Source organism: Pseudopodoces humilis, chromosome 21 (genome assembly GCF_049639895.1).
Source record: "Pseudopodoces humilis isolate 2021_Gansu_Grassland_sample_001 chromosome 21, ASM4963989v1, whole genome shotgun sequence".
Lineage (NCBI taxonomy): Eukaryota > Metazoa > Chordata > Aves > Passeriformes > Paridae > Pseudopodoces > Pseudopodoces humilis.
The window spans coordinates 5622939-5684197 of record NC_142220.1 but is presented as its reverse complement, the minus strand read 5'-3'; the positions used below and the strand labels follow the sequence as shown (position 1 = coordinate 5684197).

Genomic DNA, 61259 nt, shown 5'->3' with positions numbered 1-61259 from the left:
TACCCTTTCCTTCACTGTAAATTAAAAAGCCACTTTCCAAGGTTTAAGTGTCACTGGCAATTCTAAGGAAGCAAATTGCATGTTCACATGAGAATATACAAAAGAACTCGCACACCTGAGCAAATGTTTCCTTTTCCCTGTTTTAATGTCCTTTCTACCCAAGCAAGTGCATTTACCTGACAGCAAAATACTGGGTGTGCACAAATGACCCCAGCAACTGACCTGGCACTCCCTGAGAACAGAATCTTGCAACGTAAATGTTTGGTCTCAAAAATTCAGCACCAAACTTCAGCAGAATAACTGGGTGAAGCAGACGGAACACAAAGCAGGCATCTCTAGTTCCTCTAAAATTAAAAAATCATTCACACTTAAATGTTAAAAAACATTAAAACAAAAAAATCTCCACACTTGCATTGAGAGAACTTGAAGCTCTCTTTCTGACTTGTCTCCTTTCAAAGCACCAGAACCAAACCCTGCTTGTCAAATCTTTATAACAAAAGGTGCTGCAAAAAACGTGTGTTCCAAAAGATTTTTCCTTGCATGGCCCTTCAGACACAGAGCTGGCTACAGTGGAAAGGAACAAATCAGCCTTGGAAGAGGATAAGCTCACTGACCTTTAAACAAATTATCTCAGTTTAAATCACAGGAATAGAAATATTACAGAACACATGAAGAGTCTCAGAGTTGCTCAACCGCTTGGGCAGTTTACGTATCGTGCTGTAAATAGTAAAACAGTAGTAAATCTTAAAGCTAGGCATTCAAATAGGAATAATACACAGAGGTGGCATTCTCTGTTTTCCAGCAATTGATCCAGCATTTTTGTAATTCCTCTTAAAAGCAAACTCATCCACTTAAAATGAGGTAACAAACGATGCACTTTTAAGGCCGGTGCTGTCCACGGCTGTGCTGTGAGCGGAAAGATAAACCAGATGGCAAACTCAATAAAAGGCAGCCAGTTAAACAGAGACAGATGAATGCAAAAAAAAACCCCTTCACTCCATTATTGCTTTTGAACTGGTTGTCATGGTGCTGGAAATGGATACCACTGTCAGCCTCCCACCTCTGCCCCGCCAGCTCTTCCCAGCCTCTGCCCAAAACAGGGAGCTCCCACTGGTGTGAAAAGCACAGGCTGCTGCCACCACAGCTGCACTCCCACCAAAGAGGGGGGAGTACAAAGAGTCACATCTTTTGTCACATCAAGTGCATCCAACAGGAAAAGACTGACCTTTGGTCTCAAATTCCTGTGTCAGAACACTGAAGTTCAGCTCATTTTAATCCTGTGCTCTGTCTGTAGCTCACAACTCACTGCCAAGAGCCAAGGACTATCCACTTAGCACCGGGTGTCTGTATGGCTGGAGCTGCCATGGAACATAAGCTGACCTTTGTCAGATTTACACACTAAAGTACGTTTCTCTTCCCCTTGACAATGTCCATTAGCAAGGAACTCTATTTGCTGAGCAGATGGAAAAGAATATGGGGTGCAACTTCAAAATAGCCCTGGAAAAACAGTTGTTCTGTCAGCCTGTGAATTCTTTCCCCTCCCACTCCCATTTGATTTTGAGCATATATTCAGTTAAAATTGGTAAAATCTGCTAAAATCAATACCTTAGAATATCACAGTGTAGCTGTATTACATTTCTTTTGTTAATAGAGCATATAAAATGCGAGTCTGCAATGGGTTTAGTAAGCTGTAAATCAGCACTTTTATTCAGTTTCATTTCTGAGCTATTAATCCCTAATACAGAGGCAGAATGCTGATTTGCTTGTCTAGGACCTCCCGAGAGAATAGTTCCAATAATCCTGATGACATGGAAAGGAGATGTTACTGAATCACCTGAGTCCCTACTAGACACGTTCCATTGCCCCATAACTCAATGTTCATAGAGCTTAAGAGTCTTAATTATTACGGAAAAAAAAAACCAGAATTGCGTTTTGGCTTTAGTGAACTGCAGTTATGAAAAACAAGTGGAATTTGTTCAAATAATTGCAGGCAAGTCCCTAATGGGGTTCTGTGCTTTGACAGGGGTATTTTGGGTTAAAAACCCCCCATGAGGTGCAGACACAGACCCACCCTTCCCTTTGCTCCTGAGTCAGACTATGGTGCATCCCTAGCAGTGCCAGCACAAGGAATGCAGTCACCACATTCTCATTGGGACACAAAGAACACACATACACATCACCACAGCCAAGTAATTTTAAAGAATTTTAATACAAACTTAATATAAACTATTTCAGTCCCTCTTAACATGTAAGACACTGACTCAAAATACTTTTATACCTTTTTTCAAGTATTGCACAATGTAGGTACAAAATTAATATTTACGATTACATTTTCTTCCATAATATATAGCAAAAATCTTTAAACTTTTAACAGAAAATACAATTTGTGTTTCTTTTGAAAAAAGCAAATATTTCATACATTTTAATTCCACTACTAAGGTATATTCTGTACACAACTTTTTTACTTTTTTTAGAATTGATGTCTTTAAGATGGATATCTTACAATTTCAGTAAAAAAAATACAACATGAAGCTGCTGCAGCTGTCACAGATCACTGTAGTAAAAAGATATAAATGCAATACCATGTTGTAGAAACAATATATATACTCTGATATTTTACAAACTTTGTACTAAATTAAATTATACAATTAGAAAAAGACCAATAAACCCACCTACTAGTGCCAATTTTTTATATATATATATATATGTCTGAGCACATATACATATATATATAGTCACATGAAAAAAATTAGCCACTTCCTTGCTATATCTTAAATACTGGCAAGAGGCCATATTTTTGAGAGTATATTTTTGTAATGTACAGTCAGTATAAAATAATTTTGTGCTTGGTTGGCAAATGAAAAAATGATGCATGTTGTATTTATCTAACCAAGCCTGAATGTATTCATACTACAAGCCTTAAAAAAAATCTCAAGAGGTGGAAAAAAAGATACACCCTTGGGTACGTGCATTTTAACTTGTACAATAGTATTTACTTGGATTTCATTTTCGGTTTATTTTTAGTTAGCCATAACTGGCTGGAATTGCTGGTTAGAATACTGCATGTTGTTTAAACTAAAATTCAAGCCATCCACAAAAGACTTCTCATTTAGACCTCCATAGGCTGCAAACATATCAAAGGCATTACTGTACTGGAGAGGACTGAGGTTAAGGGGGCTGTCACCAGGAAAGATGCTACTGGTACTACCTTGACCCTGCATGCTGGGGAAAATGAACTCCTTTGCGTTAGGAGACAGGGCAGAAGTCTTCTGCTGTTGCTGTTGCTGACTGCCTAGGCTGAGCCCATACAGAGAGTGCATGGAGGAGGAGAGGGATTTCTGCTTCAACAGGTCATTGACATTCAAGCCAAGGTTGGTGGGAGAGGTGCGGGCGACCTTGTTGCCACGGCTGCTGTTCTTCATTTTGGTTGAGCCAAACTTGGTGGCAGCAAATGTGGCAGTAGTGAAGGTTAAAGGCTGAGTGGAGCGGGGCATGAAGGTTGGGCTCACAGCAGCTGAGTGACCAAAGGGAGGAGAAGGAGAACTAGACACTGAAGATGCTGGGTCACTAATAGGCATGAACACCTGGGCCTCGGGGTTAAAGCTGTTCTTGATTTCCTTATCCAACTCACATCCATTTTCATTATCATCCACATAAAGCACTTTCACTGGTCCCTTTTCACCGATTTGGTATGAAACCTCAAACGGGTCAATCCAAACACTAAGATCCTGAGGCAAGTTGCCACGAACATCATCAATGTCCAAACCACTCTCTTTGGATGCTTGTTCTATGACTGGGTCCACTTTCTCCCCTATATGAATACATCTAAACCCTGATCCTTTGTATGGCTTTTCTGGATACCAGTGCCCTTCATACTTCTTCTTCAGAAGTCTTTCAAGCTCTTCACCAAAAATGTTGACACGTCGTCTGGGAAGCTTATTGTACAAATATGAAATAATAAAATTGAGTGCTACTTGGATTTCAAGCTGCATAGCTGCTGTGCCACAGAGTTATAAGTCAGTTCCAAAACCCGAAGAAGAAAGTGTTCAAGATGCCACAGGGAAACAAAATTTCATTCAAAGTGCTGATTCAAGTTGATTATTATCCTTCACCTTGAGTGCTCTTGTTCCTTTAAGAAAAAACAAAAGCAAACACATCCAAGTAAGAACAGCGTAAGGTTCAAGCTCCAAGGCCTATTCTTTTAGCTTCACTTTCTGCAGAAAACAGGTTACTTTTTAAGTGAAAAAACATGCATCAAACTATTTCTGTTCCTGCCTGCGGAAGGTGAGGATGTCAGCTCCATTCAGCATGACTTATAAACACCACCAGAAAGGATGGGCTTGTGTTTACTTATACAGCATGGGGCACTTCCAAATCACATGAGCTGGGTGTTTAGTTATTCACAAAGCAGCAAGGATAATTTTTAAGACATCACAGAAATCCCAAGCCTGTCAAGGGTTCAATTACCAACCTGTATTTGGATGATTTATAGTACTCAGCTGCAAAATTTAGTACCAGACCATTAGTTTAGCCTGAAAGGTCTTAGTCCAAGGGTCATTTATCACCTTAAAGTTTGGAAACATATTGACTGCAACTGTAGGCTGCAGAATTATAAAAATGTTGACAACTGCTCTAGGTTTCATACAAATAGCTAAAATGACGCAACATTTATTTTAAATCCAAGCAAATCTTCTCCCTGAACTCTTCACAGGTGAAATTATGCAAACTGAGGAGAAAATGTCTGCTGTGCACATCCAACAGTTCACACTAAAATGCAGTCAGCACATACACAATAACTGCACGTATGTTCTGTCAGAAGGCTGGCAAGACTGATAAATTAATTCACAAATTTTTCACTTTATACAATTTTTTCTCTATTTTCAGATGCAAGATGCAATTATATACCCAATTATTGTATCACACTGTCTGTAGCTCAGATTAAAAAAAGTTCCTGGCCTAACAGGGCTTTTGACAGCCTCAAACCAGATTACCTTTCTCCTTCTCCATGACTCCATTTTATATTTAATGTAAGATATGGCTGTCACTCCTTCACAAAGGACGAAAGAGAAATTAGCTGTCTAAAGTTAGAGAAGGGACAAGAATCAGGTATTAGCACATGAACTGCTAATGCAAATCCTGCAGTACCTTGGTATAAACATACACACTACACACCTTTGTCAAAAGTTTCAATAAAAAAAAAAAAGGAGATTTTTTTTTTGGCTCAAGTTAAAAGCCCAGAATTTCTGTTAACAGTGGAATGTTCTGCACTGCATTACTAAGAACAAAATTTAGCATAGCTATCACTAAAGATTAGAGAAATCAGTTAAAGGATTTTGATATTAACAATGTGATTACATAGCTTTTTTATTTTTTGCTCCAAATAATCTCTTTTTAAAATCTGGAACCCTATTTCCAAACCATTCGTGTTCTCCCCAACATGGTATGGGAATAGTTTGAAAGGCTGTATGATAAGGCGACCTTTAAACGTTTGCTAGATCAGCACCGGGTGGGGATAAGGAAAAGATCAAGGGCAAACAGAAGATATTTACAAAAGGGGCACAATCAGTACCGAAAAGCTGATTGGGTGGTTAAACGGGGTATTTTAAAATGATTTATTAATCCATCTTTGCTAGTTCCCTTCCCCCATGTCCTTTAAGAAAGGAATGCTCCTTTCTGAGCGCACCAGGCTGACGCTGTAAATTTCTCTACGCGAAACGAATTCACAGTACAAAAGCAGCTGATCAAACATATTGGCTTGATCATCTCGAACTTGTTCTTTTCATGTATTTATAAGAAGACGGCAGTATTTCTGGGGGACCAGAGCCCATACGTGGCCCGGCAGCAGCGCCCTGGCAGGAGCCTTAAACAGTGGGAGTTACATAACCAGGCAGTTGGGTCTCATTAGATTTCTGCTCACAGCCGTGAAGCTCCGGCGGCAGCGGGAGGAGGAAGAGCATTTTCTGAGCCCGTAGGAAAGCGAAGGAGGAAGAGGAAGGGGGATACCTGGAGGGCGGCTGGGGGTTGCAGGGCCCCTCTCCCGGCGCACAGTCGGGCAGGTCCCGCAGGGCGCAGCCGATGCTCCCGGAGCGGCCCAGCGCCGATTACTCAGCCGGCACCGCTTCCTCCTCCCCACCCGAGCGCGGCCAGGGGGAGCGACCCCTCACAGCCCGGCCGTGCTCTCTCCTTCAGTCCCTTCCCCGAGGAGCACCTGCACTCACCGGCTCCCCCCCGGCACCCCCAGGTCGTGACTGCCTCCAGCACACCCCACCCAGGGGCCGACGGTGCTGCCTCAACCCCCCGGCCGCGCTCCCGCACGCCTCAAGGCCGGTACTCACCCAGGGGTGCGTGAGTAGTGCAAACAGTCCCGGCGGGGGTGTGAGGGCGGGGGGGGGAGGGTGGCTTAGCACCCGACCCCCATCTCCGAGCGCCGGCTCTCTCGGCGAGGATGGGAGGGGAGAGGAAAGAGAAGAAAAAAAAAAAAGGGAGGGGGAAGGGTCGGAAAAAAAAAGGGGGGGAGGGAAGGGGGGGAGGGCAGCGCTGCTCACACCCCCACGACGCGCACACTCAGCTGCTGCAGCTACGCTCCCTCTACTTCTCCCCCGTCGCCCACCGCGCCCTTACTTATAGCCTCCCTTGCCCCGCCCCCAGCCTCGCCCCCAACACCACACCCCGCGCGGCCCAAGCCCCACCCAGCACCGCGCGGCCCCCGGCTGGCCCCGCCCCGGCTGCCGGGGCTCCGCTCCCCGCCTGCGGCCTCCTCTTCCCCCCGCCGCGGCGCGCGGGGCCGCTCTGACGTCAACGCGCTGCTCGCCCCTCAGCCCCCTTGCGTCACTGCCGATGTCAAACCGTGCCCTTGTGCCCCTCAGTCCCGCGTGGAAGGGAAGGGGGGTTAAACTACATCTCCCATGACCACCGTGGCCCGCGGGGGCCTCGGCAGCGGCGATGGCGAGGCTGGCAGGGACCGCCTACGCGACTGGCACCCCTCGGGCTCTGGGGTGACGCGCGGGCTCCTTCCTGAGGGGGCACGGGACGACCCCAGCCCCACATCACCACCAGGCCCCACCTTCTCCGCGCCCGGCGGCTAAAAATACACCCCACAGGTAGCAACGCCCGGCGATTGGCTGCCTTCCCGAGCGGCCTTCGCTGATTGGCCAGCGGAGCCGGGGGGCGGAGCCAGGCCGGGTGTTGGGGGACCAAGGGTGAGCGACGGCAGCGGCGGGCGGGGTGTGGCTGTGTGTTGGAAGTGTTGAGGGGCTGCTCGTTGTGCGAAGTTCGGGGTGTTCTGGGGCTTCCAGGGGCACTGGAGTGTGAACTGGAACACTGGAGTGTTTTGAGTATTCCTTAAAACATCCCCCGGATTTGCTCTTAAACACCGCTCGGTGTGTTCAGGCTTGGCGCTGGGGCGGTTTCCCTCACACTGCCAGCAGGACCCTGCTCTGGAGGACGAATTGTGAAGGGATATGTATATATATATATATTAATTCTCTGCCTCTTGCTCTGTTTGTACAATAATGAAGCATTTTGGAATAAGTGCTCCACGGGCCCTGGGAGAGATTTGGAAATGCCAATTAGAAGAAATGCCAAGACTCTTAACCCTTTGGAGAGACTGTATATATGAGAATATAAGCTTAAAATATTAAGGGAAAGAAGAGAGTAATATTTAGGATTTCCACAGCTTATCATTTCTGATGGAATAGTTAATTCACTGTAAAACAGTTTTTATTCAGATGTATCAGTGGTGATGCTATTTGGATTGTGGTATTACAAACTACTTGAAAATCTTGATTAAGGCCCAAAATATTTGAAATTCCCCCCTTTATTTCTCACCCATTTTTAAATCTAGAGGGTTGAACATGCCTTCAGTGAAAACTGGGCCACTTGTCACTATGAACCCCAAATGGAAAATAAAGTGTGAAATGATAACTTTACAAGCACTGGCAACTAGGAGACTACTGGGAACTGCTGTAGCATCTCTGGGAATGTGAAAGAGAGTCCTGGGTATTTGTTTTGATCAAAAAGAGACAAAGTGAAACAACTCCCTGAACAGAGAAGGTGAAAAGACAAATAGAGGGGGTTGTTTTGGTTTGGTTTGGTTTTGATATTAGAGCTCAGGAGTCTCCGTGGAACAACAAACACACGCTGGCAGGTGACATCAGTTACCAGTGATGGTTCAGCTCTCGCTGTGCTCAGTTCTGGGGTGGCAGCAGCAGATTTCCCTTTGAAGTGGGAGAAACAGCACACTGCCTCAGATCACTGTTTTCAGGTGAGATTTCATGAGGAGCTTTACAAACCCAGAAACTGCTGCTGAGCTGCTAAAAAAAGCCAGGTTTTAAAAGCAGAGACTTTCTTTTAAATGGCTTTAGTGTTACATGATAAGTATTAGAAGCATGAATTAAATGTACAGAGCTAAGACATTGGTAATCAAGGCAGTCATGGGATCCTTTAAAGCTGTAAAAATCGGGATGTGCCTTTCTGGGGCTGATGGAAAGGAAACTTCTCATGCAGTCAGTCCATGCTTTAGAAAAATTTAGTGTTAAATGCAACTAGACCAATTTTTATGTCCCTCTCACCCCAAACCATTCTATGATTCTAAGTATTAATGATGGGTCATTGGCCCAGGAGTAACCTTTGAGGATCAACCCCACTTCTAGAGTTCCAGTGAAAGTTTCAATTTATCCTTGTTTGTCTGAAGAAATAGCTTTTAAACTGCAGTGATCACAGTGTAGTCCATACACAGCATGTCAGAGGTAGGTGGCCAAACTGTAGTAGTGTTAAATTGTTAACACCTAAACCCAGAGTTTAATCCAGGATCATTTGTATTCTTAAAACCTCAACTGGCTTTTTGATCCACAAGGGTCAGATTAGGGCCTGCAGTATTTTTCAGCCCCTTTGATTAATATACAGCAATAACAGAATGTCTGCCTGCTAGAAAAATCTTTAAAAATGCAATCAATACAAAATAACCCCAGCAGCAAAATTTTGCTCATGTTGCCAGTTCTATTCAGCTGGAAGATTAATCTTAAAAGAAAAGAAAAACTATATATTCTCATCTCTTCTGACAGACCTTGACAAGTCTTCTCCCCAGCAGAGCAAATCAACACAAGTATTTCAGAGCAGGGAAGGAGGCAGGAATGAGATTAGAAGTAGGAAGACTTTCTTAATCTATATTAAATAAGAAGGGTTTGATCTCATGCCCTGCTCATAGCCAGATCCTGCAATGCTGGCCAGCAGACAGCCATCAGCAGCTGAACTACAATTTCCATAGTCTCTGCAGAATAATCTCTAAGATCTCTGCATTGTAGAACAACTACATTACCATAAAACCTTGCCGAGACTGCACAGACTTGACAAAGAGACCTTCTTTTCTGCTAAAGAAAGCTAAATCTGATTCCTCAAATAATAACTAGCACTCTTTAAAAATCTAAATTAGTATTGCTTATTGATCAACACTGTGTCCAAATCCAAAATACTGTTTGTTAATCTTAAAAATTGTTTAAAGCAATCATATATAACCAAGACATTTTTTACTAATTATGTCAACGAGGACAAGAATTTTAAAGCTGCAGGAAGACAGGCTCAGAATTTCTACCACCCATGCTTTTCATAGAATCGTTTTCTCTGCTAAATGAATGTTGCTGTATAGAATATATAAGATTTATCCTGACGGTGGACATGGAGTTTTGTATTATACATTCCTCAACAGAGTGCAGACTCTTTTTTAACATTTTCTTATTTAGGATAACAATTCTCCCTTTAGCGTGGGAGACTGGGCTTTGATCTTGAAAAAATGGAAAGCTTTCCCCATTGTATTCATCACTCTCTAGCCTGATTTTATCCATTTGCTGATTTTAACATGTGTTCCTTTTCCCCACCATCTATCAGTGTGAGCAACCAGGCCTGGCGGCTCTCCAGCAGATTTCTTAGCACTGAGTTTGAAATGGAATGTACATTCTCTTTCATTTCACTTTACCAGCAGTGATTTCTCTGTAAATACTGATTAGAAGGGGGGTCTGGACCTATCAGGTGTTGCCCAGTACCAGGAGCTCTCTGACCACAAAGGTTTTTTGAGGTGGGAAACCACTAAATCACCTTGTAAGTGACATTTCAATGGAGTAAGAAATAAGCAGGAGCAGAATTCAGGCAAAACAGCCAGGTCACCTTCTAGGAGAGCCCCAGTCTTGTCTGTAATCCTGTGAAGGTGTACGTGTTGGTTCCCAGCAATGGAGAGCAGCTGTCAGGCAGTGGCTGGCACAGCTCAAGCTGCCAAGGAAGTGCACATGGCAGAATGTGTGCCATGACTCTGTGCAATCTCCTGTGCCTGGGCTTGGCCCTCTGCTGCTCAGGGGGCTGAAGAGTGGGAGTTGGGTCCTGGGAACATGCAGGGAAGGGATGGAGGCAGGAGGACCTGGCAGTGTCTGTTGGTTTGGGCAGAGGTACAGTTGTGACAGAGGGGGAAGAACAGCCCTTGAAGAGGAAGGAGGGAAATGTTGCAGTTAAAGGGAGAGAATGGAGGACAGAGGGTGCAGTACTGATGGGCTGAGAACAGCCCAGCATTGATCACCCCATCCTGGAAACCCTGGAATTTTGGGTATCAATTCCTGTGGGATGCTCTGGGTCTGGTCTGCCCCACAGCTTACCTGGGAAAGCAAATCCAGAACACCAGAGCTGGGAAAGCAAATCCAAAACACCAGCAACAGGACTTGCTCTGCTGTTCCAGTGTGTGTGATGTTAGTGTCTCTGGTGATGCCAATATTTTAGAAAGTTGGCTACCAAGAGCTGGAGCTTGAATGCCATAGACTGAAGGGCAGGTTCCAAATCTGTGTATCTACAGCTTTTTGTAGGGAGTATACTGAAAAAAAACCTTCTAAGTTGGTACTTAGATATTAGTTACTCATCTTAATAAAAAAAACAATTCTCTATATGAGTATATATGTGCATATATATGTAATTTTTCTCTCTATATATGCAATTTTTCTAGGCCAACAGTAGAAGGAACTGATCTGCAGGAGATTAGAGCTCAGAGCTCACAAGGACATCAGTCCCTCTTAAGTGGAATGCTACCAATAATATAGATTACCTGGAAAAAGTCAATCAAGAACAGAAAGCAGTTGCTGGATAAGGAGAAACAAAACCAGGAGAAATAAAGATTTTGCACCAAAGTTGTTTCTTCCCAAAGTTTCATCCACCTTCAAAGATGAAACTTCAAGTGAAAATGTGGGTTGTTGTTTTGTCAGAAGATGGTATAAGGTAGGATCTGTTCCTGAAGATAAGCCTGATAAGCGACATTTTCAGAATGGGGTACAGATTCTGAGAAGGCCAGTAAAAAAGAATGAAATGAGGAGTAAGTAATCTAAAACTGCTGTGAAAAGTAACGGTCAGAAGTAGGTAGAAACTGTAACAGGAAGGGGAGGAATGGGAAATATTTTATGAGCATCAGAATTTCCTACAGCTGTGAATAAATGGGCTGAAGAAGGAAGATTGATTTAATACATTAAAGAGGTTGACCTTTGAAGAAATTTTTATTAAAATCCAATATAATTTTTTCCTCGAGTTCACCTTTGTGCTGGGATCCTGCCAGTTTGTCAGTTAGCTGTGCAGTATCTGTTAATAGATAAAATTATGGGGTGAGGACCTGACAGCCATGATAGCTGATAGCCATGGAACTTCTAAGTTAATCAGCTTTAAGTGCTTTATTATGCTCATTCCAAACAGTGATTCATAAACAGTTCTAAAGAGACAGAAAGCTGCTTTTTAAATTGTCAATACTTTCAGGGGGATCAAAAATAAACACTGAAGATGAAGGGCTGATCTTTTGTCCTTTCAGTTTCTGAATAGATGAAGGTAGCTTGAAAACATCTCACTAGGAATTTACTTAATAATTTCGTGTACTTAGCATTTTCCAGGAAGGCAAGTAAATCTTTATTTTCCTGAAAAAGGAATTCCAAGAAAACCATTCAGTCTTATTCAAGAGAGATACTGAATGTGAAAAAAATAGATAATGAATGGGGAAAAAGTCGGTACAAAGAAGTAGCTTTTATTCAGTCCATTTAAACTGAAAGAATGAGGAATCGGGTATGACTGTTTACCATAACAGTCCAATAAACACAAAAATTCTGCTACTTTTTTGACATTCTGATTATCATCAGCTAGGGTAAAAAAAATACCAGTGGTCTCTTTTTGAAATAAATGGAAACTCAACTTTATTTAGGCAGAGATCCAACCAATACCACCTTTCCTGACTAACCACAGTGTTCTGTAAGCCAAATCTGCACTCTTTGGCTCTCCCAGCAATGCTTTTTGTTTACTTAGGAAGGATCAGTGAAGCCTTCACTATTTTCTAGTTCTTCAACAAAGCGATGTAGATGCACCTTGAATGAGAAGGAGAGGAAGGATGTTTCCCTGCACTGTCAATTTATTATCAGGACTGGAAGGTGCCTCAATTTTTTGCAATAAAACCCAGAAGAAAATATAATTTTAACATCCCCAGAAGATCTCCCTTGGTTCTTGCCTAAGAACTTAAAACAATCAAGAACAGTGCAGCTCAGTAGGAAGCCATCTATATTTTAAGCTTTCAGGCAACCCCTTTTTTCTGGAGCATGTGGCTGTTGACTGGGTTTCATATGCCTTTCTGCATACTATTCCTATCAGTAACTGTTTTATTCTGAGCCCAGGACTTGGAGAGTTTAATTAGTGACTACCAGGTGGCAGGCAGAATATCACCTTTAGGAAAGGCACTGGTTAGAGGTGTTGATGCTAGGTCTGGAGGCTGTCTGATTTGAGAAGTGCTGCGTTAACCTGCTGTGCTATCACGCTATGACTGTGTGAGTGATAGTGACTTCAAAGTAAATGAGTTCAAATGAGTCTTGTTAAGTCTGAAAATCGTCTTCACAAGAAGATCATTAAAACTATCTTAATTTAAAAGGAAACCAAACAAAAGCCAACAAGGGTGTTTCTTTTCAGCTAAACAGGGACCTAGTATTAGTGCAGATATGAAGAGCTAGTTGAGTGGAAAGATGTCTGGATATGACAGCTGAAGGTTTGACCCTGAATCTTTAAGGGTATTATCCATAGGGGGAAAAAGGCAATGGAAATTTCTCTTTAAGCTTGCTGTGCTACAGATCTGGTCCTTACTCAGCTCCTATTAAAGTCCATTGAGTCACAGAGACAGGAGCAATGGAAGGGAATGAAGATTCAAACTGTGTGTTTGCTTCTGAGACATACCAAATGGATTTTACACAGTTTGTGCATCCTGTTCATGTAAGGAGAAGTTCATGGGAGACTCAGTCCAAATAGTAAATCACTAATTTCCTCTCCAACTTCTGATTCCTAAAAGAGTAATTCCCAACATAAGTGCCTTAAAAGATTAAGCAAAAAGTCATATTAGCTTAACATCGTTCCCGAACTGATGTCAAAATGCTGCATAAAACCACACCTTGAAGTCCCCCAGGACAGTGCTCCTGGGACTTGTCAATAACACAATTTCACAGAGATTCTTCTGTTTCACAGGTCACAGCTCTTTACCCCGTAATGGATAGATCACCCCCATATATACCTACATATATATGACCCACTTCATTAGAACAGAATGTTTTCTCTAGAACACAGAACCCAGTAGGAGCCATTATCTCATGTGCTATTATTTATGCAAAGACTTCAGATAGCTCCTGCACACAGCAGTGGATCTGTGCAGTCTCAAGAGCAGCTGTAACAAAGATCTGCAGAAGCAGGGATAAAACAGCCATGTCACACAATTACACTGAGTTTGGAAATGGGAAGAAGAGATTTTTTTCTTGATCCCACATGACGATTATCTTGCATGCTGGGAAATGAGCACTCAGAGTGACATACTTTTTATTGTAGCTAATGGAACTCAGATTTGTAAAGAAAGTGATTCTACTGTGTGACCATATTATCTAAATTGCTTTGTCGCCAACGCATAAAAAACTGAATATAAAATTGCCTGAGCATAATTGAGTGCTGACTCACCCCCCGATTAGGGTAAATGGTGCAGTGTTCCAGGGAGCCTTGGAGCTTTCTATAGTCTCACAATCCTATGTGAAATCTCCTGATTGATTTTTTCCTCCTCCAAGCAAACTTATGTTTCATGATCCTATTTGAGGCTAGATGCTACAAATCCAGCTGCTGTCACAAGACATCTTCCCCCTGCTTTGTTATCTTGATCAATTTCCTGCTGAAACCCTCATCTTTCATCCTGGCTGCTGCAGTTGCCTCCCTTGTGATTATTCCAACTCCTGGCTCTCCATATTCATAGCCATTCTCTGAGCTCCAACTCTAACTCTCTAGTTTCTAAGGCTACATAGTGAGGATGTTTTCTCACAAAGAGCTTTTCCATAAATTCTCACAATTTCATTTCAGTCTAACCCAAGGCTGCAAACACACCTGACACTGCTCGGAACAGACTTTTATTAAAAGTACCTGCATACATGACCAAGATAATGCAGACCTAAGTATTTTAAATGGATTTTTTTAAATCTCGAAAATAACCTCTTACTCATTTGGAGGTATAACTGTGTGATTATGCTTAAAACCAGAAGAATTCTCAGGTTTTGAAATTTAAGTGTAATAAGGGCAATTGTAAGAGGCAATGCCAGAGACCCGAGGTGAACTGAGCCATGGATACTGGGAAGAGAGCTCAGATTTAGCTGACTGTGGCAGTAAGTCAAACCAGCACTTGTGCCTTGGATGATCTCTGTTTCAACACTCCCTCAGGTAGTGAAAAGAAAGAGCAGAAGAAGGGCTATGACCTAAATGAATTACAGCAAAAAAGATCTTTTGCAAACCCTCCGACCTATGAGGATTTGCAAAAGATGCCAGCCCTGAGCTGGAGGATCTGGAAGTGAAACCAGTCATGGAAGTGGCAGAAATTGGTATTGTTTCCAGTTATCTATGAACATCTCCTTTCTGGCTGGCTGAACTATTTATTGCATGAGCAGCTGTTGAAAGCCGAGTAAGGAAGAGGCTGAAATTTGTTTCCTATGTAAATGGGACTGGTTTCATATCAGAAAATAAAGAGTAACTTCAGCACAAGTGTCGGGCTTACATTCTCCAGAAGCACTTGTTGCTGCACAGTCCAACCTTGTTCCTTACCAGGAATTGTAACTTTGTTGCCTGATAAATTCTTTGCCTCAAAGAGGATAAATCCCATTTATCTCCAGCTCCAGAGAGATAATAATGCAATTGTTCCTTCACACCAGGAGATGTGCTCCCTGGAAATTCTCTTCTGAGTTTGATAATATTTTCTCCAAGATCTTCCTTCTGTAGAATAAGAAGAAATTTAATTGAAATGTGTTTCCAGAGACAAGTCCTTAAGAATAAAACTAATTTTAAAAAAACACCATAAATATGGTAAGGAGGAGCAAATCTAAATTTCAGAGCTGATCTAAAGCTGGGTCAGAATCCAGACAGAGTTAAGGATCTCTTCTGGTTGATCAGCACAAAGGCTGAACCTTTGCAAAATAAAGCCACATTTAAAAGATGTAATGGGGAAAAGAAAGGAATCTCTAATGGTGAAGAAAGTAACACATTCTGAGATTTTAAAAAATGCTGTCTGAACCCTTTAAAGATAAGAGTGAAATACATAAAAGCATCCATGGCTTCCTCAGACAGGTTAGTGTTGGTAGTTACTCTCAGCCCAAGGTGCATTTGACAGCTCTCTCTCACTTACATTGACAGAATTATGTTTGGAATATTCCAAACATATTGGAAATATGGAACATATTGGAAGCCAAATATTCCTGTCCAGATTGTTCTTGCTAAGTGTTTGACAGCAGCCTGCCCAAGTGGCATCCAATTAATTGTTAATGTCCCCAGTTCAGCTGGATGGGGGAAGTGCCTACATAACAAGGAAGAGCATCACTGGGAAGACTCCAGGGAGACACCAGGGGATTTGCTGAGGGGGGCGATGGATTCAATGTCTGCAGCCACTCCAGCACTTAACCTCTTCATCTACAGCAACTGGTGGGTTACTCAGCTGCCATTTACTGTTGCCCTGCCAGGAGGAGTGTGGACAGAGCAGGGAGCAGAGCACTCTTGGCTGGAAGTCCTAGCTCTTTCTGCAGCAAAGATAAGCCCTTAGATGGAAATTCTTCGAAGGGATGAGGATGGACAGACTGTCACTGTGGGTGTCTTGGAGCAGGCAATCAGTCCTCCCTTTAACAAACGGAGATACAAGATGGTCAGAGAAGAACGTGCTTCTTAAATGTGTTGGAAAAAAGAGGCTGGGACATCTGTCATCCCTGATCCACAAAGCGATGGAGGTTCCTGAAGAAGCAGCAACACCTGCACAGCCGAACAGGAGCAACTCTGCTGGTCCCGCCCTGCAGCTTGTGATTTAAACTGTAACTAATGAGTGTAAAGGCCCTGACAAAAAAGAGCTTCCACGTAATCCCTTTTCTTAGGCCTTTGATTTTACTGGAACATGCACAGCAGTAAAATTCATATAGTTAATGGGAAAGCCATGTCCTGGCTTGACCCTGCCACAGAAAACAACAAAACAGAAGGGCAGGCTGGGGAGGATCCGTGGAGATTTGGGGTCATGTTCGGGGAGGATCCATGATTCAGCATGTCTGTTTACTAAATCTCCTCTAATTTGTCACATAATGAAGGAGTGGGACAAACACCTGCAGCTCCAGGCTGCTGTTTCATTGTGAAAAGGTACAACCGGGGCAGTGACAAGCATCTGAGGAATAAATGAGTTTCAATTAGGACAGTAGGTCAGAAAGAGCAAGATGATTCATATCCAGGATGTCCTCCAACCCTCCACAATAGCACTCAGCAATTCTGTTCAGCTTTGCTCCTTCAAAGTGCCCACAAACACCCTGTCCTTTCCATGGCACTGGCAGGTAATAGGCAGAGAGGTTTGGGTGGGCACTGAGACCTACTGATTCCTGGAATAGTTGAGATCAGCTGGGAAAAAATTGCCTTCCACAGCAAGAGGAAGGAATAAGACAGCTCTGCCCTAATCACAGCATGCCACTGTTTGTTTAGAAATCAGGGGACATAAAGATTCACACCCCAAAATTAATAAATAAGGTACCCAGTATTAATAGTCTATTTTAGGGAGCTGTCTGCCTGCAGTTTTCCCAGGAGTAAGGAACAGGTCATCACAGATGGGGTTTAGGAGTGCTTGGCTCCTAAGTTAGCACCCTGACAATGCCTCTGCTCAGCTGTGTAAATTATATTTTACTTGCTTGACTATGAGTTGCTGGGCAGTAGGATGTAATTTTCCATGCCTGCTGTTGGCACTGGGTTTTACCTTGACTTGTATCTGACAGTGCCAGCTCTGTCAACACTGTTTTGCCTCTTGGAAAATAATAATTAAGAAGCCTGGATGATAGGCATATATTAGTACCCAAGAATTCATGGCCAGCTCCACTTTAACCTAGTCACTGTAGCTTACTACTCTGCCACGAAATGTCTTTTCCAGGTTTACCTGAAGACTGGGATGTAAGAAAAACTCAGGGGTGCCAGACATACACTGGGTTGACTTTGATCTCTCTGAAGACAAATCTTTTAAAGTTTAGATCAAGGAATCTTTTAATGAAACAAAGAAATCGTGCCACTTATATCAGTTCCAGATATAAATAAGTCTGCTAGAAATAAACAGGAGCAAGGCAAAAAGGAGACAGCCATGCTCTGCAATGTCAGCCCAAAGTGACTGATGGATGATGATATGGCTGGTTGAGAAAAAAAGTCAAAAAGTCTTGCTGCCATCCATCTGGCAAATCTTCCAAAGGATATTGCTGTACAATGGCACTGAATTGGTACCTGCATCTCCTGCTATCAAGGAAGGCTATTCACTCCTTTAATGAAGTGAGGATTTTGTAATCTCTGCTAAGACTCTCACCTTAGGGACTCATTGTAGCCTTCCCCACAGCCAGTTCTCTGTTCCCTCCCCACCCAGTCTGCCATGGATGCGGAATCTTATCCCAGGATCCTTTAGGATGGAAAAGATCTATAAGATTGAGTCCAGCTATAAACCAGAACTGCCAAGCCCACGATTAAACCATGCCCCCAAATGCCACCCCTGCAAGTCTTTTAGATACCTACAGGGATGGTGACTCCATCACTGTCCTGGGCAGCCTGCTCCAATTCTTGGCAGCCCTTTAGGTGAAGAAATTTTTCCTAATATCATCATAGGATCATGGAATGGTTAGGGTTGGAAGGGACCTCTGGAGATGCTTGATCCAGCCCCCTGCTAATGCTGGCTTATCCAGAGTAGGTTGCACAAAGGAAAAATGCTTTTTAAAAAGATCTTCCCATAGTAAAGATGCTCTTGGACATTTAGGGCATCACTAAAATGCAGAGCACACCTGACTCCATCCAGGCTACTCCAGACCCTCTACCTGTTCACAGCTCAGGGTTCTGTTCCCTTGTCCTGCAGGAGAGGCAGAAGTTCACAGCACCAGGATTTGTAGCACATCCATACTCTTGCTCCAGAAGCATCATTACTTCATGCTTGGAGCTGAAGAGCCACATTTCATACTTCTGAACAGTATAAGGCTTATTTTCATAACCCAGTCATTTGGACTCTGTACCACAGAAGGAGTAAATATCACCACTGGCCATTTCCTAATGAACGAGGTAACAATGTCACTTCAAAACACACAAAAATTTTTCCATGAAAACAAAAAGTCTCTAAAGAGCAGGCTGCCTGGATTAATATTAATGACTTTTTTTCCCCCATTTCTTCAGCTTCTCCCATGTGGTCCACAATCAACTGTAACTGAGTTCACAATCCTCCTGAGTTGTGATGAAGCACAATGGCTTGAGACCATGTAACTGGGAGTACCAGCACATGGATAGCTCTGACTGAGGAGCAGCTGCTTATCTGGTGACCAGACACTTCTGGGTTTTAACATGGGCCCACTAAAAGCTGTTTTCAGCCTAAAAGATCTTTGATACTGAAACTAGAGTTAACCTGGATGGTGAGCAGAGGAGGTCATCTGCTCTGAGAAATAAACCAAGGGAGAAGAGGTTGGGAGAAGAGTGGGAAGATAACAAAGGAGAGGGACTCTTTAGGGAGAGGAATTAATTTGGAAACATGCAGTGGTGGAAAAAGTAATACAGGAAAAACTGATGTTGCCTCTCCCCCTCACTCCCTATCAGGTCCCTGTCCCCACTCAAGTGCCAGCCACATTCGTAATTTGTAATTCTCAGCCTTCTTAGATAGATGGGGCTAAGAAGCAAAAGCTGTCTCAAAGCAGCTCCTCTCACCTTTGCTACTGCCAATTTTAGTAATTTTTAGTCAATTTGGTTTGGTTGTTAATAAGGACTTGATTCTAATTTCACCATGTGCAGCAGTAACTTGTTAACAAGCTGCTCCAGGGGATCTTTATAGGACAGTGGAAACCAGGGAGAGGAAATAATTACAGCATTTCCACCTATGGTAGTCTGCTTCAGGGCAAGTATAAATAGATCCATAAGTGTTTGTTCGCTTAAAAGTTCAGCCCAACTGCTTTCTCAATTGCCAGCAGCAGAGTTAATGGATGGGTTTTTTTGTTAAAAAATGAGGGCAAAGATCATCTACTAAATATCACCCTCCCTTCTATCTAGGCTGCAAGTAGTATTTAAAAAGGTACAGAATTTTTACCAAAACCAGATGTTGGGTGTATAAAAGTACAGGCAGTTTTTCAAAGACATTGTTTGTTTGGAATGGGAAGGACAATTAGCTCAGAAAACTCAATTCAGCTTCAGAACAGAGGAACTTAATGGGGGAAAAAAGAAGGAATTTACATTTCATTCACTTGGTGCATCCAAAAAGCTCTGGACTGGTGTATGCAAAGAGTAACTCCCTTTGGAGCAGCACCACAAGCTTTGAGAAAGCAGTTGCTAAAGTGTCTGAAAGCACCCTGTCTCTTATCCTCTGCTCTCTGAGGAGGGATAACAACACAATGCCCAGATGGGGTGGAATGGGGGTCTCAGCAGGTTATGGGGACATTGATCTGTGAGCTGGGCAGTGGGACACTTGCATCCAGTTTGAGCATCCCAGAAATAACCTACCTGACTCAAAGAAGGTTTGGAAACCTCTCCTCAGGGCCCAGCACACCTTGGTGCAGGAGGAAGAGCCCAGTGTGGGTGGCCTGGACCTCTCTCCAGGAGCAGCCCTCCCACAGCTCCATCTACTCGTGGCTGCAACCCAAATCCCTGCCAACATTGATTTTTCCCTGCACCAAATTGTTTAAAAAAATTCCCCCAGTGTGGACTCAAAGAAATGCAATAAACATTGTTTGTGTGGCTCCTTGGGAGCTCAGTTAATGGGCTGCCTGGAAGGACTTTCTAGGCAAATGTGCTGCTTCTGACCACACACACTGAAACCCCACCTTGCACTCCATCAGTGCACCCCATCAGCCCCTCAGTGCAATACCCTGCTTCTGCCTATTGTTCAAGCTTCAGGTACCACGTTTAGCCAAACAATAGCTAAGAAACAAAAGACATTTTAAGTGACTTGTGGCATCTGTTGAGCACCAGCTGCCCTTTTTGTGTTCTACCATGTCTTCTGTCCTGATGCTCTGTGCTCAGGTCTCCTGGGTCCCATCCAGCTGCAAAAGCCCAAAGCTACAGTGAGAGGAACAATCTAATCTGGTAGGAAAATAAAACAGCTGATGACTCATAAAAGCAAAAGGGACAGATATTTGAAAAGGAAAATAGCAGAACAGATTCAGGTGTGAGTACTAGCACAGGAGTGCCTGGAAAAGTAGCAAGTTCTGCAGCATTTTTCCACTTGAGCCCCCACTCAGCTTCAGTGGAGCCAGGACTCAAACCTGTGGTTCCAGGTAGCCTTAATAAAGCTTGGATCTGAATTAAACCACTCTTCTACATGCCTGGGGATGTGGTGGCATGTGGCAGCCTTGGCTGCTTCAGGCTGCCTTGGAGCTGAAGAATCTGAAGGAACATGTTCATGAGTGACAGCCCAAAGCAGTGGGACAGAGTTGTGTGCAGCCACAGGAGCTGGGGCTCTGCTGGAGTCTGAGATAGCCTGAGGGGGAAGGAGCTGTTTGCAGGTTTCCCATGGGGAGCTGAATCCAAAATCAACTCGTTTGAAGGCAGCAACAACAGCACAAGACCCTGGGCAGCACGGGGATGGATGGGTGGCTCTAGGAGAGGAGGATGGCAGGCTGAGTTCACTCACCTGAATGCCCCCCTTCCCCTGGAGGAGCAGCAGGTGGAGTCAGTGGCTGCTCTTCAGGGTAAGAGGAACCCCAGACTGGCTCAGACACCCCTGTGATGGGGAGGGGTGGGGAATAATCCCTGGGATTGATGGGACCCCCTCATAGCCCAGCTGTAACACTTGGGGCAGTTACCTCTGTGGTCCCTTCTCTCTCTCCAAGGCAGTGTAACAAGGCCAGTGCAAATCTGAAGAAGAGAGATTTCCTTTACTCAAGGATTTCTATTCAAAGTTACAACTATTGACAGATTTTTTTTCTATGGCTACACTTGGTGGAAGCTGATAGTATTTATTAAGTTGATCTCAGGCACCAGAGCTGGATACACAGGCAATCACTGGAGCCTGTTGTGTTTGCATGAATGTACTAATCCTGCCTCTGCTTCCTGAATGCACAAAGTGATGTATAGGATCACTCAGCTCCCAGAGACTTGGAGATGGCTGCAGAGGGTGAGACAATGTTTTTAATAGGGAGAACTCCAAGGCGAGCTATTTTGGTGCCTCAGGATCATTAACATTTTTGAATGTCTGAGAAGCTGCTAACATTTATAAGACATTACAACCAAGATTCATTCTCCCAAATGGAGAAAGAGCTCCTATTTTTCACACACACTCTACATATTGATAATTTTCTCATTTTCTGATGACAGGGATTTTTATCTCCACTGAGACAAGATGACTGATAGATGGAGATAAGAATTTCTCATAAAGAGAAGCAATGCATTTTTACACAGCTGAGGCTGGAAGAAAGCAATAATTGTCCTAATACATAGGTACAGCCCTCCAGAATGGCTGATTATTTACTTCAAGGTTCAGTCATCACTGACCAGAATGCCAGGCATGTCTTCCCAAACCAAGATGTGAGCTGAGATCAGTGCAAACAAACCCTCACCCCTCTGCCCACCTGCTGTGCTGCTGTTGGGTGGTGAAGGCTGGTCCTGGGTGGAGATGCCAGCCTGGGATACCCCAACCATGGTGGGTCAGACCAGCAGAGATTCACCAACACCTCTGTCATGGTGAGCCCCACAGTGAGCCACAGAGTTGGCACTTGGCATAGGCTTAGTTCAGTTTTAGGGTCATTCTCAGCAAGTGCTGGGGTGCTTGGAGAGCCCCTGGAACTTGAGGCAGGAGTTAGAGCTGCCACTGCAGAACTCATCTGGAATCTGCCTAAAAAAATGACAACAAAAACCACCCAAACCCCCTCAAAACAACAACAATAATAATAAAAAGAAAAAATAAAACAAACAAACAAAACCCCCACTAAACCTCCCAGGAGAAAGCCAGAGAAACTGCTTCCAGCTCTTGGGCCAGGACAAAGCCTCAGAGCAGCAGGAGAGCAGGAGTACCCATTCTCAGCATCACCACCACTTCTGTCCCCCTAGAACAGCTGAGCAGCTTTGCTTCCTGCAGGGATCTTCTGGAACTGTGAGACTTTTCCCATGCTAGACCACATCTTGCAGGGTTGTAGCTGTTGTACTGGTACACACAAGCCAAAATTTACACCCCTTTACCTGCTTTCCTCCCAGCCTTCTCTTACACCTGTTTTCCCCTCTCACTATCTGTATATTCTGTTATTTTCTGCTGTTCCTAATAGCTTCCATCTATGCCAAGTCCCATCCTACTCAGCTCTCTTTAAACCTCAGACCTTGGGCAGAGCTTTTCTGCATTCATCTCCCAGCCAGCTTTTGTCTCTTTGACATCTAGGTTCTCTTTGTTTGTGCTTTTCTCTCTGGATCTGGGAATTATTCTGCTTCAGTTGATACATGGATACAGGCGCTGATATTTTGTTGAACTCCGTGGGATCTCTTCTGCTTAGCAGGTGCAGTGGTGGGTATGACTGCTCCTGGCACCAGCAGCACCCACGGTGTTGGAAAGGCCTTGAGAGGCTAATGTGTATCTCAAGCAGTAGGAAGCTTATCTTGTGCTAGACATTGGCTTGAGAGAGACATTATCCCTGGCCAGCTCCAGGGAGACATTTTCCATGGCATCCCTGCCCAGGAATAGATCCTGACTTAATGTAACAGAGGAACTGATTGTACAAGAGTGTGCTGCTCACTGGAGGATGGCACGGCCAAAGTGAATAGCATGGGGTCACCACTGCATGTTTTGTTCTCTGATGCCTCAGATCAGGATCTTGATAAAAAGCTTCGGATCTGAGCAGCTCCTGCTGGCAGCAAGTGCTCCCCCTGGAGCATGACAGGTCCCAGAATATGTGTGCCAAGAGGATCTTTTATTTGGAAAACAAATGGTAATGCCTATTTATAAACCTCAGCTTAGAGTAAGGCAGGCCAGCAGGAAAAAATGCACCCATGGGTGAGTGAAGGTGCTTGGTGAGGAACAGGGCAGCCCCGAATTATGGGACAGCAGTGAGCAAGTGACTTTGCCTTTTCTTTTTTGCCTCCTACTGATTTAGTCTGGAAGCATTTCAGTGGGCACTTTGTCCAGTTATATGGTGATAAAACCCTGGACTCAATAACTGAGATCTGCTATCTGGCATCAGAGCAATACAAATAACAATAAAACAAACAAAATAGAGGTGAGCCAGGCTGGTTTTCACTTGGAAAAACATCAGTGATCCTTATAACTCACTAGCTCTCCTCCAGGGCCACCACTGAGGCTGAACTTGTAGGGAGGCTGTATTTTGCTCAGGTCCTTCTAAAAAAGGTTCTCCCAGGGGTTTTGGAGGGTTGATGGTTGCATATCCACATCAACAGGACCATGTATAAGCAGTCTTTTTTCAGAGCAAAAGCCTTTTAGCATCTGACCCCCATTGAACCACAAGGCTGAAGAAACAGCACAGCATGGAGAGGCCACAGCCCATGGTGGGGCAGACAATCCTTGAGGCCTTGGTTTTCATCTGGGGGAAAGAAACAGAGGAGGGAGCCTGGAGGAGGCCCTCAGGCTGGCTGAGGTCACCCATGGGATCCTGAGCCATGGCTCTGTCATGCCACGCAGAGTATCATCACAACAGCCCTGATGCATCCAAAACACAGAGAAGCGGCCAAGTCCAGCTGGAGGTTGATTCCTGCTATTGAGATTTTTATTTATTAATTTGTAGCTCACTTGCTTTCTTTTGGCACCATTTTTCTCTGCAAGTGAAAAATTTCCCCTGAATCACTACGTGTTATTTCCACTTGTCAAGATAAAGGTTAGTGAAATACCAGTAACTGCATCACAAATCCAGCTCCATATCTATCCAGGATTTTATATGGCAAGTTATACTGCACAGCCTGTTCCTAGAAAAAGCTGTTATTAAAAAAACTAAAACTGTCAGAGGTCAAGAAATTCATAGAGCAGCATAGCCTCTGCCTTTCTCTCCTCACATCTTGCCTGCAGGACAAGGAATAAAAAACCTCCTGGAACTGGCACAAACAAGTGTGGGACAAGATTTCCTCCAGCACACAAGATTCTGCAGAACTGTGGTATTTAAAGAGCATTTTAGTTCGCAAATGTTTCCTGCATCTGGAAAATGGTTACTTGGATATTTATACACTACATAAATAATATATAAAATACACAAATACCATAGAATCATAGAGTATCTTGAGTTGGAAAAGACCATCGAGTCCTATAAATAGATACAGAATTTAGAAGCAACATGATGCTATAATTGACATATATCTTTCTTCAAATAGATTTGCACCAGAGGCACAAGGAGAATTTGACACACTTGCTGCAAAGAGGTTTTCATGCCCCGAACGTGAAACCACCAGGACTGGCTGAAGGACACTCTGTGCCCAGGGACTGGGGAGCTGAGACCTGAAATGGGTGAGCTATTTTACTGCTATTTTACTGCTGCAAACGCCTCTTCAAGATGTGCTGGCACAGCCTCACTCCCCAAGTTAAACCCTTGGAAACACAGAAGATGCCCCTGTCCAGCAGCAGTTGGGGCACGTGAAGTTTCAGGAAGGAAGGGAGGAGCTGCTTTGTTTTCTTCCTAGGGAAGGCCAGCAATGGGGTGAGTGTTGAGAACTGCCATTTGGGGTGAGTCAGGAGATTGGCATGGGGTGGTTTGCATTAATACTGACTTGAACACATGCCAGAGAGGATTTCCAAAATTCACAGCCAGTTATTTCTTGTCATAGAGATCCTATAGCCTGTTCTTCCACTCTGAGGCATGCAATCAAAAGCCTGCAGAAATTATTCTGAGAAGGTTTGTTTGTGCTGTAAATATATATTTAAAATCTTGAATAAAGATGACTAAGTTTGAAGAAAAAACCAAAACAATAACATCTAACAGAGCAACCCATCTTACAGAGAATCTTATCCCTCCCTTGGAAGTGGATTGAAAAGCATTGTTATGAAATCCCAGTGCAGATTTTATTATGGGCTAAATCAAAATGCTTTGGAGTTTTTGGAATTCAGATCTGAAGTTCAATGTTTCAGCCCATATGCTCCATCTAAAAGTAAGATAAATGAAAGGATGTGCTTTTTCTTCCTTTTGATATGCAAAGATTTAGATGAAATGCTTACTTTCCAATTTGCTTTTTCAATAGAATTTCACTAGAGATCCTACCAACATTAAATACTCTGTGAAGCCTCAGGAGCTCCTGAGATGATGGATGACATCAAGAGCCAAAAGAACATGTACAAAGCATCTGCAGAAAGAGATCCTTAATGACTGTGTGAAGTCTGTTGATTTGTTGCCAGGTACTTAACTTAAAGCTTGTGTTGTCGTATATCTAACTACAATGAACCAGTTGCAAAAAGGAAATCTCTGTTAAAAAATTCAGTCCTGTCCCTTCAGCTGCAGTGTGAGCAATAACACACTTCGTTGGATACTCTCAGCAAGTCTCTCATTAAAACAGTAGCACCAGATGAGATCTGATTTTCCTAATATTTGTAGACTACAATGGAAATATTTGAGATTTTATGTATTTCTGAAGAATAGAGTTAAAAAAACCAGCAAAACAATTAATTTTAATTTTAATTTTTCAGTATTTTACTACTGAAGTTTAATATCAATAATAATATTTTTATTTTTGAAAAAATTGGCCACTAGATGACTTTAATTGTTATGGCCATGCTTAATTTTTGGTATCAAATTCTTATCTTTAAAAAATTCTGTTCTTTCTTTTTGTTAATCTTATATTCTTCAGCACATGCTCTCACTCTCCATGTCAGCGTTTGCAGCAATGGGATCCTCACTTTGGAAATTTCAGCTGCTTATAGGAAGTTTAGGTGTTCAAATGACCACTGCAATGGGCTTGTATAACATCTAAGGCACAGAAATCCACCATAATTTTGAAGAATAAAGTGGGAATTAATTTTTCATTATTGGAAGAAATACTTTGTTTTCTGCTATTACAAGGAATGATCAAAGACTCGGAGCCCTTTGGAAAGAGTTTCCAATAGTGTGGCATTTAATGTGAGCAATTTGTGATTACTGTTGGAGCACAAAAACATTGTAAATCTGATGAAGGAGAGGCCAGAAGGCAGGATTGAGCATCTCCCGTGTCCTAGATTCAGCAGAGGAACTGATGTGAAAAAGAAGCAGGATCTGCTGGATGGAAAGCTCAAATGATGTATCACAGGAAATACAATTTCCCTGCTGTTTGCACAGGCTCTAGTCCAGAAGCAGCAGTGCATCTGGGTAGTGGATTTGCAAAACGTTTGCTGGCTGTGGTTCCTCCTCCAGGTTTTCAGAAGATCCACCCAAAGGGAACAGGCTCAGGTGCAGAGACTTTCCCCATTCAGCCAGCAAGGAGGGCACCAATGCTTCCTTTGAACAGAAATGCCTGAATATAAACATCTACATATCTTTGGCAGCTCTTGACTACAAGATATGAAAAGGGAATTGCCTGTTTTCTGTTTTAAGCCAAACACAAATTTTGAGCAGCACACAGAGACATTTGTAGGAATTCTCCACCAAGCATAAGCCAGTACAGAATCAACAAGGCAGACCCTTGGGCATGGTGCATGGTCCTCCCAGCAGGACATAAATCTGCCCTTAATGGGAATTACTTCATTTCCATTAGGTGGGAGTTAGCCCACCAGTTCAGCACTGCTCCAAAGGGGTTATCAGGGGCCATCAGGTTTCATAAGACTTAAGTGCAACTTAATTGTCTTTGAAAGAGGATTTTTTCAGCTGGAGCAAGAGCAGCTTGGTCAGGGCAGTGCCTGTGGCTCACCTAAAAACTCCCCCAGCACAGCACTGAGCTCTGTGAGTCATGTGGAAGAGAAGAGAGAGCACCTCTGGGAAAAGAAGTGCTGTGATAAGATTTGATTCAGAGAAATTCAGGACTTCTGTAGTGTAACGGTTTAATATCAGCCAAGCAGATAATTTCACTTATTGCTCTCTCTTCCAAAAATACCACACTGAGGTGCTTGGAGGGCCCAGCTGCAGTCAGACCAGAGCATCCCCCTGCTCTACCTGGATTTCTTCCTAATTCAGAAGAACTGAGAATTCTCTTTCTGTGTAGGAACACAGATTCATGCCAGCATGTGAGTCCCGTGTGCTGTGGGTTTGTCAGACAGAGGCACAGCCCCTGTCCCTCCAGATCAGCTCCAGACATTGTCCACAGCCCTACATTGACTCACCTGTCTTATCATTTTGGGTGTGGGGTCTGGTTTGCCTTCAGTCTTTTCCTGGCACATGCAAATCCAGATTACCTGGATATTCAAATCAAGTTCATTGTCATGCTAGCTGTACACCTTATAAAGGGATATTGATCAAGAAAGAATAATGAGCCTTCAAATTCCCCTAAGCTGTAAGGACAAAGTGCTCAAGTAAAACATCCCTCATTCTAAATGGGTCCTTACTTCTAAGTCTTTTGCATACTCAAAACAAGGTAAACTAAACACTGGGACAAATGGATGAAGCTAAGTACTCCTCAGAAAGATGGACGTCTGTTTTACCCTCTTCCTTTCAAAGTAATTCATGCCATCATCCTGTAAAACAATCTGAATAAGTCCCTGGAACGCAAGACATTTCTTTGAGACCCTCTGACTCATTGACTTTTCTCTCTTTCTGTCCACAGTGAATCTTGCTGAACAGGCTGAACCAAAATTATCTTCTTGCAAACATTCTGTAAATAGATCAATGCCGTATCCTGTATCAAACACTCCCTACCTGGAGCCCATTGAATAAATGGATGTCTTTGCTATGAAATTATAAACCAGAACTTCATGTGGCATCATACCCATACAGATTTGAAATAATTTAGCTTTCAGCAGGGTTTTCAGCATTTCAATAAGAGCAGTATAAATAGCCACAGTGTCTCAGCATTGCAAAGGACAGGGATTAAGGTCAGCAGCCACAGTGCAGTGGTTGGCCTTTGAAGACTGGAGCGGACTACAGAAGGTGCAGGGTACCTGGGGCTCCCATTCAACTGTGGATGCCTTGTATTACTTGATTATCACTCTGGAGGGATTTGAACAAGAAGCAGATGTGTGGAAACTTGCAAGATACTTTTGAATAACAGAAGGTCTCTTGCAGAGAGGACAAGGCTGGTTCAAGACCACAGCACTTGCTCCTGCGTGGAGCAAAGTTCCCTCCTTGCTCCATGTTGTCCCGGTGGAGCACAGCTCACCCACACAAAGGAAACCTCACACCACAGGGGTTTGCTGGGTAAAAAACAAGTCACCCCTGAGATATCAGCACTGGAGAGAAACAGTGGAAGAGCTGCAATGGGTGCTCCTCACCTCATGTGACTCACCTCAAGAAGATGTGTGGGTTTGGGTATTTTTAAAGCTGACAGAGGGCAGGTTAAATTAGGTACAAAGAAGAAATTCTTCCCAGTGAGGCTGGTAGTGTACTGGCATGGATTGCCCAGAGAAGCTGTGGCTGCCCCGTCCCTGGAAGTATCCCAGGCCAGCTTGGATGAGGCTTGGAGTAACCTGGTCTGGTGGAAGGTGTCCCTGCCCATGGCAGGGGTTTGGAACTGGATGAGTGTTAAAGGTCCTTCCCAGCCCCAGCTATTCTATGAGTCTGTTTGGGAGAGTGGCACACATAAGACACTGAAATACATTCAGGTAGCCCAGAGAGTCATCTGAATTGTGCTGGAGATATACAGCTCAGAGTCCAAGCTGCAGGAAACCATGAGGGCTGAGAGCAACCCGAGCAACCCTGGTGGGTCAGATGGCTGCTGGCTTTCTCAGGCTGAGCAGCACTCACTCCAGAGCCAGATCCCCCACAGCCAGGGGAAGGCTCTGGACAACAAACCTGGCATCAGATGGGCCTTGGGGTGAGTCACACGCTCTCCGAGAAGGGACTCTGTCACCTTCATTAGTCTTATCTGGGAATTGCTCTGAAACAAAGCATTTTATGAGCCTGAACAAAAACACTGGGGAGCGCTCGGCAGCGAATTCTTTCACATGCTGCCTTTTTGTTTTCTATGATTTCCAGCGTTTCTGGCAAAAACATTTCCTCTGACTGTTTTCCTTCTAGAAACAGTCTTCTTCCAGACAGGGCTACTCTGCTGATATTTAGCAGGGTAGACACAGGGCTATTTAAAACACAGAGCTGGAACATTAGCAAAACACTTGTCTCATTCCAAGACAAGCAGGGAAGGGGAGGGTGCACATTGCCGAGTGCAACCTTGCTTGTCCCTGGGAAGTTTGTGCCTGCATCATGCCGATATGTGCTGAATTTAAGGCTTCTGGGGATGAAGTATGTGGCAAAATCTGACAAGATTTTTTAGAAGCTGCTAGTTCACAGCCTTGAGCATTTATGATTTTTGGCTGCCAGTTCTCACACACATTGCGGTCAGCAGTTTAATTATTTACCAGGCTCTGTACAGTACTGTTCAAGCAGCAACCATCAAATTTGACATTTTGATATTGTGAGGGTAATTGGGTAATTTTTTTTTTCTTCCCCTCCCACCGGCTCCAACCCCCTATTCTGCTGGGAGATGCAGAGTCATAGCTCTGCTGGCTTGGCTTCCTGCCACCTCACTGCTCCTTTAAAATCCCATACCTCCCATTGAAGGAACTCAGTGTCCTGTTCACCAGGAGGACGTCAATGTTTCTATGGAAACTCTTCCCAAAGATTCTTGCTCCACGCTGCTGCTGCTGCGTATTGTATGACTGGCTTTGTATACTGCAATTCATTATCCAGGCTGTGACGAAAAGGGAGCAGCTTTCTGCCCAATGGGAAAAAACATTAAATGAAAAAAAACAAACACAAAACACTAACCCCCTCACTCCACCACCTTAATATTAATAAAATAAGCCACTAAAACTAAAGGTGTTGAAGTTGTTTAGCATCTGAGCTATGAATGGAATCTGCTCGCCTGTGCTCCTTGCAGTGAAAAATACCCTTTCCTGAATAATTAACTCAGCTGAAGAAGCTTATAAATTCTTTGTAAGGTCCCTTTTCCTTCCGAGTAGCAAGAAGAAAATTTTCCACCCCTCACAATTACAATTCTGATGATGGATGACTGTCACGTAGGTAACAAATGTGCCTGCGCAGGAACCCTGTGCATGAACTGCGTGGAGAGCAGGGAAAGCTCAAACCCAGGCTCAGATTTTGCATTTGAATTAATGTCTGCAAAGGGGATGCAGAATTAATAGGCTGAAGGACAATTCACATTAATTTCTCATTTGCCTCAATAACAGGAAGTCTCTGGGACCAGCGGAGAACGTGGTGACAATGTTTACATACATGTCCCTTACTAATGATGTCCAAAGGTGGCCAGATTACCTCTGCAGATGAGCTCCAGGTATTACATATTTAACAGGTAAAATGGTATAGATTTTGTTCCCACCTCTATCACAGATCTGCTATTATTTTGTATTCAGGCATCACTGCTAACTTTGAAAATATGAAGGAGCCTGGAACTTGATTTTCTTGACTTCTACTGGATCGCTGATGGGCTCTTGGCCCCTCAGACAATCAGATTTCAGGTGTCCCAAAACATGTACTTCAAACCCAAGGTACTCAGCTCACAAGACATGCAGAAAGACAGCTCCTTAACCCAAAAGAACTTTGAGATCTGAAGAAAAACATTACACTCTTCTACTATGCTGGGAACCAGCACTGAGTAAAAACCTGAGTAAAATGAAGATGAGAGGAGACAAGTATTTTATTTTTAAACCTTATGAATTTCTGAGTAGTTCTGCTTTGTCGCTTTCCTAGAGAGGAAGATCAGAATTTCAAACTCTGCTCCCTCCCTGATACCACGCTAAAGACTTGTATTACCGTTAATTGATGTTTCTGAGTGCATTCGCATTGATTTACTCCAGCCGTGCTCTTTATGCAGGGAACATTCTATTCTCAGAGCATAATCTAGACCCATATGAACAATATAGATGTTTCCTGATAACATAATTTAGAAAGAGGAGACATAATTACTGCCTGTGCTGAATGCACAGCATCTCTCTGCTTGCCAGAGTACTGCAAAACCATGACCCCTTTCAGAATCCATACAGGGAGAAAAGTCCCAAATCCTTCAATGTGGTTCTCATTTTGCCATTTCCATCTTATTAAATATGCTGGTCCTTGTGCCTTTGATTTTAACTTCCTAAGGATAGCTCATGCTAAAATTATTTAGAAGGCTCTCACAGGCTCTTAGATGAAATTCAGGGATCATTCCTGCGGAAATGTGTCTGTGGGATGTGGGACAGCAGCAACTTGGGCATCTGCTGAGGAAAAATGGGAGGGGACCCAGCAAGTTCTCCTTCAGGTTCTTTTAAGAAGTACAACAAAGCAGGTTCTTGTTGTTAAGGACTTCCCTTAAATACTTGAAGAGGAGATTGGAATTCATTTGACCTGCTCCAAAACCAGTTGGCTTGGCTGTGCATAGTCCAGTTGCTGTGATTTAAAATGAGTAGTTGGAGTGCTTTTGTCTTCTAAATCATCCCACAAACACTGTGCTTCACTGTCTTCTCTCTGATGGAAGGATATCCAGGGTGAGACATTGCAATTCAAATTTTCATCTCTAGGGTCAAATCTGTTTCAGTTCAGTAATGCCTAGAAACCCTGCCATGCAGCAGGATTTGATGTGAAATAAGCACAGCTCCCTCCATGGGACAGTAATTCGAGATCCACAGCACAGAAAAATTACCACTGTAATTGCTCCCTGCATCAGAAAAAAATAAAATAATAAATAAATAAAAATCAATGACTGAATTGGCCCTGGAGACTGAGTCACTCTGATTTAGAGAGTGGTCCCTCCTGAATACTTTTCCACATTGCAAAGCCACCACATAATGGAACAATTCCGTTCCTCTGACAGCCCTGGCTAAAATAGCCCTAGAGCAAAATAGGGAAGGTGTTGTAGGTCACTGCTGAGGTGCTTGGCAGGGTTGGCAATGAGAACTGTGTCCACACTAAGAGTTTTTCAAACTACTTCAGTGAGACCAGACTTAGCTTGCAAGCCTGATGCAACAGTTCAGAGAGAAGCTGTTTTGTATTTTGGATTCATGCAAATCTGGTATTAGCTTCTCCCTGTGTTCTGTAGCAGCAGCTTCCCTGTTTTCATCCGTGGTTAATGGTCAGGTACAGGCTGCCTCTGGCACCCACTGTCAGAGGAGAGGGCCCAGCTCTCCACCCTGTTTCTTTCCTGGGATCTGACAGAACCTGAATTTAATTTGCCTTGTGATCCTGGCTAAAGTCCTGCTACTCATAAAAATAATTTACTTCTTTAAACTCTTTAAGCATGGCCCTCAATAGGTCTTAAGAACAAGAAATTCCCATTATAATTGTTTATCATTATCTGAATTGGACATGAGGAGAGCAAGAGTTGAGTTCAACGATTGTTGGGATTAAGAGAGAACAAGGAGACCACCTTTAAGGAAAATAACAGCAACCAAACACACATTGAGCAAGCACAAAACACAATCAAAGAGGGGCCAGTTGACAAAAATGGGGCTAAATATCACTGGTATTTAGCATTAATCTCTTTGTCTTTATCTTGCTATGCATCCTCCCAAATCTCATGTCTGGTGTGACTGGACAACCCAGAGGCTTTGATTTAAAACCAGTTCAGGTTAATTCTGCAGAATGAACATGGGCGAGACTAAACTATATAGCTCATGACATAACAATGCCACTCTATTCATGATAAAAAACCAAACTAAAGTTTCAATTTGTTCAAAAAAAGCACCATTTCTAAGGCAGCTGAGCAGCCAAATCAGTGACTGAGTGTAGACATGATTTTCTGAGCCTGAGAGATTTTTCAGCCTGTCAGTGGCTGATTTGTTTCCCAAGAGAAATTCTTTTGGGAAACTTTTCTCTCTCAAGGACTGTTTTTTGTAAATAGGTTTTGGTTCTCAAAACAATGTTGTACAGATGTTCTGGATGTGTTTTTCTCTTGTTCCACCAATGGGACCAGAAAGATGTTGTTCCTTTTACCAATCAGATTAACCTGTATCAGAACACCTTATAAAAGGGGCTGAAAACCCCAAATAAATCCTTAGGATGAAAACCTCAGCTGTTGTGATTGAACCCATGCTTCTATCTTGTGTCCTCTAGTGACAACTGAGAGGAACTAGAGGTGAAAGTTGAGAAAAAGAGATATTAATACACTTACTTTTAAACATTCTGATTTCAAGTCACAGGAAAACCATTCAACGTGTGTCCTGGGGTTTCTTTAAACAGGGAAAGAAGATTAAAATACTAATCTCTGCTGATTTCCCTGTGCAGCAGCAAAAATGAGCATGCCTCAAAAGACTGACCTATGAGCAAAGATTAAGAACAGCTAAATTTGTATAGCTTGGCTAAGCAGCAACCACAAGGGACACACTGGCAGAGTGCAAAACCAGAGAAAATGGAGTATTATTTGGAAAGACAGCAGAGTCAGGGGATGAAAACTAAAGAAAAATCAGGCAGAATGGTAAAGTCCCTAAGACTCTGGCCTGTATTTAAAGGAAAGAAAGCCAGAGTACTCCAGGCATATAAGTACAAGAATAAACTGAAAGCTGGTGTGAGGATTGTTGGGTGCAACCAGTGACTTTAAGCACTTCTATTCCTGAGTTTCCAAAGAAAATCACCTTTAGAAAAGGGACAGCTCAGCTCATACTATAAATCATTTCTTCTCAAGCTCAGTACCCAGCAGCCACCAATCAGTTCTTAAAATCTTGAGTGAAAAATAAACCACTGTGCTCTGAGGGAACGGACAAGCTAATCTAATACATCTTTGTCATCTGTGGTTTCCATGACAGTTGCATAATCAGACATTTATGTAAGTAGAGGTTTCCTCCTTAAATAGCAGCCTATGATCTCATCTGCACCTACGGTATAACCCATTTGAATGGAAATTATATGCCAGTCATGTGTACAACTAATTTTTTAATGTTTCTCTCTTATTTTTATTTATTCAATGTGGCACATCAGCCTCTCACATGACTAACTCTTCTTGTTGTGGTCTTCTTGTGGTCCAGAAATAACAACAGTCCCCAGATCCAATTAATGGTTGGCCTCACCCTTGCTCAGCAATTCAGTGTGAAAAATGATGGTGTATCCACAAAACCCCAGTGCAGCCTCCCAGGAACACAGGTTTGGATTGGAAGGGACCTTGGAGACCATCTAGTTCCAAACCGCTGCCATGTCTAGAGTCACCTTCCACCAGACCACGTTGCTCAGAGCCACATAGAAGGAGAGCTCCAGGGACTTGTCTTGGCCAATTTGGGATTTCTCAGGCTTGGAGGAAAGCTCCCAGGACAGCTCTACTGCTGCAGAAACTGCCTGGAGACTCTGAACTCATGCAGAGTACCATAAAGCAATGCTAAAAATATAGATCTCTTCCTATATGCCATATTAATTGAAATTAAGAAAAGCAGACCCAGTCCATGATCTCACTCCTACTCCCATCTAAATTCATGTAACAAGAGTGAAAGCAAGCAAAAGTAACTGCAGTTAAATCTACATGCAGAAATTCTCAAAAACATCTAAAAATAAAAATCAGCTACCTGGAAGGAGTGACTTTTATCTAAAAGCTGCAGACATCAGCAGTCTAGGGAGCTGATCCCAGTAGGCAAATATTTTTTAAAATGAATGTTCAGGGATATCAGACACTCTTCAAAAGCTGTCCAGAAACCGTGTCCAGTGAGTTGATCCTGAAATGTAAGTGGTTCTATTTAGACGATCCTCTTAGTGCTTTTTTGCATCACTCTACATCATCCACTGTGCACAAAAATATGCCCCAAGCAAAGGAAAACAGGCAAGAACAGAAACCTAATCCAATCTGCCAGCCTTTGCAGCCTCAAATTTGCAGGACTCTCGCCAGCCTTTGGATGTTGTAGCACCTTCTCTCAAGGATCCCACTATTAGAACAACAAGTATGTTATGCACTATTGTTCCCAGCATCAATCAGCAAAAATCTCTCCTCTTGCTCTTCAGCCTGACCTCTCTTCTCCCACTGAAGCTGATTTAGTGACAAATACAGAGAAATAGAGGGGAAGGGGGTTTGCAAGTGATTGTCAATTGGATTTTGTGAGCCCAGCAGTATCTCAGGGAGGCTCCAATTTTCCCTGACCCCCCCTGCAGCTCCCATTAGCCTTGATAACTGCTTCTAATTTTATCCAGGACATTTGCCCAGAGTTCTGAAGAAAGGGGGGTGATGGGGTGTCTTTCCCTGGTGCAGAGAAACTCCCACCTCCATGAAGCAAAGGTGGACTGGGTAATGATTTAATTACAGTGAGAATTCCTGCCCTGTCCAGCCAGGCTCTGACGCATGTTACGTAACTGGGCTGTTAATGCTTTTTATATGTTGGCAGAACTGAAATTAAAAGAGGAAATTATTCTCCTGATGCTCAACTCTAATCCCCATCTGTCTGTGTTTTTACTTTTCTGCACTTGCAAAGCTCCCTGATCAAAAGGTCTTGAATAGATTCCAGATTTCCAATTTAGTTTGCTTATGCAACCCAAAATATTATGGCAGTCTTTCCTGGGGGCGATTAAGCATATATTTTCAGATCCTCCAATTCTCTCTGTTCCAAAAGTGCTAAAAATGGCATAAAGCTTTATCTCATTCCATACCATTAGCACCACAAATGACTTTTTTTTTTAAGACTTTTTAAGAAGATAGGAATAGCCAAGAGCTTTCCAGGGAAGGAATATATTCTGAAAAAACAAAAAAAAAAGGGCGGGGGGGGGACTTGTTTAATGTCCCCTATGCCTTGGTGAAAGCAAGCAGAGAGTCTGTACTGACAGAGCTTTGCAAGGCATACAGAGGGTGACCAGACAGGCAAGGAGGGAGCTACATCTTCAACCAGGGTGGATTCCTGAATCCAAAAAACCTAAAGAGCTCTCTGGATCCAGACTTATGCTTTGTCCCATCCAAAGGATGAGCTTCAGCTCGACAGCTGGGAATAGATCTGATCTTTCCCGTGTAATTTGAATCATCCCTGTCTGAAAACTGACACCAATTTTTTTATCCATTTGCTCTCCTTTCCCAGTCCTTCCCCTGGTGCTGGAACTACGTGATCAGCAGCTTGCTTTATTGGTGGGAACAAGGAGGCTTCTTATGTTGGAAAATGAAACTTTTACCCAAATCACCAGCAAATGAACCCAAAGTACTGCTGTAACAGTTGTGTTTCATCACTTCTTTGGTTTCTGAGTGCAGGATGGGAGGCAGCACCCCCAGTGCTCACCTGGGTCCTGATCACTGAGATAATGTCGCACTGGAGAGAGCAGTGAGGAATACATTTGGGACCACTGGTGTTGGGCTCACTGTTCTTAAAGAGTTTTTTCTACTTTCAATACAGAAGGAAAGTCTTTATTTATCCACAACTGTTGTGTGCCTGCTCACATGGAGCAGGCAGGCAGCAACACACAGGATGGGGCCACCCCTTCTGGCCACTGGTCCTGTGTTTGTGGCAGCCCCAGGACAATGGCATCACAGTACAGCTCTGGATCAAAAATCTGAATGGCACTTTTTCCAAATTTGGATTAGGGAAGCTGTGATTTAAGGCAGTTGCTGAGTCCCAGAAAATACTGTGTTCTGGCTCAGCCAAGGCTTGGAGCTTTTCTGCATTCCAGGATAATTTGATTTGAGAGTCCAAGGGCTGTCAGTCTCCCAGGTTTCAGAGAAACCCAGCACATGAGCCAAACAGGTGATTCTGGGGGAAGCCATGCTGATCCCAACCTGCCTGGTTTTGCTAAAATCAGCATCAGATCATCTCTGCTGACTGTTTTGACAAAGTGCCAAACCCTGCCCTGAACATCTGAGCTTTCCCTGGCTGAGCTTTCCCTTCAGTGTGGTTCAGTCTTAAGTACACCAACACACTTGAAGCCTTAGAGCAGAAAAGGTGTTGGAGAACCCCCATCCCAGCCAGCACATTCAGGAAAGGCAGCAGGCCTTGGAGGTACTCAGCAAAGTTCTGTCAAATCACATGAGCCATTTATTATCTGTATTTCAGCAACACCCACAGGCCTCAGGCAGCGACCTGCACTGCGCCTGTACAACAACATCCAAATATAGAGCAAGACATCAGCACAGCCACAAAGCTTCACTCACTCCAGAGCACTGCCCCCTTCCCTGCCCTGACAAAAGTCCCTCCAACCCCAAACTGCTGAGAAGCTGCTCTTGCTTTTACCAGAAATAACATATTATAAGGTGTTTGGTTTTCCTCAATGTTTTTAGCAGTGTGACAGATCCACCAGTTCTAGAAAGGCAGGAGGGAAATCATCTGCCAGAGCTGCTCAGGTTCCAGGCTTGAGGAATATTTAAGCATATGCTCAAACTCCCTTGCCTCTGGTTAAAGCAAAGCACGTGTTTAAACGCTTTGCTGAGCAGAGGTGGACTTAAGGACATACCTTGCTGTAGGCATGTGCTTAACTACTTTGTAAAATTAAACTGAAGATAATCAAGTGCTTTTGCTGAATCAGGCCCAAGTGCTCTGCAAACCCCCATCCTCTTAAGCAAGGCAGCTTTCAGCAACATTTAATTTGAGAACACACTCAGAAAGTACCATTAAAAAAAAATGTTAAAGAGCCAAGAGCCTTTAGAGAGTGGAAATAAATAACTAAAAAGATATCTAAGGAAATCATTAAACAGCACAAACCATCACTGGGCTTTAAAAAAAGAAACTTTGCCTTGTGCCAGTTCAGCATTTGCACATAGACGAGAGATGCTTCAGCTGCAGGGACCTGAATTGTGTTGGAATTTCCCCCCAGCTCATGCCACCAACGCTGCTACCAAGCCAGGCGGGCTCAGCCTCACACATCTTCCCCTGAGCCCAGCCCCAAAGGAGGTTGTTTTGGAGATGGTGGGAGAAACCCTGCTGGCAACAGACACACTGTGGGCCAGGCTGTGTGTGTGTCCCTGGGTGCTGAGGGTTCCATCCAGGAGAAGTCCCCGATAAAATATTGCTGCTCTCAGCCACGAGCACCCCGTGTATAAATAGCCTCACATTCCCTTTCTCCCTGACCTTCATGTCTCAGCCCTGCCAAACCAGTTCTGTGCAAATCCAAACTTATCACAGTCACACCTCTGTCACAGACAGGCATCCCTGGGGGTTTTGGGCTTCCATCCCAGCTTGGCATGATGGTGATGTCCCCTACATAGGGAACCAGACCCCCGCAATGACAACATGGCAGAGTTGTCCCCAGATGACCACAGCTCAATTGGATTTGGCATCAGTGCCTTTGGGATGGCTTGCCAGGAGATTTTGCATTGAAAAAGGAGGGGTTTCATGGAAAAGGTTGATAAAGGGGTTTGCACATTCTCAGATGTCTTAATACAAGCCAGCAAAGTTTGGGTAGAAATGGAATGGTAGGTAGAAATTACGTTAGAAATTAAATGTAGCTGTGCTTTGCAAACCTTTTCCTTTCTTTAAGTGTGCCATTTGAATGCAAAACTCACTGCAGATAGAATTGTTGAAGCTCATATAGCAGAGATCTGTCCTCTCCCCCTCCCCAGACTTTCATCAAGAGGAGATTTCCTGGTTAGACTTAGACTTACAAATCATAGGCCAGACTGGCAGTGTTTCTAGTCAACTTGGGTTGATTTGGAGCTTGGGTACATAAACTCAGTGACCTGAAACAAGAGGAAACATTCCTGCCTTGGTCTCAACCTAAAGCTACTGACCTGGCCATGGAGTATTGGATCAAACTCACCCTGAATATGCATCCAGAGCATCCCAAAAAACAGCCCCCTAGCCAAACACCTTCCTGAACACACACAGCCTAGCTGTTCGGGTAATTTAAAAATGCTTCCAAAAGTCAATATATAGGATACTGAAACAAACTATGAAACTTCCCATCAAAAAACATCCTTTGCTTTCCCTTTTGTCCTTAGTACCAAAGCACTGTCCCAAAACCCCAGTGAGGACAAACTCAGCTGTCAATGTGCCATGGGCACCTCTGCATTTCCCAGGAGGGGTAACTGTCACTGTTGGAAATGCAGAGGTGCCCATGATGAAAATATTTCTTGGGATGAGCTGGGATTCCCTCTGAGATCCCAAATAACACAGGCAGAGTCACTATTTAAAACGTTGCTACAAGTCTTTCCACTTTCTCCCCATGCCCACTGCCATTTGCACACAAGGATTAGCAAGAATAGATAATACAGCAGAACAACAAACTTTTCCCTTCTTTTCTGCTGGAATTAATTTCCAATGAATTGGCATTATAAATTTCTTGATAGCAAAGCCTAAAATAAATATGTCTTCAGTATGGCCTCAGTGCAATCTAATGGCATTGTAAATCTATCAAAAACCACAAAAACTGTCACTTGTAATTTTCTGTGTTCACAGGAAAAAAAATTATATAGTAAGATAAACTGAACCATTCTCTTTGAACTTTCCCTTTGTTTGAGTTAAACACTCTGGAAGCCACCAAGTTAATCACACTGCAAAACCCATCAGGTTTGAAAGCTTAGATATAGATTTTTTTTTAATGAGCAAGTGTTCCTTGTGATAACTTGGATTATACTTTCTGAATGGTGGGAAAATACACAATTGTGTCACATCCCTCCAAACTAAACACACTATTCACAAAACACAATTAAAATTTTTTTAAAAAAATTCTTCTTTGCTTCTGTACTGGAGAACTTCATTTGGGGATTATAAATCCTTTTGAAATGTTCTTTTTTAATGATGTCACTCCTATTCATGTTCTTTTACAGCATTTTCCGAATTGTTTTCAGTGTTTGGGTCTGGTTATTTGACTTGAAAATGTATTTTCCCCCTTCTAGAGTAACACTAGATCTAAAACCCTTTCTGTTCTAATGTTATGAAGTAGGTGCACTTGAGATTGCAGCTTCTGATGCAATTAATCATCTTGTTTCATTTCCAAGGATAATTGCTACAGTAAATAACTCCTTTCCATTGACTGGCAAGTCTTGGGGGAGTTGCAGGTTTCTGCTCTCTAGTCCTGCCTGCACAATCCAAGGCCCAGCACCACAAAACCAGCCTCACATCCCCTGAGCTGTGCAGGAGGAGACTAGAACAGCGAGTCCAACCTCTTCCAGTGCCTCTGCCTTTAGCTTGTACCCTTCAGGCAATTTCCTACAGAACTTTTTCCTCCATAAAAGCCTCGGGAACAATGCAAGGTACACATAACCTGATAATTGGGCAACAACTGGGGCTTGAGTGGGGCTGTGGGAAACAGCCAAGCATCTTCTGCAGAGTTCCCTGAACAGCAGCACCTTTGTTCAGCTTTGAATCTCTCGGATTAAACTTTCCAGCAAAATTTATTTTGATGAGGTTTTTTCCTGTTGCAACAAAAAGCCATGGCAGCTTCAGGAGTAGCCAGCCCGCTCCAGTAAGTGACTCAGAGCTTATGTGTTCCATGGTGAAGGCTCAGGACCCTGCAACCACCTCAGGAACAAGCCAGAGACAAGAGAGTGAAGGCAGGTTCAAAAATCAGACACTTTCCTATTACAGTGGACCACAGAACAGACCCCAAACATTCAAGCTGAAGGACGTGTTTAGAGCTTGTTGCTCATTAGGAATGTCTGTGTTTTTTCCCAGAAATTTGTCTCCTTGTTTCCTTAGTAACCCCTCTTGGTAGAAGTAAATGCACCTGAGCATAGCTGAGCAACTGGAATGTTCTCCATCCATTTCTGCATCCCTTGCCACCCCCACACAGTGTCCCCAGGAGCATCCGTGTCAGCCCCGCAGCACACAGGGTTCAGGCTTGGGGAGGAGCTGCACTTGGAGAACGAGGAGCCCAATAACCAAAAAGTCTTAGCAAAGAACAAAAATAAACCCTCTCCAGTCACTTCTTGCAAATGTTACTCCCAAGGGATGGGGTGGGGGGGGGAATTTGTACTCCAAGATGTACACGAAGGAGCTGCCTACGCTGCTGTGTGGGAAGGGGTTTAATAGGGAGCCGAGAAAGAGCCTGGGCGTAGGAGGAGAAAAGAGCAGATTTTAGCGGTGCCTTTTTGTTTTCCTGGATGGCATGGCAAGCAGGGAAGATGGAAAGAAAAGCTCCACTTCTGCAGAAATAGAAGCTATAGGTAAGGCTTTTTCCTATAAATATAGGTAAGGCTTTTTCCAGTTGTCCAGGCTGGGCTCAGAGGTGGTTGCAACACCTGTAAGAGGAGGATCAGGGGCTCACTGCCAGCACCACACACTGACCATCCTGGAGCACCAGGAAAAGAGAGTCTTGTTGTGAGACACCAGACTTGGAAATGACTCCACTGTGCTTATGAAGGCTGGAACAGGTCCCCTTCATTCTCCCCAAGGGACTCTGGAGACAGTCACAGGCTGCCAGGGGCATCTCCCATTGGGAATACACTGACAAGTTTCTGAATACACCAACGATTCCAGTTCCACTACAAAAACTTTAGTGACTTCCCAGAGAATCATCTCTCTCCTCAAAATAGCCCTGTGGCATGCAAGTACATGTAAAGTGATGTGTAACACTCTAAGCGAGGGAGGGCTGGGCAATTCACCATATCAGACATGCGCGTTCTGCTCCTGGGCCGTGTTATTGCATTTCATATCTTGAATTTTTATGTGAGGCTTTTTGATAATCTCCAATGCAAATTCCAGGTGAACAGCAATGCCTGGTGAGCTACTGGACACACACGATCCCTGCTCCTCCTGTGAGCAGAGAGGCTTCTTCTAAAAAGAAAGGACTTGCAGGTAAGATATGAAGTGCACAATTAGGCCAGAAGAGGAGCAAACAGTGCAGGTGCACAGGACAAGAGGCTGAGAGGACCAAATGTCTGTACTTACCACAAATACCCTCTGTTACTTGGTTTGCACAGTCATAGGTTTTAGAAGCCCTGAAATTAACCTCTGGCACTGCACTGCACAGGAGATGCCTTCTTGGAAGATTTTTGACTTAAATATTTCACAGAATTTGTTTTTCTGTAACTCAGAGATGGACTGCATAGATCCTTCAGAAGTGCCTCAGCTCTGTGTGCAGAGGCCATTTCAGTGTCCAATTGACTGCCCTGGGTGTGTTTTTATGTAGTTTTGTTCACTTTCAGAGGCTGCACAGACTGCTCACCCCATCTCCCCACATCCCCCCATCTGAGCAGGGCACAGAGACAGGGGACCTTTAAACCCTGCATGAATGAGGCTCTCATAAATTCCATATTTGAGAAACTCTGGCTGTATCCTTTGGCCATAAAAAGAAATTAAAGCTGCATGTAACATACAGTACCCTGTAATCCTGCTGCACAGCCTTGTGCCTGCATAAATCAGCCTCTCATGAATATTGCACTGTACCTGCAACCGCCTGACACGGGAGTTAAAAAAAGGATAAATCAAAGGGAAACGAGGCAACGGTCACAGAAAGGCTTCACAAACAGCACCTGCTTTCTGAGAGCCTTAAAGGTCACCAAAAGCAATCTGAGAAGTGCACAGATTTCAGGGACCCAATCAAAGCTGTAAAAGGAGGAGAGAGCGGATATTTTTCCTTCTTCCTTGCCACAATGAAGCAAGCCTTGGAATACACAACAAATCCTCTGGCAGGAGTTTTGTGGTCATGGAGAGGGACAAGCTGTGGAACACCCAGAGTGTGGAGAGGAGCAAGGAAGAAAAGCTATTTTATAAACCTTGGAGGGGGAGGAGGACCTGAGCTTCAACAGTGTTTTTCTACCAGAAATAACTCACAAAAACTTAGGATTTCAAATTCTGTCTTGGTTAAATATAATTAACTCTATGTATTTATTTTAATTCAAAAACTTTAAATAAGGAAAAGTCTATCTTGTCCAGCTTAAAAAAACAGAGAGCAGGAACAGCTTCAATTAACAACTTCCTCAGAGACCTAGAAAACACATTGCAGTGCTCAGGGGGAATTTTTTTATTGCTGAAATCTTCAGTAATGGGCAAGCAAAAAATTCAGCCAAGACATCCCCTTCTGTCCCCTCCACCTTTGCCAGTTTATTTGCAGCCCAGCAGGTCACCCCTGACAGAATGTGTGCACAGGAACAACATAATGGCAAGAAAGGGACAGGGAAAAACACAAGTGTGAGTCCACCCTCTCTGAATGGATTCAGAGACTGTGAGCCAAGATTGTCACTCCCTGGCCATTAACTTGCCTTGCAACCTTTGCCAAGTTAAGCACTCTGCCTCAGTTTCCCCACTTGGGAACAGTAAAGTTGTGTATTTCAAACTTCCTGGTGTCCACCAAGCACCTTATGAGAAGCCACTTGAGCTTTGACCTGCACAGTTTTACTCAGGGGTTTGCACAGATTTGCTGTCTGCCACCTTCCCTCCAAACTGTGGATTTTTTTCTTTCACAGCAGACCCCCGCTTGCAGCTCCTGAGTGCTACTCATGTCAGCCAGGAACACAACACACCTTGTGCTCTCTGTTCCTGTGTTTCAAAATCCTACATTTTAAGACATTCAGAAAAAGTTTGTATTGCAGCCAACAAACACTGTTAAAGGGTATTGAAAGCTTCTTCCGTTGCCATTAATTGAGTGAAGAGAAAACAGATTCTGCTGCTGTCATAGCACATCAAAATAATTAGTTCAGCTATAAATAGCTCAGTTTACTCACTTTTTTCTGTTCTTCTTTTTTAAGGTCAAGGCTGCAGCCAAAAGGAGTAGCAGCACATCCTAGAGGAGCATCCCTTATGCTTGGATTCAGGCAAAACAGCGAGATAAGAAGTGCACCTGTAATCAATGATTCCAAGGCTACACAATTACATCATAATTAGAGAAATAATTATTCCCATTTAGGTAGGAAGAAGGAGGAAAGAGTGTTAGCAAGCCCACATATACACAAATTTACCTTAGCCTAAGAAATGAGTATTTTCAAACCAAATTTAGCTAAACTGCCTTTGTTTTTGTTGGATGATGCTTCTGTATTGACTTGGCTTTATCTTTAATCATTTTTGCATTGAGTAGAGCTTCTACACAAGAAAAGCCAGTGGAACAAGCTGTGACACCAAGGTATTTTCTTCACCTTAATTAAGGGCTTTCAAACCTCCCCCTTGTGCAAGCCCTGCTCTTGCATTTGCTGCAGTTGACTCTGTCTGATCATCTGCAGCTTGTTAGAGGTGATAACCTGAGTATCCAGGCACTCTGATAGCACTAGATCAAGATACTATAAAGATCAATAAGAATAAGCAATTGTAGCAACTCTGATCCCAGTGCAGATCAGGTCAGCAGATGTACTCTGCTCCTAGATGTATATAATAGACACTGCTTTAGAAAGATGTGCATTGCCTGACACAAACAGCAGCCACACTCTGTCCCTTCACCTTTCCTGCTGAATTAGCTTTGCCATCATTTCAGAATTGAAAACATGTTCCAGCAATTAACATCTTCAGTATACAACAAATCAAATCTACACGAGATGAAAATATTTATAGTCACATTAATTGGAAAGATCTCTGAATTTTTATAAGAATGCTCTAACAGAGCTGTTTGTGTGAGGTTATTGTTATCCCCAGGGAATATTCCCCTGATGCTCGAGGATGCACTTAGGTATTTAGCCACATTTGGGTGATGCTTATTTTGTGCAAGTCACAGCCTCAGTTCCAGACCGTGAGCTGTACAATGATGTATTTAGATCCATCTCTAGCAACTGCATGAGACCTAAAATATTCCTTTTCTTCTTTCCTAGCTGCTCAACTCTTTGTAACATCATCAATCACAGAACCTTCTTTCCCCATGCTTGCACAGGGCTATGCAGGTGGGGACTGCATCGTCTCTATTGTACAAAACAAAAGAAGAATTTCTGCAATTTTTGAGTTTTCATGGGAGCCAGTGGGACTCAAACATCCAGCTTGAAAAATGTATTTGAACTCAGGCAGGTCTGGCGGATCTGCAATTGGATCCTGACCTACTCACGGATATTTTTTTCTGCCTAGTCTCACACGCAACCATATTTTCTAGGTACACTTATCTACCTGTCACATACAACAATGTACAGCCCTGAAGAAAATAAAGCAGGTGATTATCTTTCCCCAGTCAAATGCAGTGGAAAGGTCAGATTTAATTTGCAGCTGAGGGGCAATGAAATGATAGATAAAATGTACAAAAATAGAGTGTAGCCATGCTGGGAGGGAAGCGAGTCTGCTCATCCCTGTGGAACAGCCAGCAGCACGGACACACCATTCATCCCTTCTCTTTATTGCTCCCTGCTCTTTGATTTGGGACTTGGCTCCACTATCATGGAAGATACATTTTTGGGAAGATGTGAATTGGGCAGGTGAATCATTTCCTTCTGCATGGCCTTCAGCCAGAGCCACTGACATCGAGCACCCACCAGCTCCTGGAGTATCCCCAAGGGAATTGGATTGTTCCAGGCTTTTAAGATGGAGAAGATATTTTTCCTCAATCCCACCCTTCCAATGGCTGGCAAGCTGCTATGTGTTGTATACAAAGTCTTGCAGTTACTTATTTTAATTTTGGTAATGCCCTTGAGCATTGCTGGACTCCTACAAAATCAGCACCTAAATGGAAATAAATTCACAATGCTGCAGCTCCCTGCATTCAGAGCAATTCAGTATGTCCCATGTCCTAAATGCAACTGGGTGTTTCATAACCTCTGTATCTAAATTAGGTTTTTCCATGCACATTTTTTCCCTCTTAGTCCTGCCTAAAACCCAGAGCCAATTTCAAGGAGAAATTTTTCTTGGACCACCCACTGGGGCTTGAGCCCCACATCCAAAGCACTTAGACTGAAGACCAGCTGCAGAAAACAGACCTTTCACAGTTTCATTGTTGAAAACAAGCTCCTGCTTTTACTCTTCCTGGTAATTTTGAGCTCAGGATTCCAAGTGCCCTTCTGCACTCAGGTCCATGCAGACCTGTTTGGATGGATGAATGCCTTGAAGGTTATGGGTAAGAGCTCAAACCTGGAAGTGGTTATTCTCAAAGCTGAGAAAGGAAAATTCCCGAAGGTCTCTATGATAAGTTGATAAGAAATAATGGAGAATTGTTTCATTTAAACACAAAGAACAATTCAGCCATATCATGTCTTATGATAGAGACATTAAAAGTTAGATAGAGACATTGAAAGTTATCAGATGAATGTCTGCATGCTTTATCTTTTTAATATTGAAGAGAAATGTAACAGTTTACTGTCCATGATGAAGCCTGGGATTCCTGGAAAGGTACCCTGCCTTGCTGCATCTTCGTGTTCCCCATGTCTGCCTCTGCCTTTCAAATGAGTGCCACCAATCCCAGTCTAATGGCAATGTTTTAAATAACTACTTCTTTCCTAGGAAGTCAAATAAAGCCCACTTAAAAGTGAACTCTGTGCATGTGCCAAATATTTAGAGAGTAAATCTCAAACCCAGGAGAGATCTGCTTCCTTTATCTGCAGACCCTGGATGTGATGCAGATACCGGCGCTCCCAGCATCTATTGCAGGCCAGTGGTGTGAGCTCATGAGGGGAACTAAGAAAAATTAAATCTAGAATGAAAAATAGATCCAGAAAACCCCACCAATAGCTAATTCTGGCCAGCTAAAAAATCAGTATATCATCTAAACTAGTCACCTAAACCTCTCCTGTTGGAAGTTTGTTTTCCTCACAAGGTCCCTTTGAGACACCCCCTCCATCTGAAATACAGCACCACTGACTGAAGGACTGGTTTCAAACCTCTTTAAGACTCATATGAAGAGTCTATACCCCACAGCAAGTTTGGCAATCAGCACTTTAAAAAATAAACTCAGCTCCGGAATGATGATTTGCATAGTGCATGGTGACTAAAATTAGCCTGCCTCAACTCCATCTCAGGAGGAAGTCTGAGTTGCCACTGCAGTTTCAGGTTTCTTGGCTTTCAGAAAAATTCATAGCATCTGAGGAACACAGATGTGTCTTCTGTGTAGCCCTGCTCCTCTTGGCTGGCACTTCTCTCCCAAGCTGCATCTCAAAGCTGTCCTACAGCACCAGCAAACCTCGTCCTTCCTCTCATAGGAAACCAGAATGTGCTGAAACCTGTGAAAGCCTTTATTCAGTGTGAAGGTGTTTGGGAGATTAATTAGTAAAGAGAGAATGCACTGCAGGTCACAAATGGTCTGTCCTGGGTGTAGGAAGGGTAAAACCTCCTTGAGAGCTATTTACCACAAGACAGAGGTTTCTCCAAGCAGAGGTGTGCTGGAAGGTGCTCTGCAGGAGACATACACCATATAAAGCTGGGTTAGGACTCGTAGTTTAACCTTCATTAGCTGCTGGATAAAGGTGAGATCCCCAGCTTGATTCTCAGCTATTGCCCCATAATATCAGTGCATAAGAGCTTGTGTTTCTCTGTCATAATTTAATATTGTGATTTGGCTAACCAGAGAGTCGCACACTCCCTTGGTCTCATTTTATACTGCAGATGAACAGATCCATAGGAGGTCATGCTAGTCTACCACAGATGTCCCTATTGAGCTTAAATTATTCAAAAAGTCAGTCATCAGCTAAGTGCTAAACAGTTGCAGCTTTTTTGGGTTGGTTTTTTGTGGGTTTTTTTCAGCTTGAGATGTGGCTATAGCTTTTCTCCCCAAAATAACTCATGCAGTTATGAAGCAGGATCACTCAGGACCCGTGTGAAGAGTGCTGCTGGCTCAGATCCCACATCACCTACTGAACAAATCCAGCTCAGCTCCCTTCCTTCATTCACCCTCCACCCCAGGTCAGGCCATGAGCCCTCAGGCCACATTTCACAGTTTTGTTTCCTCTGTCTCTGCAAGGTCCCAGACACCTTTGAATCCAAGATCACAGGTACCAGAGGCTTGTAGCTTAATATTAGTAGTAAATTTGTTCAAAATAAACTTGCTGCAGCAACAATCCAGTCAAGTACTTGTTTTTATATTTTATATGTTTTTATATTTTATATGTTTTTATATTTTATATGTAGGCCAGCAACTAATTTCATTTTCTGCTGTGGTGTAGAATTGAAAGGTAATGATTCACCCTTAAAAATACATTTAAAATTATTCAGTAATGACTCTGTCTACAGTATATATCTTATGGAGGGAGCCCAGAGTAAAAGCTCAGTGATGTGCAGAGTCCTGGCTAGATACAATCAGGAAGAGAGCAGCCCTGTGACATGAAATCCAATGATACACTGAACTTCTGACCTGTAGGAGAAATCTGATCCCACCTTCTTCTTCATTTCAGCTCTGTTCAGAAAAACAAAAGTCTTCATTCAGCATTCAATTTTCTTCACCCTTCACCACTGGAATTTTTATATGAGCTGAATTAAATATGCCAGACTTTGAAGGTAAATGTCCTCAGTGGCTCAGTGATATCCATGGTGTCTTTCTGTTAACCATTGTTATTAAGCCTCATTCTGTTCTGATGAGGCCCTACAGGAAAGTGAGGTGCTCCTGTGTCCAGCTTCACTGTTTAAGCAGAATAAAATACTGACTGTAATACTACTGGATTAGTTTTTGTCTGAACTGGAGGCAATCACTGGGTTTTGCTTATTTTAGCCACATTCTCTGCTCTGAAGATACTAAGCATTAACCCTGAAGTTCTTATTCAGGATTCCCAACATTCAAGGCAAAGTTTGAGCCAGACACAGATTACCCAGAGTTTAGTGACCATGCAGAGATGGTGAGCTGGGTGGAACACCCAATAACCTGTGGTGTGTCACCACTCATCTGCAGTGTGCGGATAATGAGGCCTTAAAAGACATGGCACCATGGCTGGATGGAGGCCAGCTCAGAATTCCTGCTTATTTGAGCTCCTGCTCTGCTTCAGGCATGTTGCTCTTTGCTCATCCACAGCTGAGCTCCCTGGGATCTGGGCATGCATAAGAGGACAAGGGCTTTACCCACCCCTGCTCTGATAAACTGAAAACAGATTGAAGCTCTAAGTCAACTACACTTGAGCATGTGATAAAATTCTTTGCTAAACTGGGGCCTAAGTCAGTGTGCTCTTAGGGTGGAACTCAAATAGCTGCTCTTGGAGGAGAGAGAACAGGCACACAAATGGAGCCAAAGGTCCTCCTGGGGTGATGGGCTGGGGGTGAGCGGCAAGAGCCCGAGCAAATCAGGGAATGGCCTGATGCAAGAAGAGGAAGGATTGTGTGACTGGCTGTGTGGCTGTGGCTTGGGAGGAGGAGTTTCCTTGTGGGAATGTTGCCAGGAGGGTGAGGAAATTGCTTGCTTTTCCAAGCTGAAGCAGCAAATGAAGAAGGGGTGATAGCAAAGGTTCTGTACTGCAGGCAGTGTCACTGAGGCACAGAAGGAGGGGTGATTTGAGTTGTGGAGTCCAAAATAGCACACTGGCTTCAGACCTTGAAAACTCTGAAAGTATAAAGTTATAGAGCTTTTCATCCCACATAAATATCTGTGGTTACCATTCAGGAGGGCAATGGCTTATGTAGTCAAGGATAAAAATAACCCTGAGATACCAGCCCCAGATTTCATCCAAAGTCCTGGAGACCAAGTGAGTCCCTGGCTGAGTCCCTGGAGCCCCTCAATACACCAAGCTGCTACTGCAGGACTGCCTGTTCTCTCTGTTTGTGCTTCCTTTGAGGCTTTTGGGCCACCTCACAGCTCCTTGCTGTAAAATATACTGAAACTTTGTCATCATGATATAGGGGAGAGCTTCTGTCCTTCTGAAAGAATTTGTGGAAAAGGCACAGAAGGACTAGAAAAAGATGGTTCAGGCTTTTGACCCTTTTGGAAAACAAGTAAATTGCAATCTGGGTGGAGGGGACCATAACTTCCCAGGAAAACATTTCAATACAATAGGAACTACACTCTGAAATTGTTAGAGCTATGTGTGCAAGAACCCAGCTTCTCCACTCACAAAGACACTTCAACTACAGCCAAAAAATCTGATAAAGACAGAACCAACCAATCTCCCAAAAATGCATTCCCCCTGAGGGGGGTTTTGGGCACTGTGCTGGCTGACAAGAGGCTCAGAGCTGTGCAGAAAAGCTGTTTCTGGAGACATTCCTACTACACATAGGGAAAGAAGATTTTGTGCCTGAAGGATCTCCTTGATTACATCTCCATTTCGTAGGCAGCATCTACAAGTGGTTAGAGCCTAAAAATAGCAATTTCTGCTGCTCAGAAGAGACAGGAGCCGCTTTTCTCTTCTTATACCAGAAAAAAAAAATTGTTTTGAACTGACTCTTCTAGATAAATAGCACTTAGAAGTAACTGTAGTGCTTATGACGAATCTCATGTAGGGATTTGCAGTTAGTTTTCATGCCACAGATCACAAATTAATTACGAAAATCTTGTCCCTTGGAAACTCTTCTATTCACAGTCGCATCAAGTCACTATAGCAGTAACTTGCATGGAACAATAACATTAGGGATATTTTTATTTTTAGCTATCTTAATGAAATATAGCAGATGGAAATAAAGAGGAGAAGCCCATCCTGTGTGACTAGCCATCTGTCTGGGGATCAGCAGCAAGTGTTTCATGGATCACAGCTAGAAAATTAGTGGGTAATTAGCGTCAGTCTTCAAGCTACCCTACAATTCTTCACTCATTATTCTACTCTATAGAGTGGCTTTCAAATGCCACCCAGAGCTTACGTGCTCTTAGCAGCACCTCTGGCTTCAGAGCACTGCCTTGGGCTGAGCACCAGCAGTTCCCTACCATCCCACCCTCCCTCTCACACAAAGCTGACAGTGATCAGGTAAAATCCACTCTTCCAACTACCAAGATCCCCAGGACTATTCCAGTCAATCTAAATTTGCCTTTAACATGTTCCCCCCCAAGTTCTCCAGTACTCCAAGCACTGGGATTTGCACTGGGCATGCCATGGAAACCAGGTTACCAACTTGAACACAGAGTAAAGGACTATTATCCAAAAACTATTTTGTGTTTGGTTTATTATTTCTGGCGTGTGGCTTTTCCAAGTCCGTTGAGTAGCTGGTCTGGAATCTCACTCTCCAAACCCGCCCCAATGACTTCCACACACTGCTCTGCTGGAGGAAGCCTGCCTTGTTTAATGACATCCTAAACAGACACACAATCCTGAGTACTGCTAAAGGTCAGGCAGCCTGAGCTTTTGGAGATGAGATACTTGCTCAGTGTTGTCATCATTACACCCTTTCACTGCCCATGCTGCATTACATCTCGGGGTTGTTCTCCCATTCCTTTCTGGGAAAATCAGTGCCTTCTCACAAGAAAGGTTTTGTATTTCACCATTAGAGAGTAATGCTTATTCTTTGGTAACAGGATATTGATATCAGGCTGTTTTATCTTTATTTATTACCTCCACTCCTCCTGCTGCTACAATTCACTTGATACTGGTTTGGTTATTTTTATACTTTTATTTAAGAACAGTGTACTCCAAGGCTGCACTTAAAGAAATGCCCAAGGAGTGGAGCCAAGGGAGTCATCAACTTATTTACTGGACAGAGCTGAGCCCAACACGATGCCTTAGGAAATAAACTCTATTCCTGGAAATCCATGGATAACTGTTAAACTCTACTGTATGGCATAAACATAACTAATCTTCACAAACCCATGCAACATCTGAACGTGACCTAGCAGGTGGAAATAGTGTTATTCTTCATACAGGGAAAGTGGCCCCAATGACAGAGCTTAAATCTAGGGAATCCTCTTTGTAGACCTCCTTGAGTTTTGGCTGTGTCAAATACTTTTATGGCCCTTTTCCCCACCCCCCCTTCTGAACGAGTAAGCAATCATAGTTTGCTGGCAAATGCCAAATATTTGCAAACATGTTTCAGCCTGCCCTTTCCAAGCCTGAAGGTAGATTTATAAGTCATGGAAACATTCTCTTCACTCTGCATCAATGCCTTCACCATCTTCCCCCCTCTTCCTTCCAGCCCATCCCAGGACAGAGGAAGGATTCAGGGCTGGGATGGGATTGCAATGGCAGTAGAGGGATGCCATCAATCAGCCCCTCCCTTCCCTTTTCCCTCTGAAAAAGGAGAAACCTTACCTGTGAGGAAATGCCTGCTATGCATCCCAGCTGATCCCAGCTGGCTCATCCACTGAGGTGTAAATCAGCAGAGCAGATGTGGGGGTTGAGTTCATGCTGCCTTTGTAGGTGAGCCACCCCCCAGAGCCATCCTTGCGGGATGCTGGGGCTCACCTCCGTGTGCTCCTGGAGGGTGGGACACGTGTGTGGGGTGGTTTGCTTTGGTAGATTTATCTGCCTAAAAAATGGGAATTGTAGAGCCTCACCTCTCCATAAAGACTTAGTGAGGATGGTCCAATTAACACACAAAGGGCTGATAGAGAACTGTAAAGGGAGAGCTTATGAGATGTAAAATGTCGTTTGCTTTTTAATGAAAAAAGTATGAAGAGATGATCTTAAAAACAAACAGACACAGTGTCATGCTCCTTCTGTGCATCCTTTGGTGTGGCCTAGTTTCTGTTTCAGTTGCCTGTGCACATCTGGAAGGGAGATGGAACTGCTTCTGCTTTTTTACTGTCTGGAACAGACTAAAGAGCGAGTGCACAGAGGTGCTGCCTCCCAAAGAAGGGTGATCCCCACTTTAAGTCCTTTGCTGCACTCTAAGCTACACTCTGAGACTATGTACAGCCAGAAGATTGATTTTCCTGGTACTTTATACCCAAATTAAGGTAGTAAAGACAGCAGGGTGGTTCCAGATGTCTTCCTCATTTCTCTTTCTAAAGTTTTGAGTTGCCAGAAGGTTGCCCAGAGACCAAGACAAAGGGAATTTCTTCATGGCCTCTACCTAAGCTGAATTCCCCAACAGTGAACCCCAAAGGTTTTTTGGTAAATCTCTTGGCTCTTTGCTGTGGTTTCTGTTTCAATCCAAAGAACAAGACTGAGCCTTTTGCAAGGCAGGCACCTTCCTCTTGCCAAGAGGGCTGGAACAAGGAGGCCAAGCTCAGACCTGGCCAGAAACCCTGTCCATGTGGTTTAGTCACCACACCAGGGCAAATGCCTGAATCCACTGTCTTGAAGCTATCTGGGGGCTGTAATTGCTGTTACTCTAAATAAATACATGAAGTAATACCTACTGAGGTGAAGAAAGCTACACCTGAGTCACGACATTTGAGTTGCTGAGCTGCATCCTTGGGATTTGCACCCTGGGTTTGCCGAGGGGCTGTTCCCACGGGAGGATCCGGCACAATTCCGGGCTCCTGGGGAGTTGTGAGTGTTTTCCAGGCTGTAACAGAGCCCAGAGGGCTCCAGTCCCCTCTCTGGGTGACTAACAGCACAGCTGCCAGGGCACTGAGACAGGCAGGAGGGATGCAGACGGCTCATATTGTGCCATTTGATCCGAGGAAGCCCCGGCAGGATCACCCTGCAGGCTCCAAAGGGCAGGGAAAGGAGCTGGGATGCAGAAGGTGGCCCAGAGCCTTGCTGGCATGATCCCTCAATCCCCACAGCTGACCCTCCCTTCCCAAACCAAATCCTCCCCCTGATCCCTCATCTCACTGCTCAACACAAGCTGCCCTTTCCAGATAAAGGAAAAGGGCAACCACATTTCTTGCCTCTGTCGATCCCATCCTGTTCTGGTGGTAGGAGATCAAGATCCCCGGTATTCTTTGAAGCCTGAAGGCTGCTGAAGTGCAAGTGCTTCCCTGCCTTTACCTTTTAATGATAATGTTTGAGGACGGTTTTCATTGCAATAATGGTAAGAAACTATGAAAGAAAATACCAAAAGCCAACCCTCAGATTTTTACTCACAAATGGAAGGAGGCAGATACAGAAAAGTGACTTGCCCAAGATAAAATTACAGAGCAGAAAACTCTTCAGCACTGAAGGTCTCTCCTCCAGTGAAGTGTACCTCCTGAGCTGGGGTGTTTCCCAAATGCAAACAAGTTTCAGAGCCATGGTTTTGGATGCCATTCCAGTGGGTATATGGTTGAACGCTCTCCTGAACCTCTGCCTCCCTACTTACCCCTCAGTTAAATACCTGGGGGGAGCTGACAGCCCTGGAGGTCCTTTGGGAACAGATCCTTCATAACCCCCTCGAAAATGAAAATATAAACAAGCCAGTTCCTGCCAGTCTTGGTTTTACCTGCCCTTGCCAAAACATCACCTTCAGTTACCAAACTTGCTGCCCTCTTTCTTAGCACCAGGATGATCACTAGGCTTATTGGGCTAGAGAAGTCCAGGCTGTTATTCCTCTATCTCAATATTTGGGAATTTTATTCCATGGTCTATTTTAGCCACACATTAAATAAAAGAGGTGGCACATGAAAAAGAATAAAAGCAATATCCTTACACAAACACCCTGTGCCTAGTGAGAAACCAGGCGTGCCATGGACTTTGCTGGCTGTTCAGAGTTTGGCTGCTGTTTTTCTGGAGTTTTGGGGTGCAGTGGATGCCCTCAGTCACCCACCCCATCCTGGGTGACAGGCTTGTGCAGCAGTGCCTGCTGCCTGTCAGGACATGTGCATTTTGATCTTACTGATGGGTCAAAAATTGCCAACCTGCTTTATTTTCACACCCACTTCAGCAGCATGGGGTTAGGTAGGCTTTGCCTCTGTCTCAAAGGGCTGGAGACCAGCTCAAGTCTGAAAGGTTTTAGGGGAAAAGAGTGCTATGGGGTGAGAGGAGGAGGGAATAATCCAGGAGAAACTTGCTGCTGCTTCCAGACACAGCTCAGGCAAGACCCATCACAAACATAGACTTCTCCTCCTAATTTTTTTGCAGCCCATGAGCCCAAGTGGAGTCAGTGCTCTCTGCAGCAGAGCTCCAGATCATCTCCCACACCTGTTTGAGCCTGATTTTCTCATAGAGGTTACATGTTCAGGGGCAGGTGGACATTGTTCCTGGCAATCCTCAGAGTGTCCTGCCCAGAGGGCCTCATGCACTTCCTCATACTGACTGAATACACACAGAAAAACCTTGCTACTATCACCCAAATTAGTGAGGGGGGAAGGCAGTGTGTGTATTAAATAATACTTAGCAGTATAAAGGATTAATTGCCCTGTTCATGTAAGGGAAAGAAAAAAGGAAAAACAGAGAAAAAGGAGCTTTCTAAAAGCTTAAATTTGGGGCCTATCACTTTGCTGAGCAGCTGGGCCTCCCACACTATCTGGTTTGAAATTAATCTCTCAGACAGGGACTCTGTGTGCTCAGAGCCCCCACTATCCACAGGCAGGTATGTTTGTGTGAGCTACACACCACCAGCTCACAGGGTCCAGTTAATTAGCAGAAATACCCTGCTATTACATTTGGTCAGTCAAGGAGAATCCCATGGTCCTGCCTGATTCCATCCTAGGACTGCAGCCATCTGTTGTCTGCCACTAAAACCCAAGTCCACAAAGGCCCATGGAAGCATCCAGCTGGTAACAACTCACATTAAAGCCCTGGGCTTGGGCTCAGCCCTGGCTGCAGCAGAAACCAGCAGCAGGGGGGCTACAGCAGGAAAACAGCACTAAATAAACCCAATCTTAGCACCAAGGTTGATACAAAAAGCCATAAAAACCTGCAACAATAAAAAAGAAAAAATGCATGGCAAAACCAAAATTCAGACACTGACATTTAAGTGGTTGGTTTGGAAGAGGCTGCCCAAAATTTTCCTCTTCTGAAGGCTGTCACATGTCCTGTCCTAGCAGGATTATGGCTTGCACACACGTCAGCTTGTATTCATAGCCCTAAATGTTCCTGTCAGTTGTACACTCCACAAATGCCAGCAGGATCCAAGATGTTGCTTCCCCCTGCCCCTTCTCACCCCTGCTGCTGTTTCTTCTACCTGTTCCATCTATCATCAGCCCATCCCCTGCTCCACCTCAGCATATGTTGCAGGAGGAAAAATATAATTAAGTTCAGAAGATTCACTTTGAGGTAACCAGCTGTCTTGCACCACCTCGCATTTTCCCATGCTTCAGTTAGCAGAGGGAAAGTGGCAGCACTGATGGTGGAGGTCTGGAAGCCCCTGCCTCACTGCAGAGCAGACTGGATTCACATTGACAGAGGGAAGCATCCTCTCTCTCCAGGAACACATCCTGCAAATGTTCTTGGAGCACTGCTATGGATCTGGAGAGGACTCAACTCCTGGTGCTCTTCACCTGCTCACATCCTGATTGCCTGTACACAGTGACTTCCCTTTGTCTTGCTTCAGGGCTGCAGGCTTAGTTTATTATGGTCAGATGAGTGTGGTTACGTGTTCCTACACCAAATGCAGGTTGTGAGTCAGTGCTGTCACTTCTGGATGCTGCCTGGGGGACGTGGCAGTGATACCTGTACTGGGGCACTGCGGGCACAGGAGCTGCACTCACAAGTCAGGATTAGCTGAGTGCCCACAGCACAAACATCCACCAAGACCATGTGATAATGGCATTTCCAGATTGCTGCTTTACAGGAAATTCCATATCATTCCATAAAATAACAGCACAGAACACCCCAGCCTGTCAGTCAGAGCCCAGACTCACAGCCCAGCAGTTCACCCAGGGCAGCAGGGCTGGTTTCATTCTCTCCAAAACCCCTTCATTCTGCTGAAAGCTTAAATCCCTCTGATGGCGTTCAGGTGAACTCCTGCTCTGCAGAGAGGGAAGGGATTGCCCAGAGGGGATGGAGTGATGCTGGTAAACCAGCAGCTGTGAGAAGCAGCCCTGATGGGAGGAAGCCAGACACTGTCTGGGTCGCTGCTCCAGGGGATGGGTTCCCTATGGATGCCCAAGCTGTGTGCCTGCTCTCCAGGGAACTGTGCATGGCTATTTCTGTCCCACTGTCAGCAGCCAGGAGCCCCGGGGTGTTCCTCTCCCAGCCTTGCTGTTTCCCCCAGGGCCAGGTTTCCTCCCTCTGTTCCATCCAGCTCTGGGTCCCTGCCAGAGGCCCTGGTGCCAAGGGAGGGGTGACACAACTCCCATCTCCCTGAATGGAGCTGAGAGGGACAGGGGAGGGACTTGAGTTATCTGACTCATGGACCTGTCCCCCTGCTGCTCCCTCTCCTCTGGAGGATCCCACTGTGCTGGGAGGACCACCTTGGTGTGGGATGTGCAGCAGGGAGACCTCACCAAGCTCACACCTCAGTGCTGTGAGCCACAAAACAAGACCCCCAAACCAACAGAACATCCCATTTCTGTATCCTCAGCTGTGTTTGGAAAAAGCTGAGACAGACCCAGCATGAGCTGGGTGTCCAGCAGGAGTGGCTGTGCCTGGAGTGCAGATGCTCCCCTGGGATGGGGCATCTCATTGTGCTGCCTGAAGACAAAAAACTTCCCCAGATGCTGTCCACCTGGTGCTGGAGATGAGTTTAGGAAACAGCAATAAGAAACTGAAAATAAAAGGCTGAAAAGAGAGAGATAACAGGGCCCATACCAGAAGTGAGAACACTAAAAATAGTGGTGATACAATCCATCAGAGCTATAGGTCACAATTAAGAACTTGTGTGTCTCTGGGCATCAAGCGCCTCTCCAGCAATAGGAAACTCACAGGGGTTTAACAGGAGAGACAGCGTGTCCTGGGCTCCCAGCCAGACTCTGCCCAAAATAGAGCATGTATGGACAGTGCTCTGAGGGGCTGGTGCCAGGCACTGCTGGGGCATTGCCCCTCTGCTCTGTGTTAGGCTCCAGCACACTCCTGTTGCCCCAAGCCATGGAGCTGTGGGGTTTTCCAGGGAGCAGGAAGGCATGGTCACTCCTTGGGGCACAAACCCACTGCTGTATCCCCAGTAGCTCTCAGGAGCTGCAGAGACATGGATACACCAACAAGATGCAGGAGCAGCTTGCCTGAGGCTCAGCACATCAGCATCTCCTTCATGGTGGTTTTGGAAAGGGAAGGCACAGCTCTGAGCCACCTTCCAGGCTGGAGATGATCCGTGCTTGCTGGGCTGCCCCATCCCAGGCTGCTACATCTCCCATGGGAGCTCCCAGCCCCTGGAAGGTTGGTTTGATTGCAGTCCAAGCTTTTATCCAAACCCTAGCTGGTGCTCAAGTGATTGAAATGATCAAGGCAAGACACCTGGATGTGCCTTTTCCTCACTGGTGAATCCTCATCTCCACCCCTCCCAACACACCCACGTTGTGCAGGGCTTGGCAGAGTCCCCCTGGCCAACAGGAACTGCCCATTCCTGGGTGCCCCATTTCCCCAGGAAAAGGCGTTTTTACAGCAGTAAACTTCACCAGGGGATGAGCACGAGTGGCTCATCAGGTTTGGTTCTCTGCTGCTGCACCCACACCAACACCTGTGGGTCCAGCATCTGGCCAAGTGCCCATGCCAGAGGTCATGGTCAACTAAAAGGTGCCTCTCAAGTCAATTTATGCTGCTCTTTAGTTTCTGTATAGAATACCATACATGAGATTGTGTGGAAAATGCCTTTAACTCCTCCAGAAGCAGGATTATTCAACTGAGCTTCTATTCCCTGGAAACTTTTGACTCAAGCATTACAGCATTGCAATAGAGGAGAAATTCAATACCACAACAGCCCTTGGCTAATCTGCTTTCTCTTCTGGGACCAGGAAAGCTCAGACTGGAATAAGAAAACTTAAAACCAGTTTAGCTCTAAGAACAAGTGGTAGTTAAAACCAGCATGAAATAGGCGGGGATTTTGAAAACAAACACATGGCTTAATCAAACATGATCCTAAAAGAAGTTAAAGCAGCTGCAACCCCCGTGCTGCTCCTGCTCAGTGTGCACAGAGTGTGTGAGCAGGCTGAAGGACACAGCAGCCAGCAGGGACTGAGACTCAGGTGGATTTCTTGGCACAGATTTGACCAGCTGGAGCACAGCCCTGGGACTGGGAAGAGGAGACTGGTGTCCTCTGTGTGGCCATGGGGTGCCTCTCCCAAGGGTGCCCTGTGCACCTGCAGCTGCACAGCTGGGCTGGGCTTCAGACGGAAGAGCTTGAAAGCCATCGTTTTATTTTCTCTCATTCTCCCTATTTTTGGCTTCAGATTCTTGGATGGCTCCTGCCTACTCCCCAAATATGTGACAAGGAGTAGGTTTGAGATAGTAACAATATTAAAATGAGTCAAAGCACAGATTGAGCTGAAAGTTAGCACAAATGCAGGATAAAAACCTCTCAGCAAAGAGTCAGGTAGGCAGAAGATCCTCAGGAAAAGACTGGGAAGCAAGGGAATACCACAGGCTCAGTGAGGTGCCACATGGTTTAGGAAACCTCACGGGGTCGGTCAAGTCACACTTCAGACACCCCTGCTCAGCACTGCCCAGGCTGAACCACAGTGGCAAAATCCAGACTGGAATGGGAATGATCCCAAAATACAGGCTATGAGAAAAGAGAGGGAGAGAGCCAGCAAATAAACAAACCCCAAGATATTGGATGCCAATAAAATCTTGCACCTTCTAGGTGGTGGAACCTAGAAGGAAGGTTCTGCAGCATCAATGATTTATTTGGTTTGTGATGAGAAGTAATGAGAGATGGCCAAGCAGGGTGTGAGATATACCTAAAAAATGGAACCTGTACAAACAAGAAAGGAAATTACAGCAGCTGTGGAGCAAAGCTCCTGTGTCTCTTGTCCAAGCACCAAAGCTTCCCTGGAGGAAGGTGTGTGGCACACTGTGCCCTGAGGGCAGTATTTGGGTGTAGAGCAGCTGGAGGAGCAAACACCACCAGCCCTGAAGAACCTCCAGCCTTGTACCAGTCTGATCTGCAGTTCTCCTGAACCATGGCTTTCTCAGATGGCTTTTTTGCTCTGATTTTTTCTTTTGGGGATCAGTCTGAGAACAGACTTACATTTTATCATAGTTAGACACCAGCCCAAAGCAGCACTGAGCAGTAAGAAGCAGTAAGAAGTCTAGCTTGATATCATGCAACCCAGCTGCTCAAGGCACAGAGAGCCCAGCAAAGTCTGCTTGAATCATAAGAGGAACGTGGAAACTGCTGAAACAATAAATTCATGGACAAAGGACTCTCTAACTATTTAAAGTTAGGGATGGTATGTTTATCATGGCTGGGTGACAGGCCAGAGTCCTCTCCCAAAGATGTGCCATTACATATGCATAGGATTATACAATGCACCTATTACATATTTATTGCCTGACCCTGCTTGCTCTTGTCTTGAATGATAATGAGCTCCACTCCTCTCTGGGCATGCTCAGTCCTTCCTTCGAAATGAGTCTGGGGTCTTTTTAATTGATCATAATGAAATCTTCCTTTTCCTCAGGCTTGAACCTTTCAACTGTGTCTTGTTGGCAGCTTTCTTAGTCCTCTTGGATGTAGTTTAGATCTCTTGCTTGCAGGTGCAGACATGGTCCTCTTCTTTTCCACAATAGTCTATTCTTCATGTCTCCTTCTACAAACACAACTTAACACAAGTAAATTATATATATCCTTGGGCTATTTGTTTCATTTTGGCAATCGTTGACTAATTTACATTTTTTTTTCTACAAGCAAAAGGTATGTAGCCTTGCTTTTAACTAAGCACACCTAGTAATCATTAACTGCCTATATTGCTCTTACCTTAAATTTTCATATGTTTCTTTTACCTTGAATTTTTTAAGTTGCTCCTATTCTAATTAAAATCTTAATTTTTTAATTTTCTTAACTCACTGCCACTTGGTCAGCAGATAAAACCCTCCCAGTACTGCCTCCTTCTGAAAACTCTCCTTGGGACCTATTCTCATTTCCTTCACCCTCTTATGTCTGATTTCAGATCACATCTCACACTGCCTGCAAAGTCCAGCTCACAAAACAAGAACAGTTCAACACCCAAGTGCTGCTGCTGTCAGCCCAGAACGCTGCTGGTGGCTCAGCAGAGCTTTGTTAAAACCTCTTAATTCCTCCAAAAAGTCTCCTCCATGCTTTGTTTTGAAGGTTTCTGACCCATTTGTGTGATTTCCAGGATGAATGAAGTGATGAACCCCCCTGGCTATTTCAGGCATTCATGAGCTTCCTGCAGACCAGGATGGCAGCAGAGCCTGGACTGGAAGGGTGTGAAGAGCTGTAACTTCCCAGGATG

General features: G+C 44.2%; 1 protein-coding gene and 2 long non-coding RNA genes across 6 annotated transcripts; 1 reads left to right on the top strand and 2 right to left on the bottom strand.

Annotated features, from left to right (window-relative positions):
• Window positions 1-2190: 2190 nt before the first annotated feature.
• On the bottom strand, window positions 2191-6518 carry TOB1 (transducer of ERBB2, 1). 2 transcript variants are annotated; one of them, XM_005526718.3, is made up of 2 exons: window positions 6336-6518; window positions 2191-4129 (listed from the first exon to the last, which is right to left on the bottom strand). In XM_005526718.3, the coding sequence occupies exon 2, from the start codon at window positions 3990-3992 to the stop codon at window positions 3021-3023; it is 972 nt and encodes a 323-aa protein (XP_005526775.1). In that variant the 5' UTR covers window positions 3993-4129; window positions 6336-6518; the 3' UTR covers window positions 2191-3020. The 2 variants fall into 2 exon arrangements, with proteins under 2 accessions (XP_005526775.1, XP_014111389.1); XM_014255914.2 differs by lacking the exon at window positions 6336-6518 and adding an exon at window positions 4992-5011.
• Window positions 6519-6782: 264 nt separating this feature from the next.
• LOC106628356 (uncharacterized) lies at window positions 6783-46650 on the top strand. 3 transcript variants are annotated; one of them, XR_015774342.1, is made up of 7 exons: window positions 6783-7199; window positions 24820-24952; window positions 25681-25834; window positions 30743-30846; window positions 42071-42163; window positions 44056-44426; window positions 45103-46650. It is a non-coding gene; the product is annotated as an uncharacterized LOC106628356 (long non-coding RNA). The 3 variants fall into 3 exon arrangements; XR_015774341.1 differs by lacking the exons at window positions 30743-30846; window positions 42071-42163; window positions 44056-44426; window positions 45103-46650 and adding an exon at window positions 28165-30734 and having other exon boundaries at window positions 6783-7100; XR_015774340.1 differs by lacking the exons at window positions 30743-30846; window positions 42071-42163; window positions 44056-44426; window positions 45103-46650 and adding an exon at window positions 28165-30734.
• On the bottom strand, window positions 30840-44085 carry LOC148182695 (uncharacterized). Its single transcript, XR_015774343.1, has 3 exons — window positions 44032-44085; window positions 35036-35182; window positions 30840-32205 (listed from the first exon to the last, which is right to left on the bottom strand). It is a non-coding gene; the product is annotated as an uncharacterized LOC148182695 (long non-coding RNA).
• Window positions 46651-61259: the final 14609 nt, after the last annotated feature.

Excerpts from the sequence above, each read along its gene's own strand:
- TOB1 (XM_005526718.3), bottom strand. The coding sequence starts at position 3,992 with ATGCAGCTTGAAATCCAAGTAGCACTCAATTTTATTATTTCATATTTG.